At 38.6% G+C, this 70,643-nt stretch overlaps 5 protein-coding genes across 9 annotated transcripts; 3 read left to right on the plus strand and 2 right to left on the minus strand.

The window, feature by feature from the left end:
- Positions 1-598: 598 nt before the first annotated feature.
- On the minus strand, positions 599-20,825 carry LOC102216454 (pantothenate kinase 1-like). 2 transcript variants are annotated; one of them, XM_014474722.2, is made up of 8 exons: positions 20,047-20,825; positions 10,575-10,721; positions 10,201-10,406; positions 9,018-9,271; positions 7,024-7,200; positions 5,805-5,928; positions 4,312-4,437; positions 599-2,911 (listed from the first exon to the last, which is right to left on the minus strand). In XM_014474722.2, exons 1-8 carry the CDS (start codon positions 20,342-20,344, stop codon positions 2,852-2,854), a joined length of 1,392 nt encoding a protein of 463 aa, XP_014330208.1. In that variant the 5' UTR covers positions 20,345-20,825; the 3' UTR covers positions 599-2,851. The 2 variants fall into 2 exon arrangements, with proteins under 2 accessions (XP_014330208.1, XP_023183204.1); XM_023327436.1 differs by lacking the exon at positions 20,047-20,825 and adding an exon at positions 19,347-19,601.
- A 4,385-nt stretch (positions 20,826-25,210) lies between these two features.
- LOC102237741 (C-factor-like) lies at positions 25,211-28,401 on the minus strand. The gene is made up of 4 exons (XM_005814489.2): positions 27,718-28,401; positions 26,114-26,291; positions 25,879-25,973; positions 25,211-25,666 (listed from the first exon to the last, which is right to left on the minus strand). Exons 1-4 carry the CDS (start codon positions 28,051-28,053, stop codon positions 25,475-25,477), a joined length of 801 nt encoding a protein of 266 aa, XP_005814546.1. The 5' UTR covers positions 28,054-28,401; the 3' UTR covers positions 25,211-25,474.
- A 283-nt stretch (positions 28,402-28,684) lies between these two features.
- Positions 28,685-46,279, plus strand: nphp1 (nephrocystin 1). 4 transcript variants are annotated; one of them, XM_023327435.1, is made up of 20 exons: positions 28,685-29,302; positions 29,519-29,580; positions 29,728-29,788; positions 30,139-30,272; positions 30,596-30,791; positions 39,294-39,395; positions 39,573-39,736; positions 39,905-39,947; positions 40,082-40,169; positions 40,794-40,888; positions 41,033-41,161; positions 41,248-41,322; positions 41,430-41,540; positions 42,044-42,126; positions 42,306-42,382; positions 42,475-42,574; positions 43,908-44,020; positions 44,128-44,251; positions 44,338-44,382; positions 44,655-44,747. In XM_023327435.1, exons 1-19 carry the CDS (start codon positions 29,237-29,239, stop codon positions 44,366-44,368), a joined length of 1,854 nt encoding a protein of 617 aa, XP_023183203.1. In that variant the 5' UTR covers positions 28,685-29,236; the 3' UTR covers positions 44,369-44,382; positions 44,655-44,747. The 4 variants fall into 4 exon arrangements, 2 of the variants coding, with proteins under 2 accessions (XP_023183203.1, XP_005814550.1); XR_002752109.1 differs by having other exon boundaries at positions 28,686-29,302; positions 42,475-42,530; positions 44,128-44,201; positions 44,655-44,796; XM_005814493.3 differs by having other exon boundaries at positions 28,690-29,302; positions 44,128-44,201; positions 44,655-46,279.
- Positions 46,280-52,616: 6,337 nt separating this feature from the next.
- On the plus strand, positions 52,617-61,882 carry LOC102237998 (myelin and lymphocyte protein-like). The gene is made up of 4 exons (XM_005814490.3): positions 52,617-52,781; positions 59,108-59,272; positions 59,377-59,517; positions 60,692-61,882. Exons 1-4 carry the CDS (start codon positions 52,695-52,697, stop codon positions 60,764-60,766), a joined length of 468 nt encoding a protein of 155 aa, XP_005814547.1. The 5' UTR covers positions 52,617-52,694; the 3' UTR covers positions 60,767-61,882.
- Positions 61,883-64,079: 2,197 nt separating this feature from the next.
- On the plus strand, positions 64,080-70,482 carry LOC102238259 (mal, T cell differentiation protein like). Its single transcript, XM_005814491.2, has 4 exons — positions 64,080-64,259; positions 68,593-68,760; positions 68,858-68,989; positions 70,095-70,482. Exons 1-4 carry the CDS (start codon positions 64,167-64,169, stop codon positions 70,167-70,169), a joined length of 468 nt encoding a protein of 155 aa, XP_005814548.1. The 5' UTR covers positions 64,080-64,166; the 3' UTR covers positions 70,170-70,482.
- Positions 70,483-70,643: the final 161 nt, after the last annotated feature.

A 70,643-nucleotide genomic window follows, 5' to 3' on the forward strand; every position in this document is an offset into this window, starting at 1 on the left:
GGGAGGGCAGGGGGTGGGGGGGGCGAAGTGTAGTCCAAGTCTGTGTTAGATAACAGCTATCGCTCATTTCTGTCAACAGGACCTTCAGAGTACTTGGTCAGCTAACGAGGAGCTCATTAATAGATCATGTGGGGCAGGTGAGACTATCAACAGAACGAGGCAGTAGTGATGAATTTTATAAATCACGGTATGTAAACTGGTTTGACTAAAGAAAAATCTGAAAAAAGCCGTTTTAAGAGACGGGAGGCTTTAAAAGGTCAGAGGTCAGAGCGTGAAGGTTGCCGGCAGCATTACAGGACAAAATACATTTGTGATCTTTCCGTTTCTCAAACGATCTGGCGACTTATGAAATATGAGACCAGCTTCTTTTAAGTAATATTCAATTGACAAGGATCAACCCACGTAGGATCTGATTCAATCTGCAGACGAACGCAGCTCGGAGTCCCTGGTGGAATATTTTAGTGTTGATGCATTGCAAAAAAACCCAAAAACAAACAAACAAAAACATCTTACCATGTATTTTTGGTCCAGATTCTAGTGCAAATATTTTAGTGCACTTGCAATAAAACAAAACTAACTTACAAGTAACATTTCAGCACAATATAAGAGCTTGATTTAAGTCAATAATTCCATATTATTAATTTAAAAAAGTACTAGTTCCACTGGTAAATTGACAACAAGTACTTCTTAATCAACTACTGACTTAAAACAAGCTCCTGTGTTTTATTGAACAGTTACTTGTAATTTAGTTTTGTCTTATTTCAAGTGTATTAGGATATTTGCACTAGAAACTAGACCAAAAGAGAAGATTTTGTGTGGTTTTTGTTGCAGTGTACAACATGACTTCATTCCGCAGGAGAGTTTGAAGGCTGCATGGGCCGGTTACAAGTATCGACATGCACTAAAGGTTTTACGCGCCAACAAAAAAAACATAGATATGTTATTGGATGATTTGTCTGGTTACAAAAACAGAAATGGCAAAAACAAAAGCAGTCATTGTGTGGAAACTAAAGTCATCAGGCTAATTGCGGTAAACACTTGGCTTCTCTGACGAGCGTCCAGCTGCAGGCCAAGCTCAACTTAACTACCCAGCTGATATCTGTCTGTTTGACTTGCTAAAAAAAAAAAAATGACAATTTGCGCAACCAACACTTCAACCCTGGCACTAAAGTTAACTGTTTTATTCCAACCTTTTGCTTTTGTCTATATTAAAATACCATAAGTAGATTTTTTTTTTTTTTTTTTTTACATTAGCATTGTGAAAACTGTAATATTCAAGTGTTAAAGTTCAATACCTCAATATTGAATACCTCATATTTCAATACCTGAAACTGGCTAGGGAGAGGGGAAGGATGGAATTTCAACAAATTAATTAAAACCCATCAATTGAGATTAACTTGCACCATTTTTTCCCCTCCTCTGCCAATGGGATGTAGGTTACACTAAATTTTACCAAGTTTTTTTTTTTTTTTTTTAATCTAATTTCTAGTGCAAATATCTAAGTACACTTGAAAAACTTACAAGTAACGTTTCAGAAAAAAAAAAAAAGAGTTTGTTTTAAGCCGATAATTCTTTAATATTGATGAAAACGTACTAGCTATAAATGGGACAAGACATTTTACACATATATGCTAATATGTCCTGTTCCACTGGCAGATTATTTCACTTGTAGTTGGTACTTTGTCCATCAATTTTAATAAATCATTGACTTAAAACAAGCTCCTATATTGTGCTGAAAAGTTATTCGGAAGTTAGTTTCATCTTATTTCAAGTGTACTAGAAACTAGATCAAAAATGCTTCCAAAGACTTTGTGTTTTTGGAGCGTAGGAAACATTTGGATCCTTACTGTTTCCATTCTGTTGCGAGTGATGGATTCCTAACGAGTACATCTAAATCAGCAGGAAGTTTTCTTTTAATAAAAACAAACAAAAGAAAGAAAACAGACGACAGGAAGAGAAGACAGAGGTTGAGGAAAATGAGAAAAAAAATCAAAAAAAAAAAAAAATCAATAACGCGTTCAAATCGTCTGTAAGAAAACAAATCTTTGGTCCCGTCACCTAGGACTGAACTCGTGAGGCTGGGCAAATGCGTGCTTGGCAATACGACGGTTGCAGTTTTGCTTGCAAGTAGGCAGACGGAGAAAGGACGAACAAAGAAAGCAAAGGCCATGTGCAGCAGGGCAAAACGACAGCGAGGAGAAAAGAAAAAAAGGAAAGAAAAACAAAACAGCTCATCTGCTTTCCGTTAGACGAGAAGGTTGCAGATGAATCTCAACAGGATTTGGCTTCAGTGCACTCCTTCGAAGACAGAAGCATGGTGGGCGACTCTTTGAGCAACAAAACAGGTGAGCAAACCTACTTCCTTGAGCCATGTGTGGTTGAAAAGAAAAAGGAAAAAAAAAAAAAAGAGAAAAGGTTGCTCGGTGAAGAGTGACTTCTTTTGTGTGCAGACATCCTCTTCTGAGCAGAAGCTGCAAAAATAGTCACCTGATGTACTTCTGTCCCCCAGGATGTAATGCTACAGTAGCTAGACACACAAACACAACCCACCCGCCCCGTCCCAGTAAAAGCCCAGATTACTAAAATACTTTGTCTCTGTGGTTCCTGATCGCAGGGAGCAACAGGAAACCATAAATTAAGAGATCACAATATTGAAACTCTATTATAGAAGGAGCTCTGGGAACAATTGTTAGAGGCTATCGTTATTTACAAGAGTTACATTATTAAAATGGCTTTTTCTTAGCATCTTGAGTCTCTCTTAGTGTTCCTTTAGAGGTCTTTGATTAGGACCTTTCAGTAGTGTCATCTGCCAACAATGACGTCACAGCATTTAGAGGCCGGCGAACTTCCTTCACAGGTCCTCCGACGTCTTCAGCAGCTCCGTCAGCGCTCCGACCGCTCCGAAGTAACCCTGGAGCAAAACGAGGGACAAGCTGAGGGTAAACGGCAGCTGGAGCACAACCAAACATGAAGCTGCAGATTTGTCAAATGGAAATGGAAATTTCCCCATTCATGTCCGTATACACCAGTTAATGATCAATCGATTACTCAATTAGTTGATGATTATGTTTGATAATCAATTCATCAGGATTAATGGTTTCAGCCCTATGCTGGACAATTCTAGGCTTTTTAGAGCTTTTCTGTGACACTGTGCAACGTTTACCAAGAAGCGGCGGTTCAAAAAAAACACAAAGATGAAAATTTGAATATTTTACAGCATCTCTTTTCCAATGAGTCACAAATGTATGTATTACTTAAATTGTTAGTCAATATACATTTGACTTAGAGGTTATAATTACTATAGACCAGTCATTAATAAATATTTGCTTGTATATTCTGCTTTTCCTCTGTAAAGATGAGTAAATGACAAATTCAGATTCTGTTCACAATTAGATATTTAGAAATATTATAGTATACCCAATACGTTTGTTTCTAATAGGGAATCAAACAGGCATCTCTCAAAAGTTAAACAATGTAAGGAAAAAAAAAAGTTTTTCAAAACTAACATCTTTTGCAACATCTTATTTTTTTGGAGATTCTTCTCTGGTACCTGAAACTTAAAGATAACTTTAGATCTAAATCTGCCAGGGGTTTAAATCATTTTAGCATTAAAAAGATGTCAAATAAACAGGAGCAAATTTATTTCCAGACATCAGCATAAAAATACGTTGCAAGTCCAAACTATTGCTAAAGTAGGCATACATTTATTGGACCAATAATGCTAACTTGGAAATTTTGCCATAAATCCTCAACTGATCCCAGTCCTGTGAACTTTGACCTCTTGTCTTAGCGCCAGTTTTGACTCAATATCAGACAAACAGCCTCAGTTATTTTTGTTTTCCTGAGCTTATTTTAGACTTTCAAACTTTCAAAACACACGTGCGATTGTTAACGTCCACAGCGAGGTGTTCTTGTGACGGAAGGGACCAAACCAAATAAGGACAGACTCCTGCACAATTTCAGAACAACATTTTACACGCCGGTGTTTTGACATCAACGCACCAGTGAAGCATCATCAAGCTTCTTAGCTTTAAACCAGGAGCCTTAGGTCGTCTTAATTGACTTCAATGAATGAGAGGCTTCCGCTAAAGTGTTGTCAGAATCATTACAAAAGACACTCCTGATCCTTTATGTGTTTGTATGACAGTGAATTTAAGACTTTAACAAACAAATTGAGTTTTGTTTTCTTTTTTTCAAGACAGCATAAAAGGTTTGTTTTTTTTTTTTATAATACATTTAACACACAATATTCCATTTAGCGTACTTCAGCTATTTTAAGAAAATCTTAAAATTCTAATTATTGTTGCTCACCTCATGCTCCAGAAAGAGGGCTCGTAGCTGCCCTTTTGACCAGAAGTCCATGGCGTAGGCTAGCAGCTTTGTGGACACGGTGTTGATCCGAAGGAAGTTCCCAACAAACACAACCCGCTCAATTTTCTGAAACAAATACAGATACGGAATTTAAAAAAATAAATAAATACTGCCTTGTTAAACGTGTCAAAAATAGCAAGAATAAGTTAATGCTGTTGCATTTTTAAATGAAGATTTATATGAACAGAAGCCAAAGTGTATTCTACAATTAAATTATATAAATAAATGCTTTTGGTTGCAAATGTTCAAAAACATTTGCAGTAACCCTCATCAGTCACCAGGTGGTGCCAATGAACTGATAATACTGCAAGATGAGTCCAATTGATTCATATGGATTACAAAAACTGAAAAAAAAAATCTTCTCTAAAGACAGAGGGGAAAAAAATATTCAGGCAAGATTATTACAATATTAACTATATTTAACGGGTCATACAGTCCTGAGAATGAAGGGACAAATTTTAATGTTTATTTTTAATGAAATCTAAATTTATTCCAAAGAACAATTGTAAAAACAATAATAAGAAAATAACCCTGGCTGCTTTTATCTGTCCTTGTTGCAGATCTGCATGCAGTGATAGCCCTGTACAATGCTGCTTGATCGCCATGCCACAAGGCAACACTGTAAAGAAGCTCACAGCACACAGAAACACTCCTGATTGGTCCCTGCTGTGCAGGAGACTCTTAAACCCACCGTCCACTTTTCACCCAACTTTCCCCTGAGATACTTCCTGAGATAAAGAAGTCAGCACGGCCCGCTGACTTCTTTATCTTCATATGAGCACTAATCTTTGATTTTTGTAGCTACACAAGTAAACAAAATATCACATTCTTGCGATTTCCTGTGATTAAAACATTCTGGGGAATTAATTATAGTCTTGCTAAAAATAAATTAAAAACAAAAATTAAAGTAGATATTGTTTTGTGTGTTTGTTAAAATAGCTGAAGCTGCATGTGCAAGGAACAAGGTTTTGTTTTGTTAAATAATTACCCTGAAAACACCCTGCTTCGTTGTTTTATTTATTTTGTCAGGTGGTTGTGCCAACTGTCTGTTGGAAACAAACTCTGGGCTCAGGACCACTGGTGGTCCTTAGGCGCCCCCTAGTGATCCACAAGGTACTGCATGTAAACTACTGTTCATTTGTCATGAGGTTTTGTCTGTTTTGTAAAAACATCTTCTCATTAGGATGAACAAAAACAACAATAAGCAAGATCAGAAACTAATATATTAATTTCAGGTTGTATATATTAAGATGTTTTTTTTGGGGGGGGAGGGAACAGTTTCAAGTTAGGTTGTCTGTTAAATGGGTAAAGTGGCCCTGAACCTGAGAGAGTTTATTTAACTGTTCAGAATCAGGTGTTCTGGTACCACCTGGATGTCAAATGTGGCTGTTGCAAAAGAACATGAGACTTAGCATCTGTGTGCATGTAAATACCTCGTTGACAGCACACATGCGTGCTATAGATCCTATGTTATTGGTGATGGTGATTAGTGTGGCTCTGGCCAGGTCTTCCTTCCTGATGCTGTCTCGCTTCTCTTTGCACATCATGTGACCAAAACTGTAAAACAAGCAGAAAGACAAACATCAAGCTACGCTGAGCACCAACCGGTTATCTTCTTCTTAGATGCAGGTCAAACTAAATAAAATTTGATGTTTCGCAATGCACATGTCACAACACTGCAGGCACTCACGAGACATTTGATATACAAGTTTTTGTGTCGTTTGTCCCGGTCCGAGAACAGTCTTATTGTAATGTTTTCACATCCCTCTGTCAGTGCGCCATCATACCAGTTGGCTTTGTGGAAACATTGGCATGCAAGTCTTTTATAATTTGTGTGTGTGTGTGTGTGTGTGCTTTGTTCTTTTTTTTCATGTCTATGTGAACCATGAGTCTGTTGAAATAAATCAATCAAAATCAAATCAAAAATCTCAATAGGAAGAACCAAACCAGCTCAGAAAATAACCTTGGGTTGCATAATTCAACAGGTGCAGCTCATCACAGAGTGCTTTGTTCCAATAAATGACAGAGGGGAACGTCATAACAACACTGATTATAGTTTGATTGTAGTGATAAAATCTTTCCCTCCCCCCATCTTCCTACACAGATTAACCTTTGTACTGAATTGCAAGTTTACAATTCACACACAAAACGCAGAGTAAACCGGTGTGTTTACGGAATGGTTGCCAGATTTGCTTTGCTGCTGTCCGGTTTTAATTATTCGTATCCTCATTGTGTTATTGCAGAACGCGAGTTTCTTCATCGTGGTTGAAACTTGCAGTTTTCACACATGGTGAAATTCCCTTTACAAGAAGGTTAATGACACACATCAAATCACCTAATTAGCCAAACATCATGCTTATAGATGACTCAATGAAGTTTATTAAGATTTAAAGAAGTGAATCAAACCAATTTTTATAATATAATATATATATATTATATCAGCCCTGCGACAGACTGGCAACCTGTCCAGGGTGAACCCCTCCTCTCGCCCGAAACGTTAGCTGGAGATAGACACCAGCCCCTCTAGGGACAAGGGTGTACAGAAAATGGATGGATGGATGGATATATTATATCACAAATAATGTGAATTCATGCCAGAAAAGCTCGGCCTCCTCTATCTGATACCACCTGTGATGACAACGTTGTGCTCACCTGGAGGCGACGGCCGAGCCCTGCAGGCCGAAGCGCTCATAGTCCCCGCCGTAGATGTCTTTCACCAGCTTGTCCACGTTTGTGGAGTCGCCCTTGCTGGCCATTTCTAGCGCCTCCTCGAACGTCTCGCAGCCCGTCAGGAGGCAGCAGAGGCCGAGGAACGTTCCACCTCCCAGACTGAAAGGGCGAGAGAGGAGGAGGGTTCCAGGAAGACGACAACAGAAAAAAATGCAGGTAAGAGAGGGAAGAGCTGAAGGCAAGAAGAATCAATCGTTTTGTGTCAATCATGATTGACACGAAACGGCTAGCTAGAGGTGGTATGTTAGCAGTGTGTTACAAAATGCAATGAAGATGCAACTTAAACTTTTGCCCGACAGAAAAATCCTGAGAGAAAAAAAAATACACGGAATACATGGGTGAGATTAAGTAGACCTGCAAAATTGAAGACCTGTGATTAAAGTATTAAAGGACAACTTACCTTTTCAAAACAAATGTAAAATATTTTAAGGCCTTCACTTTAGATAAATGAATATAAGACTTGAGCGGACACCCTGTCAAACCTTCCAATGACCTTTGCATCCCAATCGCCTCAAGGCTGCCGTTATCCTTGTTGCGTTTGTACCTCTTGCACCATAAATGCTCTTTTCACTCAACTCTGCACTCTGAACACACAGCTTCTTTAGCAATGCACTTTTTTATGGCTGACCATCCTTGCTAAATGGTGTCAACGACTGTCTGTTGGAAAACTACCAAGTCAGTTTTGCACATGTAAGCTATCTGTACATAAATGGCTGTAATGTCATATTTCTGTACCAAACTGCCTTTTTGTAATTGGCCTTGTAGCAGAAATGCACACCTGAAATATGTGTTGCTCCATTTCTAATCAATCTACATCATAAATTTAATTACATCCTGAATTACTGGGATGTTCCTGTTGTCAATGCGACAACCCCAGATAGAAAGACAGCATAAACAAACACATATTTGTTGCCGGTAGTTTTCTGAATTAGTTTATCAGCTGAAAAAAAATGTGACAACTAATCAGGAGGATGGATCAACACGGAAGTTATTTCTGACATAACAGCAACATGCCTCGGTGGAACACATCACTGTGTCACTGACCTTTTCAGGATTGTTCTAAATCATATCTACTTCACTTATCAAGTGGGAAAAAATTGCAAGGTGAGGACCAAACCCTTTGGCTTAGTGCAACAAATGACTAATGAACACTAAATAGCTTGACTAGTGGTTTTACTGCTATAATACCAAACTATGCTATGTTACCTAAGCTGATTAAAGGTTCCAGTTAAAACGGAACAAAATAGTAGAGAAACAGGTTCAACATGCAAGGCATTCTTGGAAATTTCCTTTAAGAAATGAGAGTTGAACATACTCTGCAAGAACAAAGCGAAGTTTTCCCTCTCAGGCGATGCAAGAAGTAAATGACAGCATTCTGTTCACTGCTTCAGGAATCCTTGCAGCTTGTTTTTGACTAACTTTTTTTCTTGTGTGTTGTCAGAGAAATATGAAGGTGGAGTGCTTCGGGAGGAGAGGCCTATGAAGAGTTTGCACTTAAGTTCTGTTCTTGAGTTTTTGTGAAGTACGAAATGTCCTGGGCAGAGAGAACTTTGTCCTTGTAGCCTCTTGTAGGATACATTTCTCTGTTCTTGAGGAGTATCTGTTGGCCGTCAATGTCACTAATTAAACTGCTTTTCAGTACATTTTCTTCACTAATTGTTGTTTTATTTGTCTATTAATATTACTAAAATGATCCAATACCACCCAAACATCATTTTCAATTTGACATCAACATTTGCAAACTGCTTTTGATGAACTTTAGGGCACCACAACTTTGATTACGTCTGATTTTAAAAGCACTTTGATACTCTGATGTGTGCCTAGCCATCTGCGACTTTTTCCACACTTTCATATCTGTTGTTTTGTTGGTTTTTTTTGTTTTTGTTTTTTCAGTATTTGCTGCAGGTCCTCCTCACCTTGTCCCGGTTACCCGTTTGTAGTTGTTCTCTGAGTAGACCGCCAGTATGGAGACCCCGGAGCCGATGTTGACCAGCAGCATTGGGAAGTGGTTGTCCAGGTTGCAGGGCTTTTTCACGCAGCTCTGGGGGTCTGAAGGGTTCTGGAAGTAGTAGCACTCCGGGTGTCCGTTGAAACCGACCCGATCGATAAACAGCAGGCCACGGATGAGGCAGTCCAGCTCATCCAGCTTCAGCAGCTCCAGGTCAGCCATCTGGGTCACAGACAGAGGTGGGTTAGGATGACTACAACAACTACAGGCAGGGTTTCTGGACAGATTTCTTAAAAACTGCAGTCTGATGGATGCACAGACAAACAAGAGGACGCAAGTACAGAATAATCACTTCAATTCAAAGAATTTTGGCCTTGTAATTTGACGCCTTGATATTGGGCCTCTGTCCCTTTAAGAAGCTCTTGCTCTTTCTGAAAGTCATCACAACATCACTCCTCTTGTTTACCCCTGAACGATATTTTTACCAGCGTTTCACAGAGAAGCAGCTCGTATGCCGAGCTCAGCAGATGCACAGTTCCAGCTGGTGTTTGCCAATTGCTGCTGGCTAGTCTGAAGGAGCTGAGTGCGGGAGTCATGGAAAAGGGTTGCTTTGTGAGGTGGAAACTTGGAAAATGGTGTTTTGAAAAGTTGTGTGGTTGCCGTGGGAGATTAAGGGATTTCTCAAAAATGAATGAAACAATTAAAGGTATGTTGTTGATGAGGGCAAAACATTATAACATGATGTAAAGCTCAAAAAAGTCGATTTTAAATGATACTGCCTCTCTAAATCAAATTCCATACTTTTCCAGAATCCAAAGAGACATTTAGCAGGTCAGGATAAAATAAACACTTAAATATTTGTTGTAGAATAAAAAAAGGAAATTTAAAATATCTATTTGGGTTAGTTTTTCAGGTTCAGAGAAACACAGATACCACATCCACATAATTTCTGAAAAAGGAGATATGAGCTCGCTAATGTATGACCTACATCTCCTGTGTGGACCGATGCAAAGCAAATTGGTAAAAGTAGACTGTACAGATGTAAATTTGATATATACAACATGTAGCTGAGGTCAACGTGACCATATTCGAAAAGTCCAACAGTGGGGTGGCAAATAATGACCTCTACATGCGTTGTTCGCCAGACTTACTGTTCTGAAGTCATTCTCAAACTTGTAGGCGCCGCCTCCCGTGGCGCACAGTGTCGTGTGCAGGCTGGAGAAGTTCTTGTCTCGTCCCATCTGGATGAACCGGGGCATGGCCTGGGTCGGGAAGCGGATAAAGTGCAGGTTTCCTGTCCGGCCACACATGGTCAGGTTCCTCAGTTCCAGGTGGACGTCGCGGACACCCGTTTTACCTGAGGGAAAAAAAAACAAAAATGTTTTCCTAAACAACAATTCTGAGCTAGCTTGTAAATTAAAACATTTTCTTTGACAGAAGGTAAATCAAGACCGTGGACAGTGTCCTGGACGTGACTTTTGTATCATGAGATAATTTATTACTCTGTGTGTGTAAGCTTACGCACCATAGGCCACGTTTGAGGTGAGGTAGCGGCGGATAGATTTGAGGTTTTCAACTTCTTCTTGCTCTTCTTCTGCAGTAATGTCGACTGGCTCAAAGTACACCAGCTTAACCAATGTGCCACCGATGTCCATTCCAAACCAGGGGAAAGCTGCAGAGGAAGACATGGAATTAGCTTCTTTACTTTTAGATGAGACGCTACAGATCTGAATGACAAACCTGCACAATTAAAAAAAATTTAAAAAAAGGTTTACTGTGAAGACTGTTTCCGTGAAAAGATTAATTCTGTTATTGTGGTTGGAACAAAACCAGTGAAAACATTAAAAATCAAATGGTTCCCACAACATTTGACAATCTCAAATTTCTCCGTGAGATTGCATAACAGCCTCCAGTCGATACTTGAAACGAACTACTACTTCCCTTTATCAATACTCACCACACATAGACAAATTTCTCTCAGAATGTTGAAGACATGGACCTCAGCATTTATTTAGTGACTGAAAGTTAAAGTGACAGAATCCACTTTGGGATAAAAAAAAAAAAACAATACGCTTATTCTCAGAAATTGAAATTTGAATTTACATTACTTCAAGCTTTCCATATGAATTTTAAACTAAATAGAGACCTTACATAATGTGTCTTCTCAGCATATTTATATGTCATCATATGCAAAATATGCTGGTTGAAGTTTAGTTTAGTTTTTTTAGTCAAATACTTAACTGTACACTGCTTACTCCACTTTAAAGTCATCTCAAATTTTTACATAAATGTGGAGCATTTTACTCTACAGATATTCTGTGATTCACAGAGGGAGAGTGCTGGGATTTCAGGCTCTTTTTTTATTAAAAAGCAACTAAAATGGGCCAAAACTGGTGCCAGAAATAAAATGTCGTGATCTTTACATCTCTACCAAACTTTGGATCACAGATTATTGCTCTAAAAAGCATAATTGTTGACCATAATTACTGTTCATGTCATAATGGGAAAAAAAAAAAAATTGACGGTGAGTAAATCTCAGTTCCGTCTCAGACTGCGACTGCATGGTAGCGCTACATACGGCACTAACAGAGATAACACTACTTTCTTTTTGTGGTGAGTTTAGTTCAAGATTGAATCTGACTGGAAGAAGACATAATCTTTCAGAATGAAAGGCTGGTAAATAAATTAATTAATTAAATAAAGCATATCGCCACAGCTCACCGAGAGCCAATGTTCCCATGGAAACAAGTAACCCTCCCTTCCCCCACCGTCTCTCATACAGTCTCCAGCCTTTCTATTTTCTCTTCCACTCAGCTTCCCCTCGACCTCTCAGGCGATTTTATGCAAACCATCCATCTTCCTGTACTTCTCTGCTCCCCAACCCCCCACCCCCCCACCCACCAGCTTGACTCTCACAATTAAAGTAAGGTCCCGTTGGATCGGATACTGAAGGACGGGTCCAGAGCGCCGCGGAGCTAAAATCATTTTCAGCTGTCACTTTTCTGTTCGGAACCACGTCTATACGCAAAAACATTTTTATAAAGAAAGAATTGGCTACATCTCATCACTGAAATAAAAGTAAACTGCCCCAATTATAATCTGATAAAACTGACTGAGAAAGTGGTCGGTCATTATGGAGCTCAAATTAATGCAGTGCAATCCCTCACCTGCCTGCTGCTGCACACTGCTGGTCAGCTGGCTGCAGCCTACATTTTTCCCCAAACAGTGATATCACTCTGTGCAATAAGTATAAGAAAGCCTCCACTATTATCAGCAAGTGTTTTATCTGTACTTTGATTTAACTTCAAGTCGGAAATAACACATTTCTGTTATTGATGATCTCATTACATTGGTAATCACTAATGTTATGCTTTTAGCGGCACTAGAAATGTTTTCCTTTCCTTTAAATGCTTCTAAATTTGAAATAATGTTGCTTTTTTGTATTTCAGGCACAAAAACTAAGAAGGAATCAGCTGAACAAAAATATTAGGAATTGTTTCGTGAAGAATTTTACAAATATTTTTAAGACATCAAGATCACACTTACAAGCACAAAAAAGAAAACAGTTGGATTATAACAAACAATAATTACAAGTAATAAAGCTGATAATAAATTGCAGATTTCTTAATAGCCATGTGTTTCTGGTTGTGTATCCTCTATTTTTAGCAGTCACCAGCTCTGACCCACTTCTGTTTGCTCAGGCAGCTGAACAAATACCAAAGTTCTAGTTGACACAAGTTTGGAAATGATGGTGCTACAACAGTCAGGGTGACACGATGAAGGTTACTGCAGGTCAAACAGTAAAGGATCTCCCTTTGTATATAAATTAGGCCTTAAAATATTAACATTTTATCCTAGCTGAGCTGTACAGAGGTGAGCAAAAACGGGCGGGGACAGAGAAGAACCTGACACTTGATAGAACTAATACAGTTTCATGAGAACCTGCTTTCTAAACAACATAATAACTCTTTAAGATGTCGTTCTCCCACTTAAGTATATATCGTGGTAAGCAGCGGTATTCAGCACAGGAATGTGATGAAGCCATTTATTTTGTGCATGATGGCGAGCCAACACACTGAGCTGACAGGACAATGAAAACCACAGAGCTCCACATGTAAACAAACGTCCTTGCGCTGAAACGTTGCACAGTAAAATCCGTCACAACAACTAAAGAACTGTTATTAAGCGTTCTGTTTTTGGGTTCTTGGGAAACTTTTGTTTGAAAATATTATAAAATGAATTTACTCCCAGCACACGTTTATGTCAGTGTAGATGTTTAGCAGAAATAAAGTCTGATTTTATTCATCGGCAGTGACAGGGCGAGTAAAGTTGCACATAGAGTTGCTTTTAGAGCAGGTCATGGTAAAACTGATGCAAGTCACCAAGCACCTTTCGAAAGCAGAGGTTAGTGGTCCTAAGTTATGTCAATATGCAAACTGCTTAATCCGTAACTTGGTTTTAAAGAAAATAAACCAGATTTGCAACACTGATTACTAAACTAGCAGTGTGCTGCATGCATGAAGTGCTTAAAGTCTGCATGTGATTTAACCCGTGCAGCTGAGTTTCTGACTTGATGATCAGGAGATATGACGATTTCACAACAAGGGGACAGACTGACCGTCTGGATTACAGGGGGCAAAGTTCACTTTCAGGCTAACAGAAAGTCCTTTGGTCTGGAGCTTTGTCAGGCTCCCTGTGGATGTATAGGAAATGTCTTAAAATGCATTGCGACACTGAATTGTTTCAACAAAACCAACAGCAGGGAGGATGACAACTTCTCTGTGGAGGAGTAAAAGAAATACTTCGTCAAATCAATGACTAAATATGATCAATCTACATTTTAAGCCAAATTACTAATTCTACTCTGGAAAGTTCTTTTCATTTTCCTGCTTTGCAGACAAATAAAAACTATATTAGGGATGGTATGGTTATTGAAAATAAGGCAAACTGAGGTTTTCAAAAGTTAAAATGTACAGGTCCCGTTTACACAGAGCCGGTTATCGGTGAAACTGTAAGAGTTTTGTGCGTTTACACGTCTCCAGTGATCGGACTCTCTGACATGGGAACTTTCTGAAACCAGATCTCAGAGGTGAAGTTTTTGGAAATGTGTGTTAATGTATATTCCAGTTTGGTTCATCACATAGACGGCAAGCAACAAAAATGAATTCATTCCATATCTAAACCAGTCGTGTTGCACTTCATTCAGTATTTTGGCTTCAACAGAAAACAGAAATCAGTGGTTACTGCAAGATATTGTGTCCCAAACTACGGAAGGATAGTTATCGGATTGTTTACCATTATTGCAAAAACTTTCTAAAAATTGTGAGCTATTGCAAAAACAATAAATTACAATTAATGATATTTGTATTGTCAGAATTTTTTTATTTTTATCTTTCTTTTCTTTTTTTTTTTTTACAAATTTCTTCAGGAGTTTCATGATAACATCATGCTATAATATGATTTCATGCAGTTACTGTGCGCAGTTTAGTGAGAATCAAACTTCTTTATGCAAATGGTGTCCTGAAGCCTAATTCAAATTTTCTTACAGCAGTAGGGCAAGAGACAACTAATAGGAGATTTTTTTTTTTTTTTGTTAAAATTCTTCACTCTTACTTGTATTCTGTATGGTTGCGCAGTAGTGGAGAATACTGCATAGAGATTAGGAAACGGTGGAAAGGTTAATTAAAGGCAAGGCAATAGTGATGCAAGAGTTGCTCTTTTGAAATTATGCCCAAAACTGTGAATCAGTAAGCAACCGTTCTATTGACATAAGTACATGGTAACATAATGAAAACAGTTCAAAATTGTATCAGCCATAGGCATGCAGAAAAACACAAGGACGATCTCTGTGGCAAAGATTATAACCTTGGTAGAAAAGTAATCTTAAAAGAAAACAACTGAAAAGTCCTTAATGTCTCCTCCCAGGTAGTATTTGATTAAAGTATACAAATACCCAGTAAAGAATACACAAACTTTCTTCCAAAAAAAACATTTTGATCAGAACCTATTTTTCTCCTCTCCCGTGTGACCTGAAACACCCTGGTGGACCATCTCTCCAGGAATCCTATTTAAAATGGCCACACACACACACACACCGTGCTGTGTGTGTGTGCGCAGCCAAAGCTCACTGTGACAAGGAGAAGGGCCAGAGAGAAGGGGGCGATTCGAGTCCATGTAGGTGAAAGGCCTCTGGCCGAACACACTCCTGCTCTGTACCGCATGTCCACATGGTGGGATAAAGCATACGCATGCCAACAGGAGAGCAAAGCATGTGTTGCATTTGTTTGTTAAACTTTAATTGTCCTGTCCTGTTCTGTCCCAAGGCTGAGATAAGACAGGAACACATGTCAGACTGGAGATTGTGTTGATACAGTGGGCACACTGATAAAAAAAAAAGTTTCATATTCTTAACAAGTAGTTTTATCCTCAAATATTAATATGACTGACTTATTAGTCTGATTTTTTTTTTTTTACACAACCAAGTGACATTCTGATTTTTATAGCAATGCTACCATTTAAAGCTTACAGCACCACCGCTTTTTTAAGGCCACAACTGTTAGACTCCATAAGTAAACCTTTAATAATTTATTTATAAAGTGAGACGTTCTCTTAAAATATTTAAGAAGCAACTTTAAGAACCAAGTTTGTTCTGTTTAATTTTTCCAGTGTTTATTTTTTTTTAAAACTGAATAAAAAAAACAAAAAAACACTGAGATTAAAAACATTTTTTCAACAAATGCAACAACAAAAAATTACATAGCTCGAAAAAAAGAGCGAGCTATATAAAAAAAGCAGGTATATGTCATTGAATCAGAGTAAATTAGTTAATTTAATCCAGAGCCACTAAAGTATGACTGTATTTTTTCTCTTCACAACAAAAATATCAAGGGTTTAAAGATTGTTATGTTTTTTTTGTTTTTTTTTATTAAATCAACTTCTTCTGGAGGCGTTTCAGTCAAATCAGTGCAAAATCTACTGGATGAAACAAAAAGGCAGAAAACTGAAGGACACTGAACTTTGCATCGCTTTAAAAAAAAAGTAAAACCATGCTTTTACTGACATATGACTATACTAAATCTATAAATACCTACTACATTGCAGCTGTAGTCATTACTAAGATTTTCAATAAACATCACAATTTGTAAGCAGATGAAGAATTAGAGATATTTTCTGTTGTAATCTGACAAAATTAACTCATAATTTGACTTTTATTAGGTCTGCTTTGTACCTTAAACTGCTGAAATTACATCAGAACTAACCTGAAATAACCCAAGAAAGTGAGAATACATTTTGTTTAAAAAGAACCAGTTTTATGTAGGTTTCAATGCAGTTTTAGTTGTTGTCGGGTGTGTCAAAGATTTAACACTTTTCCTCCATTCCAATTTCCATAATCTCCCTATTCTTAATTTAACTACACCCCTCCTGAGATTTGCTGAGAAACCAGGTCTATAATCTACCTTTAACAGGCAGGAGTGTTCCTTTATTCCCCCCCCAAACATCTATATCTTTTTACACCAGTTATGTTATCAAACAAACTCATATGCACAAGCTGTATAGTTAGCAAGAGGCAGGGTGTGCCATAATACTTGATAAGAAGTCTTTTTTTTTTTTAAATCACTAAAAGTCAACATCCTGAATAAACCCAGCCCCATTCATGGAGTTTCAATTGTGCCTTCTTTTAAATATCTACAGCTCAGCTGTGTCATAAACCTTCTGGTTTTGTTTTTCAGGAGTTCGACCAATTACATGTGCCCGTTCAGCCACACCCCATATTTCACTGATAGGCAAAGCACGGTTTATTTCCACTGCTTTCATCCATCACTTTGAAACATTATCTTTGACAAAGTCATAATAATGAGCTAAAAATGTTTCCAAAACCCTGACTCATCAGTCTTACTTTGTTTTGGGTGAGTTTTGGTTCACTCTTTCACAAAACCTGGTCCTGGGTATTTATCACGCTGATCAGGATGATGTGAAGCTCCAGGTTTCTCACTGAGCAACGTTGGTTTTGTAAGAGTAACAGAATGGACTCATAGACTTTTAAACCAATGATGGTGAACATTTCTTGTTAAGATCAGTGATGGTAATGATAGAGTAAAAAAAAGTCAATCTAAAGGCATTAAGGATGAAGTGAGCTTTATTTATAAAAGGTATGCTCCAGCATTATGCGGAACTGTCAAAACTAACAATTGATAATAAACATTAAAGTGCTGCACATATTTTAGATGGAAGAAGCTGCATTTGTTTCCAATGGCTTTATACCACTTTAGATTCACATATTTTCCATCTCTGATCAAGTTGTATATTTTTTAATGAATCCCAATAAGTTTCACAGCTGACATCCGAGTGTAAACATTTGCTTCCGGTCCAAACAAGAGAAACGTCAGACTGGGTTACGCAATGTTAAACCAACTAAGCCACAAAGAAGGAAACAAAAGTGAAAAATCCATTCCCAGAGGGAAACACATTCCGGAGTCAGCACTTTCTGGGGAAAAGCTTAGACATTTTATCCAGGTTCATCGGGATGACTGGACTATTTCCAAGGATAAGTCAGCCATAAAACAGACAATCTCTGCCCAGACCTCTTAATGATTACAGGGGCGACTTTAACTTCGTAATCAGGGATAACCCTGCTGAAAGTCTTTGCAGGTATTAGTAGGTTGGCACTATTATCCGTCTACATATCCTAACATTGCAAATTCCCTCTACTTTGTCCATCAATTATAATAAACACAATAAGCACAATTACACGCTTATTATAAGAATGCAAGTCACTGTCACAAAACTACACAGGTGTGGCTTATAATAGAAATGAAAACAAGGAAAGGTATGAGGGAGGTGGAGTCCAAGTCATTACAATGGCCGCTCGTGTAATTGCGTAATCACAAAATAAACACTATGACTTGTGAATGAGGAATTCAACTGGACTAACATAAGACGTTTATTTTAAAATGGAAAAACAAAAAAAAATGTTTATGTACATTATTTAAACCAGCATTTTAAGTTTTTTTTCCCAAGGTAAACTTATTAATATTAATTTAAACCTATAATTCACATATTCAAGTTCAGTCACAGACAGCATGACAAACAAATTCCTGTGTAAATATTTTCCATGATACCAAAAGAAGAGCTTTGCTTGTGCTTACTTAATTTAAGAGATGCAAAAATGAATTGTTAAGAAAACAATACCATAAACATTGTGCAATCAGAATCTGCCAGTTTTCCATGATTATTATGTTAAATAAAAATGTACAATGGCTTTTGTTTTGTTTTTTTGTAACTCAGGGAATATCTGACAAAAACTAGAAATCCCCACCATTTACATTTTGTGAATTCATCAACCAACTGCATGTGTTTTAATGTACTTTGAGATTAATAAAAATCAGATCAAGGTTATTGCCACATACTTTTATGGGATAACCTTGTAATGCCTGCACTTTCTATTTTTTTAAAGGTGTCACCCCAGGAAAACCTTGATCAACACATCTCAATTTATTGCTTTTAGAATTTTGTTTATATTTTACTACAACAGATTTGCTGCTGGTTGACAGTCCGTCAATAAAAAAAAAAAAGCATGCAAATGTTTTGGTGTAGTGATGGAGCAAAAACATTTGTGTGACAAGTTACCTATATATTAAACTGTTTGCTCATTTCCTCCTGCAGAGCTACTGGAGTATACATTTAAAAATCTAGCAAAACTGATCGTTTTACAGCAGTGATTATCAAACTTTTGAGAAGGATGGTGACAGCATGTCGTTATTACGACAGAAAGCAGCTAAACTTCTTATAAGAACCAGGGTGATCCATTGAAAACATTTCTTTAAAAGCAAAAAAACTAAATAAATCACAATGCTATTTTGATTTCTATCACCATCCCTGGCCAACACAATTACTTAAGGATGTAAGGAATGCAGTATGGCTGAGTAAGAGACTTGTATTACCGCAGTATCTCTGTATCTGTGCAGAGCGCGAGCATCTCTGCCAATATGTCCACAGAGTAAGATTAAGTTGAACCCAGATAAACAGTTTTATCTGTTTATCTAGGTTTAGTCAAAAAACCCTAAGGGTCTAGCCAAAAAAAGTGCAATGTGCAGCAAATTGCAGCTAAAAGAAATGTTTCTCAAATATTTAAAGTATTTAACAGTAGTATTTAACTGCAGGTTTTATCCCTGCAGTTTTCTAACAGCAGGTATAATACATGCCACACCTCAAAAAAACAGGTAAAGCTTGAGTTCACTGATAAGCAGTTCTTAATAGCTTTCTTAGGATAATGAAGCAGAAACTAACTCACACTTACCAGGTTTCTTCTCCGTTATAAGCTTCATTGTTAGGCAAAATATATGCCCTAGAAGGCACACAAAAGACTTTCTGAATACTATACAGGAGAGGCTTACAAATAGGAGAAATTAAAACGCAGCTATCTGTTCTAGGTGTTTATGAAGACTTCACGGAGAAAAGAAAACAACTCCTTTCAGCTTTCTGCGCTAGACCTGTGAACTTTACTAGGATGATCTTCACATCTTCCTAAACACTTGGTAAGCATAGAGGGGTGGATTCCTATCCATTCACCCTTCCTCTTGTAGACAAGAGTCGAGCGTTGATTGGCTGAGACAAGCCAGGCCCACTTATCAGGAGCTTTTTCACCACCTGAAACCGACCAATCACAATCCTCCAAATGCAACCTGAGGTTTGATGAATACAAAAGGACGTCTCCCTGACGACGGCAGGCTGTAGGACTGAGCAGCAAAGCGAAGAAATGTCAACATGACTCCTCAGTTATTAAATAGCTGTTATAGTATAAATAAAAAAAAACATCATCAATGATGGCGTGATGGGAGCGCGCAGAAAGATGGTCAGAGTGAATGTGCTATGATTGCGACGACGGCGCCATTCTGCAAAACCACGCAGCCAGTCGGAGTGACACAATCAGCCCACTGATCATCTTGTCACAGCAGTGACAGTAAATGCGTGACTGTAACATATTCCATTTAACTTACGAGGTCTGTTCCGTTTCACCGACTCCGTCCTCCTTCGCAACCGGCTTCTCTTTGCCGGGGACCCGTTGCAGTCCTTCTCCTCCCCACGGTGCAAGTGATGCATTTCAAAGGTGCTGCTGCTGCTGCTGCTGCTGCTGCTGCCTGGTCCTGTGCTCAAGCCCAGCGCATTGCTGGTGGAGCAGCTGCCGTTAGCGGCTACCACGACGAGGCCGTTCAACCCTCTTGGACTCTGTACGTTGTTGACATGAAAAGGTCCCGACGCTCCCTTCTTGTCCACCAATGACTTCGCTTTATCCATGGCAGCGCTAGCCTAGCCTAGCCTAGCATCTGCGGGAAACAGCCGGTGTAGGCTTTAGCTAGTTTAGCTTAGCTGGCTAACACTAGCCCCGCTGGCAGGCTTGCGAGCAGCGAATGCCGTACTTACGCCAAGACGCCAAACAAAATGTTTGCCCTCATTTTTACTGCAAAGCCGTAACTGAGTTTTAAAATGGAAAGACTTGCTAAAACATAGCGTGTCCTTTGAGGTCACTCTCGGTCATTCCCCCCTCATTGAGATCCTGGCAAGCGCAGCAGTAGCCCGTGTGTGTATTTGTGTACGTATATAAGAATGTGTGGCTAGACTGCTACGCAACTAGCAGAGTATCGCACCCGTCAACCTCCCTCGACCGGTTTTTCTGCTGCTGCTGCAAAAAAAAAAAAAAAAATCAGTGACTAATATACGAATGTAAGTGCGAGAATGGGCTCGTCCGTATCGCTTTCCTCGCCGCTAGATTAAAAGCAGAGCCTAAACACTAGCCTACAGCTGTGGGCTCTTTATTTATGAGCCCTGCTGTCCGCTGTCAAATTCATTCCCCGCAGTCCTTTGCACGCGTGATGTGTTGTTGCACGCTGCCAATCTAAGAGCGGTCAAAAATTGAACTGAAGTAACCCCGAAAAAGCAGCCTGTAAAAAACCCATAAACATATTATTTTCTATCGAGGGTTAATTACCGAAGGAGAACGCGGTTTTGTTATCTATATGTCAAAGGGCGCATTAGGTAACTTGCACCTCCAGTCGATAAACAAAGGTCGAACAACAATGTCAGCTGGATCAAGGAAGACAATCAATGAAAAAGACGCTTCTTCTCTTGGGAGTTTCATCTTGATATATTCACCTGTTTTAAATAATGCCAAATTATAATGTCATAGAAGAAAAGTTTGAAAGATGTGGCATGCATATCTATTTTAGCCCCCTTAGGTGTTACCCCTAAATAAAATTCAAATCCAAAAATGAATTGTCCAGAAAACAATACAATAAACATTCAGCCATAGGGCCCATTAGGAAGCCCCTATTAAGTCAACCTGTGTGTGATTAGATCTCCAAATTGTGTTAGAAAACATTAGTGATCAAAACAAGTGAGGCCAAATACAAAGCAGTGCTTGAAGTAAAACACTGCAAGAGACTTCAGACCTGTCCAATAGGACATTCTTCTGTCTTCTGAGACGTGAAGATCAATGTTCACATGTACTTTTTATCCAGTCCAGGTGCTGCAATAACAGAATAATTCCCTTATTTGACCAGATTTTTTTTGAAAACAGCAGAAAAATGGTAAGACCCTGCATCATTTTGACCCTTTGCACCCTTGAAGACTTGATTCAGATGCAGACATTTTCAATTTTACGCACAGAGAACATCGTGGAGACAACTAATTCAATCAATTCATTTTTTTTAAAATCCTGAATATCATGCCTTCCCTGAAAACTCAATTAAACCATCCCATGTTTGAGAGCTGAGAGCGCCTTGAAGAGTTATGGATAGGATGCCTTTGCAGCTCGCATAGTTAAGTAGGCCATTAAAATCTTTGACTGATGTGGCACTTGTAATTTCAGTCTGTAGAGTCCCAAGACACACTGAACACAGAAAACAAAGCAAGAATGCTTTTTTTTTACGTTGATCTGTTGATAGTCTAAATAAATGTGTAGGAAGTTTATCCTGTTGAGGAAAGAAAAACCTGTTCAAAAGTTCATTAGACTGTAACAAGCGCAGCAACTAAATGCGTAGACGGCGTTGCATATCTATGCATAATTAGTACGTGGCTCACCCCACGTTTGCAACAAGCAACAAAATGGAGCAAGAAGATGTTACAGCCATCCATCCATCCATTATCTGTTCACCCTTGTCCCTAATGGGGTCGGGAGGGTTGCTGGTGCCCATCTCCAGCTACGTTCCGGGCGAGAGGCGGGGTACACCCTGGACAGGTCGCCAGTCTGTCGCAGAGAAGATGTTACACAAAACCTAAAAATGGAAGAAGTTACTCTGCTTACTCAAATGTGCCATAAAATCAAAAATAGAACATTCCTGAAGAAATTTAGATGCCAGCCTGCATAAGTGTGCACATCGTCGGACCCAAATCAGGTGCTCTGATGCTGCAAATTAGCAGCAATGCAAAGGTTATCTAAAATGTAGTCAGTAGCATGTAGCGTATCACTGGCGTGTTGACTAACATGGACTTACTCCATTCATTTTCCAACAATATCGTTATAATGTAGTGAATAGCATAGTGTTGGCTAACATGGATGTACTCTGTTTAGTTTGCCAAGTTTAGTTTTTATGTCAAATAAACTCAAATGTCAAAATGTTTATGGGTTATTATAATAAGATTTTGCCCAACATGGAGGTACTCCATTCAATATGCAAACACTGTTAGCTAACATGTTACGGTTAGATAAATAGTGGCCTAGCACTACCATGTTGACGTCAGCTAACTCAAAAAAACGTCAGAATTCTAAGAAAAGAGTCAAAAAAAAATGTATTGGCCCTAATCTTCTTCCATACTCTTTGCATTGATATAACAGGCCCCAATAATATGTCAGGTATAATTCAGCCTCTTGCCTCTAATTAAAGTTAAGTCAGTGGGGTTGGACACAATGTCTACGGCCGGATCCGGGTTGGGAATTTTTTAGACCTGATCTAAACTGTAGCACAGATTTCTCCTGAGGATGCGGTAGGGGAGGGAGTCATGGGAATTTGCGTTCAGACTACAGAATTGTTCATAATTTAGGTGTAGTCGTTCACTTGTAGTTATTGGGCCGCAGTCAGTGGTTTTGTCACTGCTGAGAAAAAGTTAGATGTGATTTGCTTTATCTGTGATGGGATCTGTTCAACTTGCTCCATAGTAATTAAATCAAATGAAAATTAAATGCAACTGAAGGGCCTATAGCATCATTATAAAAATTGGTAAAAAATAAATTATGATAGACTTTTCTGTCAGTCAAAATTAGACACCAAAAAGGTCTAGCGCAACCTCTGATCCAATCTGACTGAGACTGACCTGTCTTGTAAAGAAAATGTATGAACAATTTTGTCTCTCGATGTGTAAAGCTATAAGTGCCCCAAAACCTGAAGCTATAATTATGTATAATGAGCTTTTTTTTTTTACTTCGCTACATTGTTGTTTAAACAGTTTTCTTTATTGATCACAATGAACTAATAAAGGTGCTATTCATAATAGATGCTTTGTTTACTAATTGCTTAATAAAAGAACCAGTTTTTTTTAAATTAATTTTAATTGCGTTTTATTGAACTGCAGAAAAATGTATTTCTACAAATGCAAGCATGCTAGAGTTTTTTTTAATGTTTTTGAAAACCACGGGCCACATACATTTCAGTTATGCCCCACTTTGTGTTGGTGTACCATATGAAAATCCACCTGCGTTTGTGGTTGCATAGCTCTAGAAACCGACTGTATTGATAACACATTAATGTGATAACCCTAATTAGATTATAATTAAGTAATAATATTATATGGCGATAATCAAGGAAGCAGCGGGCCCTTCAATCCAAAGTTGATAGTGAGAGATAAAAAAAAAGATGGAAGGAGAGACCCGTTTATACCAAATGCTGCCCTCTTCTGGTTAAGGAGTGCTTGTGTTATTCATTGACGGGGAAAAAGATGTAAAAACAAATTTTCTACATAGCCTGCACACACGGTGGGGTCTGGGGGTCACCGTCAGCCTCTCTTATGAATTTAGGAATTTTACTGTACCATGTTATTGTCTTTTAAATGTACAAAATGCTAACCAGACTTCATAGGACTTATGTTAATGTACATAAAACCATTAACAGGTGAGTTTATTCATAACCCAGACAAAGAGGTGCATGGCAATAAATTAAAATATTTGTTGAAAATGCTCGTTTTAGTAACTCAATTCACAAATATTACAGATTAGTTACACAGAGTCAGGCTGTTTACAATCAAAATTAAACCACACTTTGACAGTGGTTTGAAATTGTACATTTAGAATCTTTATATGCAACCAGGCTCTGTTGACATAGAGTAAAATCATTATGGCTGCTTTCTACAATAATATCACTGCCACATTTTCTTAAACTGAACTCACCTTTCTCTCTGAGATATTTTCAGCCTGTGTTGCACTCGCAGCATGTTTAAAACGTTTGCAAGGCCCAACAAGACAGCTGCAGCTGATACTTTAGATCATTGTCCGTTTGGAGAAGCTGCTTTGATTCTCTTGGAAAACCGCACTACATTTGCATCCAGGGCCCAGATAAAGCAAGCTCAGTTCTTTTCTAAACATGTTTCCTTATCTTTGGTATTTGCAGACAGATTTCAACAGATTTAATTTTCAACACTTGTGTGGGAAAAAAAATAGAACATAATTAGGTCAGGGACAGAAAGTGATTTAATTGCACTTAAACAATAAAAAATAACTTTAACAGGAGACAAATATGTATTCTTTATAAGGAAAAAGTTAGAACACCCTAGCCCCGTAGGAGCTAGACTTGTACTGTTTGGTGAAGATTCTTTTTGTGAGCTGAAAGTCCGATCTACAGTTCGCAATAAGCCAAGGGGGACACATGAATGAAGCCAACACTGTGCATCACCCTGAAAACTCCAATCTCATACTTAAAAATGTTTGGGGGTTATTTTTCTTCAAATGGGAATAGGAATCTGGTCCAGGTTGATGGGAATAGCCAAGCTCTTAGTTTAAACCCCCCCCCCCCAACAGATTAACACCTGGAAGATGTTAATCTTCGTCCAAATTGGAGAGGCGGAGGAGTCTTAACCAACCTGACCTCAAAATCCAACTCAGAGATAAATGCAGCGATTAAGAGTTTACTTGCACATCTGTCAGTTCAGATCATACACAAAAAGTATTTCACAACCTTTATTTGTGAACACATTTTTTATTGAAATGATCCACATGTTGTTAAAACAGTCTTATATCTTAAGAGCCACACCTTGCCTTTAAGGATTTATTCTAATTTATGCACTTTGGTGTTGAGGTAGAGAAGACGGTTTCTCTGTGACTTAATTATTATGTTAAAAAACACCCAGTTCTTTTCATTGAGTCAATGGTAAAATTCCTGTTTATCACAGCATCACCTGCTGAGGTTGACCCACATCTATGCACTGTGTAAATTTTTGATTCTACCAAGGAAGCTCGGTGCCGTCCCAGCTGTATGCCTTCCCGGTCTTTTCAATGCTTAGTGAATTAATGATGCCCATCAGACAGTTCACAGAGTGTTCAGCACTGAACAGCTTGTCGTTCGGCACATTCCGGTGATAAGGCCTGGAAAGGTCCGTGTTAACTGTTCCCGGATGTAAAGACACACACACCACCTGGAAACAGCAGAAAAGAAAATGGAGGTGCTTAGAAATACTTTCGTCCATAATTTTCGCTAGTACTTGGATTGTTATCTGGACAAAAGTTCAGACAGAAATCAAATTTATAAATTAACAAGAAAAATAATGACCATACCTGTGTTTCCTATTCAACTGGATAAAAAGAGCAGTTCCCCAAAACACAAAGTTGAGTACAAGCGAACGTTTACCTTGGGCTGACTGCGGCCCAGTTCTATGGATAAATTCCTGGTAGCCATGTTGAGAGCTGCTTTAGACATTCTGTAGCTGTACCAGCCACCAAGACCTGGGGTGTGGCAGAGAGGTTGGGAGAAGAAGAAGCACATTACATGAGATTTTACTCTTGGCTCTATTCTCTGCTTAAGTCTACACGTTATGTGAAACACAAAAAAGTTCACTGTGAACCAAACGTCACACTAAAGATACCGTTGTCTCCAATGGACCCAACTTTAGCTGTGATGTTGACGATGACGCCGCTGTGGTGCTTCGCTTTCTCTGAAGGCTGCAGACCGAAGGCGCCGCCGCCCTTCTGAAGGAGAGGGCTAAAATATTTGGCCATTACCAGGGGTCCCACCGTATTGGTCGTCAAGGTGGATATGATGCCCTAAAAAAAGGGAAAAAACTGAGCTGTGATGTGCATCTTATGAATGCAAAAATGCTTTAAAAATCCAGACAGTTATTGCAGTGTCTTACAAAAGTATTCTTGCAACGTAACTTTGTTCCCATTTAGTCACATTACAGCCAGCAACCTCAGTTTATTGGGACGCTACGTTTTCGGAGAAAAAAAGAGATTGCATTAAGTCTCCTTGACTCTGATACCCCTAAATAAAGTTATGTGCAACCAACTGCCTTCATTAACTCACTAAGCATCGAAAACATCCATCTGTCCAGACTCTGTGTGAAATGTTTTCTCATTATGAACACAGCTCTTCTGCAATAGTCGTGAACATTTCATAGATTGACGTTCAATCCATCATCCAAAAATAGAAGACTATACAGATAACACTTTCATTCCATGACTGACGCATGTACTTTATGCCCCGTGATCTACTGTAAGGTTCCAGCAAGAAATGGGAGTAGGAGTCATCCCACCAATATTACGCCACAAATCCACTTCCGGAGGTAGTCAAATCTGGAACTACTACGATCTGAAAGCATTGGATTTAGAAGAAACGTGTGATAGTGATACGACAAAAAGAAAATACAGCTTCAAAAGCAGTAGAAGTATGCAATGCACACACAGTCGTCTGAGAACACATGGCCTGTGGTCTATACAGATTGATTAGCATGGTGTGATCCACCATAGGAGGTTGCATGTTAATTGTAAGACTATGATCTGAAAGGGGCTTACAGAAGGTCTACTCACAACTACGTAGTTGTCTATTTAAACTGTAATCCAAAGCAAGGTCAGCGTTGATCATAGAAAGGGTCAAGAGATCAATAGTACCTTTGGAGGAGCTGCAGAAATCCACAGCTCAGGAGAATCTGTTGACAGGACAAAAGGTAGTCATGCAAAGATCTGAGTGCTTAAGAAAGAGGAAACACTTCGAAATTTATTTTGTTCTGTGCTCTCTATCAAATTTGACTAAGCTTGAACTGTTTTGCAAATAATCAAACAAATGTTGTGCCTAGATGTGCAAAATAGGTAGAGACCTACTCCAAAAAACCTTACAGTGTTAGCTGATGTGGATCTATAGTGTGTTGAATCAAGGGACGCTAATATTTTTCATATTCTTTCTGATGGACTTTAACATAAAATTCAAATAAAACGCTCCGAGGTTTGAGGCTGTAACGTGCAAATAAATTTAAGTTAAAGTGGTGTCAAAACCACAACGATCAACCAAGCCAATGTAATAAACAACTTATCAGTCATTGCTCATATGAATCCGTGTGTTCAGAATCAAGGGAACCTCGCAAACTAAAGTTAAGTTGCCACTTAAAATATCTTTAGAAATATGTTTGACATAATTTCTAGAGAAAGTTTTGACTCCGATCTTTGCACAAAAAAAAAGTGTCAAATCACGCTGTACCTGCGCTGAAACATCCCTCAAACTAGTTTCTCCTTTCCCGGTGGGGTGAAGCATCGCCGCAGAGTTCACGAGTAGATCCACCCGACCGAAGTTCTCCTTCACCCGCGCAGCTGCTTCGCGGATGTCCTCCTCCAGGTTCACGTCCAGCTTGAGGACCGTGAGTCTGCCCCGGTGTTGTCCCGCCAGGCCCCGCAGCTCCGCCGCTCCGTCCGGGGTTCGGCATGTCGCTACGACAGCAGCGAGGCTTTTGTTTTTTAGTATGTGTTTGCAGAATTCAAGCCCCAGTCCTCTGCTGGCACCTTGAATGAGAGCGACGGGAGCTGCCATGGCACTCATTTCACCAGCACACGTGACGTAATTAGTATCGTTTTGCTGCCTTCAATATCACTCGACGCCTCGTATTTATGACACCTAAGAGTCCGAAGACGATCTAGGAGGTTTAAATATCTGCCTGTTTTTAGCAAATATATTATAAGTTATTATATATTTTGAGGTTCCGTCGTTGACTTATTTAAACTTTGTGGAAAATTATTTCTTAAAGACGGTAAGAAAAAAAACAAGGTGTACATGAAGGCAACATGTGTCACAGTTACGCCCTCTACAGGCCACTTTTAAAACCACTTATACAATTTATTGCACGTGCCCATTATGAAGTATACATATAATAATATAACAAGACAACTGAAGGAAATAATTAATGGAGTAAAAAATAAATAAGAAAAACAATTAAAAAGTGGCAAATAAATAAATTTGTGAAATATAAATTATTTAAAAGCATAAATAATCCAATTTAACTTTTCGCTTCAGTTGAGCATATAAAGAAAAGAAGTTTATCAGTCATAGATAAGAAAACGAGATTAACATTCTAGGATTATGGAACACACACACAAATAAATAGCGACGGGTTCATGAAGAAATATTAATGTTAATCTGATTGTGGCAAAAAGACAGAAAAAGATCAATAAAATTACAGACATTAAGACAAAATATACATTGTAACTAAACTAACAAATTAGTTAGTTTTGTTACTTCTGTGTCAATTCTTCTGTAATTGATACAGAATAAATCAATTATTTGCAAGGTAAATGTGACTAAATTAACCGTTGAGCTATTTGCCTTAGCCCCACCAGCCAAAAATATGACTTAATTCATTCGTCTTAGTTTCATTGGAAAATATTGAGAGGTCGTTTTCACCTTTGGTGGATACACATACGACAATGACGAGTTTAGCCCAGTAGATGGCGGTAACGGCCAATGGTAATTTTTTTAAGCTAAATGCTAGTCTGACAGATTTTGTATTTATGCACTAAGAACCAAAGACTGATAACATATGTATAAAATATACGTGACAAATGCCTAATGAATAAAAGAGAAAGGGGAGAAACCCAGATATAAGCGGACCATCGCAACAACATCCAAAGAAGAAGTCAGTTGCCTAGCGACCCGTGGAAGCATAATAGCAGGTAGTAGCTAAACCTTCGGCTAACAAAAGGTGTTTGTGAACCAAAAGAGCCCTTAAATGCCTCCGAAAAGGCGAGGACCGCTGCAACTCGCACAAAGAGAAGTGGACGAAATCAAAAGACAGGTTTGTTAGAGAAAGGCGCCTTAACTTTGTTACAGTTTATTCTTCAAACGATGAATTATGATTTTTAACGAAGCTCAGCTAAAGCGTAGAGTTTTTGTTACTGAAGCCATAGCCAAATACAGGGTTAACGCAGACTCAAATAGGTATGCAGCATATATTTTTTGTACAATCGAGACTTGACTGCGCATAGAGTTTCATTGTTTTGCTGTGAAACAGCTTGACAGTCTGGAAAAGAGCGTGAAGAGCCAAAATGGATCCAAAGAGGAGGCACTGCAAAGGTGGGCAGTTATAAAGGATCGTCGGTAGCCATATTTCTGCTTTTACCTTCATCTGAACTTAAATGTTATTTAATTCCTTTCATCTAGTCTCAGTTTGGTTTTTAGCACATTTATTTATTTTGGTTTAAATCTGAATATCGTGTACAGATGCTACGAGTTGCAAGTTTCTGCAGAAAAGACTCTAAAGACTCTGCAGAATTTGACAAAGGTACGTGTCCTGCTATTAGACATATTAAATGATATTTGGGAAATGCAACCAGTATAGCTGATGTTGTATCTACCTAAATATTAATATATCTTATTTCTTAAAGATATTCATCTTTCAGAAAGATGAACATCATGAATATGGTCTGACACAATTTCAGTAATACATTTGCAAGAAATGTAATGCACTACAGCACTGAATAAATGAAAAAATTAAAGTTTCATAATGCTATGTATTATGATACTTTATCAGCAAATACTTCTATAATTTTATGGTCCATCTGCCAAACTGACTTTGTTGTCCAAGTTGTCACTAACTTGACTTTGTTGATTTCTGTTAATTTTGTTTTTCAGGCTGATGAGCTGGCTCCAGTGGGAAACTATGACCAGAGGAAACTAGAAGAGGAGAGACGTCTGCAAAACATCTTGGGGCGTCTGGTCACTCTGTCTCTGGAGCTTTCACCACCAGGCCCCAGCACTCAAGCTGGGTAAGCTCCAACATGTATACTTCAAGTAAATAATAAAATACAAGACGTATTAATAGACAAAATAAAAACGCTTATCATAAGATTCATAGTTTACATCTTGCATGCACATTTTTCTTATGTTTGGTCTGATGTGTTTGACATATACAGTATGATGTGTTGGAATTGCTACAAATTTTATTCATTCACATTTTTCATTGTAAAAAGTACGCTTTGTTTTACCAGAATTCTCTCTGTGATTATGTCAGTAAAGTGATAAACCGCGCTACATAAATAATCCTCAATTCTGACTTCTTTATTTTCCCGTTTTTGTTTTTTACTTGTAGCAATGTTTCAACAAAAGATATTGACAACAATAGTGACGACGACGACGACAGCGACGATAATTTTGAGGAAGACAGTGATGGTAAAGATGAAGGGGATGGAAGTACGCCTGAAAAGTCGCCCTCTCAGTCAGCCCCTCAAATCTACAAGGTCCTCAGCGATTTCAAAGCAGAGCAGGAAGGAGATCTGTCTGTTCGGGTAAATGGCCGTATGTCTGTCGCTCGCTGTACAAAACTTTTATGATGCATAAAGTTTTGGTAGCTAGTGAGATAAAATTATTTCAATATCCTATTTAAGATTGCCAAATTCTTCCAGCCTGAATTAAAAATCCCCTGCAGTAGAAAGATGCAACAAAAGAGGGCACTAAAGGCTTCTGTGTTGCCCTTTCATCTCCATCCCTGCTGAAGAAGGAATTTATACAGCACTTGATTTTATTTAGAGGTAATAGAGTAGGAAGAGGTAAATTGATATGCAAATTTAGGATTTAGCCTGTCCTTAGCCATTTACTTCACAATTACAAGCTGATTTGTGCCGATCAATTACATAAAATTCCTATAAAAGACATTGAAGATTTTGACTGTACAGTGACAAAGTACAAACAAGTTTAAGACCTCGTGGAGGGGGTGTCAAGAAAATCCGAGCTCATCCCACTTCCCCATGCTGGAGATTTTAGTTTAACAGTAATAATAAATAAAGTTATCTTTAAAATGAATCACTCAAGTGACATCAAGGCCCAACAGTAGACTTAAGTGTCAATAAAGTTAGTTTAACAGTAATAATAAATAAAGTTATCTTTAAAATGAATCACTCAAGTGATATCTAGGCCCAACAGTAGACTTAAGTGTCAATAAAATAAATCTGGTTGTGTGTGTTGTTTTTGTCTAAAGCAAACTTTGCTTTAATTTTACTTTTTTCTATCTAATCATAAGAAATCATAGTCAGACAGAGAGAGTCATGAAACAGGAAAAGCAGGTTTCCTGGAAAAAGAGGAAGTTTCCAGCCTGCAGATTCATAAAAATAGATGAGACTATTTCTTATTTTAAAGCATGAAAGTTTAAAGAATTAAATCTAAACATTTTGATAATTTGATAAGATTCAAAGTAAAATACTTATATTAATATTGGTTTACTTGTAATAATACTTACACTTATATTTGTGGGAACACTTACAAGGAAAACAAGTAACTGTAACTTTAGTAGTAAATAATTAGAATCATGTATTATTCTTTTGGTTTCTTTTCAGAAAAACATCTGTAATAACTCACATTAGGATTATAATAAGGATAATTAATAAGTTATGGTTATAAAATCATAAATGAATGATAAATCAGAGAAGCTGAAGAAAATAAATGTGATATAAGTTATGGTTATAAAATTATAAATGAATGCTAAAATCAGAGAAGCTAAAGAAAATAAAAGTGATATAAATGTGATTTTGACATTGAACTTGAAATGGTGTAAAAGGTGTAACTGCAATTAAACATCACTGATATGTTGGAGGTAGAGAGTAGGTGAAAGGTGAAAGGCAAGGAACTAACAGGAGAGCAGAGATGATCAACGCCTTATTTAGAGAGTAGGTGAAAGGTTGTGCAGGCAATGGAGACAGGAGGTTGAGCAACTCTGAGACATTAGCACAGACATCAGGACATAATGTCTGTAAGACAGTGATGGATATGAGGTCATCTGTCTAAGCAGACAGCCAATGAAAACGCACCAAAAGGGTGGATAAACCCTATAAAAAGTGGGTGCAAAAGAGGAACCTTTTGTTGGATCCTCCGGGCAGCTTCGAGCCAAGATCGAGATGGACAAAGAACTCTGCAGCTGAAGAAGAGCCGGGGCCACGGAGCCGAAGACTGTCCTGCTCATGCATGGGGACCAACCCGTCTGGCCCACAACCTGTGGCTTCGAATCGCACTTCTCTCATCGGCTGGGTTCAGACCCCAAAGACAAAGATGAAGACAAAGGCAAAGACAAAGAAGAAGAACTGGTGCCTTCCTTCCTGCCAGCACCAAGTCCTGTGTGACCTCACCATCCATGCGGAGAGGAGGCTCATCAGACCTACAGAGATTCCTGCCTTCGCTGATCAACATCTTCCTCCTGCTGCAACACCTTCTTCATCATCAGACCTGCGGAGATCCTGGCCTTCATCGATCGGCGTCTTCCTCCTGCTGCAACACCTTCTTCATCATCAGACCTGCGGAGATCCTGGCCTTCATCGATCGGCGTCTTCCTCCTGCTGCAGCACCTTCTTCGTCGTCGTGCCAGGTCTGGGGTTCGAGGCGCCAGGCTCCGTCCGTCTCTCTCAAAGGTTCCCTTTTTTTAGTTTTCAGTGTCAGCAGTAGGGAAAGACAGACTAGATGATTGATTTTACTTATTTGATTATTTCTGCTACTGAATTAAGCTGTACTGACCCTTGCAAAAATGCCTTACTAATAAAATATTTAGCATAAAGAAAATCTAAAAGATGTTGTGGACATTCAGTTAATGAGTCACCTTAAAGTTCTTTGATGGTTGTAAAATAGCTGTGATGTTTGATTCTGGAGAGGAAAAAGTTTAAAATGTTTTTAAGTTGCTGGTAGCCCAAATTTAAAACGTCATCCTTGGGACTCGCCCGAGTCACTAAAACCTACCTGGTTCAATAACAAATGCAAGTTGTAAAATAAGAGAACGAGCGACCGTTAACAGGTGTGCTCTGTGAAACTAGTTGGCTGTAGGCTGCTCAGTCTGGCTAATTCACAGAGGGAAGAAGGGTGAGACACCTGGATGTAGGCCGTTAAAAATCAGGTGAATCGTTTCTCGAAACCAGCTTAAACAGAGTTTACTTCAGTTCTGGACAGGGTAAATCCCGGCAGATTTAGGAAACTCAATTAACCCGTTAGATGGAGAGCTGGTAGCACATCTCCCCTCTCAGAAGAGGAAGTACGAGAGTGAGAGAGTAGAGACAGAAAGGAGGGGGGGGGTGTTGCGCAACAACAAGTGGCGCCCAACGTGGGGCACGACTAACGAAGTAGGAGGGCCCTATGCCAAGTCAGTGAAAACAGATGTGAGACTCTGAATAGCTCACTTGGGTTACTAACTCTTAGGGAAAAGAGTTAGTGGTGACTGATAAGGCCATCAGTCACAACCCTCGCAGTAACTGTATAGCGTACAGGTGAGGGAAAGCTTCTACTGAGGATAGAATGACCGGATCCAGACAGTGAAGCTAGTAGCCAACATAGTCTAGACCCATCCCTGCTCAAGAGCGCAAAGAGAGGCTTTGGGGGATAGACAACTCGAACCGACGGAGAGACGGAGTGATGGATGATCACTTCGAGGAGGAAAATCTGGGGAAGAAACCGGAGGAAGCCGGCCGTCCAGATCGTTTGGAAAAGGAGGAGACCTCAACAGAACTGCATCAACTTTCTGCACAGCTACCCAGGGCACCCAGGACAGCGGATGGAAGGTTTGTTCATCAAGAGCACAGTCCCATGGGGTTCAGTCTGCATGGATGTAGCAGAACCAATGGGGACAACAGGAAAGAGAGGTGAGAAGTACCTCTTGGTGCTGATGAACACAGTGACAACTGCTAGAAGAGCAGGTCTTCCCCTGCAGAGGAACTCCGTTCACGTCACAGAAAGCAGGGAGGCGAAGACACTTCTCCTTTTTGCTCAGAGAAGAAAAAGGGAAGTTGCAGCTCAAAGTGTCACTGAAAACAGGGCAGAGAGTTTGGATTAAAGCTCAAGATCGGCCTGCAGCTACGGGGATCAAGCTGAGATTCAACGCCCGAGTTTTTGTAAAGCAAGTACTGAACTTCAACACAGTACTACTGATGAAGAAAGGGGTCCATGAGGAAGCAGTGCTCAAGCCAGTTCTTAGCTACAGCGAACCAGAACATTACGAGACGATGGCCAGAGAATCAAGCACCATGCCATCCTACAGTAGACTGGCCACTATTACAGGAAGGTTGCCGTTCAAAGAACAACTTCAAGGCTTTGGACTGGGAGGGCCGTGAAGAAATTGGACTATGCTAAAGAAGAACTCCTGTCACAACCTGATGGATTAAAATGGCAAAGGATCATGATTACGGATAAAGTGTCATGATGCTTATGCTTTTTGCTTTGCTCTGCTGAACAGTCAGAATTTTTTTTTTTTTGAGGCCTTCTGTCTCAGCCCATCTTCCCTTCCCTAAAGAATCATCCCACATCCTGAAGAACCGACAGTTCATCCAGCGAAAGTTCCTGTAGAAGAATCAGAACGATCCAAGTTTTCTTTGACATTCATCACCTCATGGGGGAAATCAAAACTCCAAGGAGGGGGTGTCAAGAGAAGTGGAGTTTTGATGACTACACTGAGCCCTCTGTGACAACTGAGGATGAAGAATCTGCATCTTCACATCCCAGACGAACCTCTTCTCTTTCCAGGGGATGAGGACGGCGAACTGCAGGAGGGTGATGGACTCCCAGCATGTGAAAGGTCTGACCTCGTGGAGGGGGTGTCAAGAAAATCCGAGCTCATCCCACTTCCCCATGCTGGAGATTTTAGTTTAACAGTAATAATAAATAAAGTTATCTTTAAAATGAATCACTCAAGTGACATCAGGGCCCAGCAGTAGACTTAAGTGTCAATAAAGTTAGTTTAACAGTAATAATAAATAAAGTTATCTTTAAAATGAATCACTCAAGTGACATCTAGGCCCAACAGTAGACTTAAGTGTCAATAAAATAAATCTAGTTGTGTGTGTTGTTTTTGTCTCATGCAAACTTTGCTTTAATTCTACTTTTTTCTATCTAATCATAAGAAATCATAGTCAGTCAGAAAGAGTCATTAAACAGGAAAAGCAGGTTTCCTGGAAAAAGAGGAAGTAAGTTCCAGCCTGCAGATTTATAAAAAATAGCTGAGACTATTCCTTATTTTAAATCATGAAAGTTTAAAGAATGAAATCTAAACATTTTGGTAATTTGATAAGATTCAAAGTAAAATACTTATATTAATATTGGTTTACTTGTAATAATATTTACACGAACATTTGTGGGAACAGTTACAAGAAAAACAAGTAACTGTAACTTTGGCATCAAATAATTAGAATCATGTATTATTCTTGGTTTCTTTTCAGAAAAACATCTGTAATAACTCACATTAAGATTATAATAAGTATAATTAATAAGTTATGGTTATAAAATCATAAATGAATGATAAATCAGAGAAGCTGAAGAAAATAAATGTGATATAAGTTATGGTTATAAAATTATAAATGAATGCTAAATCAAAGAAGCTAAAGAAAATAAATGTGATATAAATGTGATTTTGACATTGAACTTGAAATGGTGTAAAAGGTGTAACTGCAATTAAACATCACTGATATGTTGGAGGTAGAGAGTAGGTGAAAGGTGAAAGGCAAGGAACTAACAGGAGAGCAGAGATGATCAACGCCTTATTTAGAGAGTAGGTGAAAGGTTGTGCAGGCAATGGACATAGGAGGTTGAGCAACCCTGAGACATTAGCACAGACATCAGGAAATGTCTGTAAGACAGTGATGGATATGAGATCATCTGTCTAAGCAGTCAGAAACCCTATAAAAGGTGAGTGCAAAAGAGGAACCGTTCGTTGGATCCTCCGGGCAGCTTCGAGCCAAGAGATGGACAAAGAACTCTGCAGCTGAAGAAGAGCCGGGGCCACGGAGCCGAAGACTGTCCGGCCATGGGGACCAACCCGTCAGCCCCACAACCTGTGGCTTCAAATCGCACTTCTCTCATCGGCTGGGTTCAGACCCCAAAGACAAAGATGAAGACAAAGGCAAAGACAAAGAAGAAGAACTGGTGCCTTCCTTCCTGCCAGCACCAAGTCCTGTGTGACCTCACCATCCATGCGGAGAGGAGGCTCATCAGACCTACAGAGATTCCTGCCTTCGCTGATCAACATCTTCCTCCTGCTGCAACACCTTCTTCATCATCAGACCTGCGGAGATCCTGGCCTTCATCGATCGGCGTCTTCCTCCTGCTGCAACACCTTCTTCATCATCAGACCTGCGGAGATCCTGGCCTTCATCGATCGGCGTCTTCCTCCTGCTGCAGCACCTTCTTCGTCGTCGTGCCAGGTCTGGGGTTCGAGGCGCCATGCTCCGTCCGTCTCTCTCAAAGGTTCCTTTTTTTTAGTTCTTAGTATCAGCAGTAGGGAAAGACAGACTAGATGATTGATTTTACTTATTTGATTATTTCTGCTACTGAATTAAGCTGTACTGACCCTTGCAAAAATGCCTTACTAATAAAATATTTATCATAAAGAAAATCTAAAAGATGTTGTGGACATTCAGTTAATGAGTCACCTTAAAGTTCTTTGATGGTTGTAAAATAGCTGTGATGTTTGATTCTGGAGAGGAAAAAGTTTAAAATGTTTTTAAGTTGCTGGTAGCCCAAATTTAAAACGTCATCCTTGGGACTCGCCCGAGTCACTAAAACCTACCTGGTTCAATAACAAATGCAAGTTGTAAAATAAGAGAACGAGCGACCGTTAACAGGTGTGCTCTGTGAAACTAGTTGGCTGTAGGCTGCTCAGTCTGGCTAATTCACAGAGGGAAGAAGGGTGAGACACCTGGATGTAGGCCGTTAAAAATCAGGTGAATCGTTTCTCGAAACCAGCTTAAACAGAGTTTACTTCAGTTCTGGACAGGGTAAATCCCGGCAGATTTAGGAAACTCAATTAACCCGTTAGATGGAGAGCTGGTAGCACATCTCCCCTCTCAGAAGAGGAAGCAGAGAGTGAGACAGTAGAGACAGAAAGGAGGGGGGGGGTGTTGCGCAACAACGAGCCCTACTGCTGATACTAAGAACTAAAAAAAAGGAACCTTTGAGAGAGACGGACGGAGCATGGCGCCTCGAACCCCAGACCTGGCACGACGACGAAGAAGGTGCTGCAGCAGGAGGAAGACGCCGATCGATGAAGGCCAGGATCTCCGCAGGTCTGATGATGAAGAAGGTGTTGCAGCAGGAGGAAGACGCCGATCGATGAAGGCCAGGATCTCCGCAGGTCTGATGATGAAGAAGGTGTTGCAGCAGGAGGAAGATGTTGATCAGCGAAGGCAGGAATCTCTGTAGGTCTGATGAGCCTCCTCTCCGCATGGATGGTGAGGTCACACAGGACTTGGTGCTGGCAGGAAGGAAGGCACCAGTTCTTCTTCTTTGTCTTTGCCTTTGTCTTCATCTTTGTCTTTGGTGTCTGAACCCAGCCGATGAGAGAAGTGCGATTTGAAGCCACAGGTTGTGGGGCTGACGGGTTGGTCCCCATGGCCGGACAGTCTTCGGCTCCGTGGCCCCGGCTCTTCTTCAGCTGCAGAGTTCTTTGTCCATCTCTTGGCTCGAAGCTGCCCGGAGGATCCAACGAACGGTTCCTCTTTTGCACTCACCTTTTATAGGGTTTCTGACTGCTTAGACAGATGATCTCATATCCATCACTGTCTTACAGACATTTCCTGATGTCTGTGCTAATGTCTCAGGGTTGCTCAACCTCCTATGTCCATTGCCTGCACAACCTTTCACCTACTCTCTAAATAAGGCGTTGATCATCTCTGCTCTCCTGTTAGTTCCTTGCCTTTCACCTTTCACCTACTCTCTACCTCCAACATATCAGTGATGTTTAATTGCAGTTACACCTTTTACACCATTTCAAGTTCAATGTCAAAATCACATTTATATCACATTTATTTTCTTTAGCTTCTTTGATTTAGCATTCATTTATAATTTTATAACCATAACTTATATCACATTTATTTTCTTCAGCTTCTCTGATTTATCATTCATTTATGATTTTATAACCATAACTTATTAATTATACTTATTATAATCTTAATGTGAGTTATTACAGATGTTTTTCTGAAAAGAAACCAAGAATAATACATGATTCTAATTATTTGATGCCAAAGTTACAGTTACTTGTTTTTCTTGTAACTGTTCCCACAAATGTTCGTGTAAATATTATTACAAGTAAACCAATATTAATATAAGTATTTTACTTTGAATCTTATCAAATTACCAAAATGTTTAGATTTCATTCTTTAAACTTTCATGATTTAAAATAAGGAATAGTCTCAGCTATTTTTTATAAATCTGCAGGCTGGAACTTACTTCCTCTTTTTCCAGGAAACCTGCTTTTCCTGTTTAATGACTCTTTCTGACTGACTATGATTTCTTATGATTAGATAGAAAAAAGTAGAATTAAAGCAAAGTTTGCATGAGACAAAAACAACACACACAACTAGATTTATTTTATTGACACTTAAGTCTACTGTTGGGCCTAGATGTCACTTGAGTGATTCATTTTAAAGATAACTTTATTTATTATTACTGTTAAACTAACTTTATTGACACTTAAGTCTACTGCTGGGCCCTGATGTCACTTGAGTGATTCATTTTAAAGATAACTTTATTTATTATTACTGTTAAACTAAAATCTCCAGCATGGGGAAGTGGGATGAGCTCGGATTTTCTTGACAGGTGTGAATACATTATTTTAGTCTGATGTCCAGTGTTGGTGTCTTAACACAATCTATGTGCAGTGCTTCTGGGATAAATGTTTCATAATAGAAATAAGTGGATTCTGTCTGCTTTGTGCCTCTTTTTTTCCCCCCAATGTTGTCTTGATCGTAAGTTGTTGAATACTTGAAAGCCTTTTCCTGTGATTTCATCACTAAAGCTAAGGCTCGCTTCTTGAAATGTTCTTACCTTTTCAGAAAGGAGAAGTGTTGAAGATAATTAAAAAGACAGCAGATGGATGGTGGCTGGCTCAGGACAAGATAGGGAACAGAGGAGTTGTTCCTAAAACCTATCTGAAGGTACTGCAGAAATCCGGAAAACCACAACTGTTTAAATTTCACCAGCACTTAACTGAAAATCTTAATTCAAAGTTGTACCAAGAAAATTAAAATATAACCTGTTGGTATTGTAAATTTTAGATTTTTTTTTTTTTTGCAAAAGTCTTTCCTTTTGTTTTGTATTTTGATCTTTACTAGATTGGCGTTGGTGTTAATGATGAGCATGACAAGGATTCGGATGAGAATTTGGATGAGGAGGAGGATGAAGACGATGACGAAGATGATGAAATCCAACAGTCGGAACAGGAAGAAGAGGAAGATGAAGATGTAGATGAAGATGAGGCCGACGATGAAAACAAAACGTATGACATCATTTATCTACGCAGCTTAAATTGTCAGTGTTTTATCTTGCTTCTTGGTGTTCTCCAAATTATTATGAGATATTGTAAAAAAAAAAGAAAAGAAAACGTAATCTCACCAGCCCTGTTTGTTTATGTGTTTTGCGTTCATCTTGCGTTCGTCTTTCACAGCAAAGCTTCTAACTGGTCAACTTTCAGAAAGGCTCTGACGGAGGTAAAACTGTATATCTGGCATAAATATATATTCTCTATCTTCTGATGGTGTTGGTAATATTACTATCTTCAAATAAAAACGTAAACTGTTTTTTTTTTTAAGTGCATGACATTAATTGTATGTGCTTGTGACAGATTGATACAACAGATGTGCTGTCAGCAATGGGAGCCATTCCTTCAGGATTCAGGCCGTCAACTCTCAGTAAACTCCTGGCAGAAGAAGGTCATTATACATCTAGTGTTACTCTCTCTCTCTGTATGCACAACCACTGTCCTTATCAAGCTGCAAAACGCTGGCTTACATGAGAACTCATTTGGATTTTGTAAAATATTAAACTCCAAAACTGTTCTGTTAAAGCAAAGGTGAGCAGATTGATTAAACTTGCATGATCCTGCAAGAAGCTCCTTGTTGAAAACGTGGCTCCGGATCAATTCAGCCAATTCGTACCCAATCTGCAGCCACATGTGATCATATAATGCCTTCAAACTTGTAAAGAAACCATTTTGTACACATGTGCTTAAAAATTGTTAGTTTCTTATTTATTTATTTTTTAGTAATTATGGAGACGATCATAAAAATGCTCAGATCTCAAGTAAAATTTCAATCAAAACAAATAGATTTGATTAAATAGCTAATCTAAAAATGACCGCTTAGAGCTTTTGCTGCATTTTCCAGCTGTGTGTGTGGTTCATGGTTTTATACACGGTCATATTTAGATGGCGGGTTTGTGAATAATTAATGGAAAAATGTCATAGTTAGTAAATATAACTCTCTGTAGGGGAGCCATTTTTTCTATACGTTGTTTGATTAAAAGGTGAAACTGTCAACGTTTTTGTCTTTTTAAAGGGGAGCGATATAGAGGAAGTCATTATATTCAACCTGAGCTCAGCCAATCACAGCTTTCCTTTAAAGATCTCTTTTTAGACCCAGACACCGGCAGGGTGAGTGCTTCTCTATGCATATGTTTATTACTTCACAACCTTCATAGTGTTTAATTTAACTACGTTTCTTTCTAGAGGTCGCAGTATGTACCCAGTTATGACCCATTCTGACAAGAACAGGTTATTTTTTGTTAACTTGTGCAGGTCCGTGCTCGCCAGGTCAGGAACTGTGTTTGTTTTAATTTGTGGAGCTGCAAGATGATTCCCACTCCTGGGGTCGGAGTTCAGGTCCTCAGCAGACACATCCGTATGTGTGCTTTTGATGGAACGCAGGTAACAGGCCTTTTCTCTGTTACATACAACATAGTCATCCTCTCTGTATGTAATTTATTTAAACTAGACCGTAGCGTATTTTCCAGGTGTTGAGTAACATCCACACGGTGAGGGCGTCGTACACCTCAAAGGACCCAAAGACATGGAACTTCTCTCCGAGGGTATGAGAGGACTGAGGCTGCCACATCATAAACACTGAACACTAAGATCAAGTTGACCTCTGTAGAGGTAAAGATCTTTACTCATTTCTGCATTTTGCGTTTGTCAGATGACCAGCATCTTGCCAACTATCCTGGACGGAGACTGCTTCCTTCGCTGCAACTCTTTGTCTCCGAACATTGGAGTTCTTTTTGAACTTGGAGTCACTTTTTTGCGAAACGTAAGTGCTCATGTGTGACATGTGAAAGCACAATACGGCACATTTTTATTATGTCATGTAAAATTCACATTTTTCATATTTTTCCATTTTTGTCTGTACTGCTTCTAAAAACAAAGTGTTTTTTGGTGTCTGGAAAATGAACTGTTTCAAAAACCTTCCGAATGTAACGTCACAAATCAGCAAGCACTGCCTCTACATTCTTGTTGGTTGTGCAGGAGGCTCCAATTCTGCTTTTCAAAGCCGTACGTTTGTATAATTGCGCAGCTGTTTGCATCCATTGTCATGTATGAGTATAAGCATTGAGGTTAGGGGTGTGGCCAGCAGCAGCTTATATGGATTCTAAAACGGCTCATTCTGACAACAGATCAAAAATCATTCTTATTATCTAAGAAGGATTTTGTGAAAAAAATTAATAATTCTGTTTTGTGTATCTCATAGACCTATCCTAGCCTGTTCAAGGAAGCATAATAGGTCACCTGTAAGATGTGATGTATGATTTTAAGTCGACAGGTGAGAGAGGAGACCTGAGCTGTGGTTGGGCTTTCCTCAAACTAACTGACGACAGCGGAAATCCACTCCAAAACAGGTAAATGAGAAGAGATGTCGATGAATAAAAGAAAATACACAGAACTTGTTTGTACCTCAATGTAAAAGTAGTTAAAAGCCAGAAAAAGTAAGCACATTTTTTTACGAGAGCTGCAGAATTTCCTACTGAGAAAATCCAGTCTTAATTGAATTTAACATTTTGTCCAATCTCCCGCATAGAACCTATGAACTGCCAATAAATGGCGGAACGCCATATGAGAAGAAAGTCGTGTTGGAAGCACCCGTTTCGAGAAGATGTAAGGAAAAGAAGCCAAACTTTTAAAAATGGTAACAGATGATGTCCAAACAACAAAAAAAGTGGATTTTGTGTCTTTTGTTGACTTCCTAGCTCCGGGTGGCGTTTTTCAGCAGATGCTCCAGGCCCGACGGCAGCCCAAACTGATTGTTAAGTTGAAATCGGCAAGCAGTCGGACCAGACTGCAACTCAGGTGGGGGAGGGAGGGGAATCAGCGAGAAGAGCAAGGCGCCGAGCTAAAACACATGCAGGGGATTACGTGATCAATAAATCACTCCAAGTTTCAGTCAGACACATTCCTGGCTCCGCTTGGATTTACACGTGTGGGCGATTAGGCTTAAAGTGACAGCAGGCCCATTTTAGGTGCCAGAATGTTTCACACTTAATATTATTTCAGGCTAACTTTCAAATAGATTACTTTTCTCCTGAAACATGTTCTGTGATATAAAATGTACAAAACTGGACTCAGACACTTCACTCACAATTTATTTGAAGGCTTTTTTAGCAACTGTTGCAGCACCAGGTCTACCAAGCAATGCTCCTAAAAGCTTGGCATACTTTGCCATGGAACATTTTTAAATTTTTTTTTTGTCTTGGCAGAAATACTCTAGCTCAACTAGTCAGGAAAAGAAGCTGTAGGGAATGTATTTTTTCGATGCGTGGAACAGATTTCGGGCTATAAAAATGTTTAGCGAGAAGATATAACGGCAGTGTAAAAAAAATAAATATCCATCAGTAGTCCTACCACCGTCACCGCCATCATTTAGAATTGGCAAAATAGTTTAGATTTGTTAAATGTCACAATAAGAAAAGAAGGAATAAATCTCAGATTTATTTATTAACGTCTTAGAATCAGTTTTTATACAGAGTCCTTGCTATCTCTTTAAACAATGAGGGAAAATCCAGCTGATGTAATGGTTTTTAGGTGTGCACACTAATAGTTACCCAACACACACACACACACACATAGACGTTGTGAATAAAAAGTAGAGTTGGATGATACGGTTGAAAAACCTAACATCATATCAGTCAATATCAATAATTATTAATAAGTTTTCTGTTTTAAATATCTGAAATGCTGCCAAACCAGAAGCATGACCTTTCCTGTTTTATCCAGTTTCCACTCAAATCGTTGTTTTTAGAAGTTAAACAGTCTGTTGCTAGGTAACCAAAAAGTGAATGAGTTAGTTGATGCCACCAATCTTGGTTAACTCAGTGTGAGACATTGGCCTGTTAAAGTCTTTCCTCTGCCTACATCTCCCAGGATGCTGTGCGGTTCTGGATTGGCGTTCAGTGAATATTCTGTCAGATCGGATGTATTATCTATTGATATTGATCACGTGTCTGTCTTTTCAATTATACAGTTGATCCTCAATACAGTTTTTCTAGAAATTGTGAACACAGTGTGGCATGTGTCGCATTTCATTTTATCAACAAAACATCCAGATGTTTGGTTTTCTTCTCACTCTATCGATATACTTCCAGTTGCTGGTGTAGATGAGTGACACGTTCATGTTCCTCTTCAGTCTCCTCCCGGACACTCTGCTGCACTGTCTGAGCTGTGTCCACCTGCTGGTCCTGCACCGCCAGCTGCTGGCCGACACGCTGCTCATGGACAGACTCACCATGCAGAATGCAGGCAAGACTCCGACAACTTTAATCCGACAAAAAAAAATAAATAAAAATACTTTCAATTGGCCACAGCTCAAAGTGACACCATCTTTTACCTTTTTATCTCTGACGTAGATCTTATATGCAGTCCAATACTTTCAACTTTCCCAGTGCTGTTGGACCAGACTGACCTGCTAGATGCCCTCAGGGTGAGAAATGGGGGAACTGTGGTCACGCTTGTTTACTGTCACCAAATTAGGTGCAGTTATTTTTTGTCAAAGCACAACCATAAACACTTCCTTTAAATGACACTGGTTTGATTTTAGTTTTTGTTTTTCTTTTCAGAGTGCCTGGCTGGAAGCTGAGACCAATATGAGCAGAACGCAAAAGGTTCGCATACATTCTTGATAGCGTATGTTATCAGAACATTTGATGCGGATGGGAAGCTTGGTTAGGTTGTTGCATCATAAATTCTTGTTTGTTTTTTAAATGTAACGACTCTGTGTGTGCAATCGCAGGAACAGCCTGCAGGGGGTGCTGTAGATTTAAGTGAGGAAGCAGAAGAAAAATTTAGAAAATTAATCTGTACCGTACTTCCTTTTAGTGTGTGCAAAATTGAATCAAACGTAGCAATAAAACAAAGTGTGATTCTCTGTTTGCAGCGAGACCTGTCATATCTGAAGCAGGAGTTTAGTAAAGTCTACATGTCGTCGGTGTACTTCCTGCTGCACACGCCCTCTCTGCCCTGCTATCGCTGGGCCGACCCGCCCTCAGAGGAACAGCGGGCCAGGGTCATCTACAGCACCTTGGAGGCTCTGAAAAACTCCCAGCAAGCCACCGGCCAGTCAGCTTCCCCAGGAGTCTTTTTTGACTCCTCTCATTCACATCTTGCTTTCGATGTCGAGGAGTTGACCTTTGATCTCCTTTCCGTGAGACGGTAGCGACGACATCGCCTCCAGGACTAAAACTGCCTGTGATTGGCCGGGCTGGATTTAGGAGGATGCAGCTTTTCTGGGCTGAAGCCACCTTCTACCCATGTAAACACAAGTGGACTGATGGTTATGAACTCGTTGAAGGGTTTTTTTTTTTTTTTAGGCAGTGTCCAAATAAAAATAATTTGTTCTAAAACAATCTGTGTAGGTGTCCATCCTAAAATATTCTTTATAGACTAGTGGAAATTGCTAGAAATATCTTACTCCAAAAAAAAAAAAGATCCAAAATACCATGACAACCTGTATGGTGAGGTAAGTACAGAAACGCTTAAAAAAAAAAACTTGTGAAGCATCTGCTTAAATCTTACCATTACAGGGGTCAGGGTGGAGGCAGGGTTACGACATCATAGATTTAAATAGTTACCTATTGTTTACATACATTGGGTTTTTTTTAGCTGTGCTTCTCTAATATTTTTACTGGTGTGGTCTGGCCACTCCTATGGAATTTTTCTGGGAGTGCTACTGCCAGGCTATTGTAAAATGTACTTCAATTTGTTCCCCCCCAAAAATTAAAATATGCAATTTTTGGATTTTGTAACAGTTTTAAATGATAATAATAATAATATATGTAATAATATTCAATATTACTAAAAAAATAAAAAACAACAACACAGAAAACAGTTCATGTTTGCAATGCTGTTGCTTTTACAATAAGCAATTCTTAATGAACCCAAGTCATAATCTAAATTAACAGATGTTCTTAAACATCTGTTAATTTAGATGAACAGATGTTTAACCGGCTGAAAGATTTTTCAGCCGGTTTAGTGGCTTTCCTACCAATATCCATTCTTGCACATATTACGGTGTGATTGTGTAGATGGAATAAAAGCACTTTACAGTAAAAAGTAACAATGTTTGCATATTTTATTGTTTGTATTTTTTTAATAACATCTTAATAACAGAACTTTTGTTGGTATCAACATTTACCTGAGCTGCTCTTTCAGCTGTGTCCTCTGACGGGTCATTGAGAAGCTCCAGTCTTCTCCACCCATTAGTTCAACATCAGTCGTGTGGGCGTGTGTGTGTGTGTAGTGTAGAGTTACAGGACAGCAGAACAGTGTTTGGAGTTAACAATTAGCTGGCATGGGGTTTTTTTTTTAGCCGGGTATAAAAGCAGAGGAGCAGTGGGAGGTTGGTCCAGTGTGAGCTCAGATGCTTGCGCTCACACATCCGAAGCGACATATAAGTGCTGCAGAAAATATGTTGTGTAATGTTGGAATAAGTAAAAATCATATACAGTAAAGATTATTGAATGTCTTATAAATGTTTGATTCTTGCTCTGGACATTTGTAATATATTATTTAATGAAACAGTACACCAAAATAGAAATTATGCAACGTTTGTGTTTATTTGACAGCATGTTTCCCAAAACATTTGCTTAAAAATACAAAAAGTTTGCACCACAACCATTGATTCTTTGTATTATGTTAGCGATTTACGTGTTTCTAATCTTAAAATTAGCACATTTAACACTGAACTTAAAGGAAGGTCCAGTTAATCTGAAGGGCAGTTCAGATATCCGCATGTCCATGAACGCACCTCTGAGTCCCAGCTCCAAACCCTGGAGTGGTTCTTCTGTGTACAGATGCACTTAGAATAGAGTCTTTATGAGTTTCTGTGTTTGCAGGTGAATCATATTTCACATCCTGTATTTCCACATTCCGCCATTGTTGCTGTGGCAATAGTTTGGCTCCCTTTGTGACCAGATCGAGCTAAAAAAGGACAAAATAAAGGTTCTTCAGAAAATCCTGCTGAATCACTGGCCAGGTTAATTCATCAGTCCCACTAAACCTTTTAAAAACGACTACTAGAAAACAAAATTGGGTGAAATTTTGAAAAGTTATCCCTCTGCATGTTATTCAGTGTTTAGTTCTTGTGAGAGGAGTGGTACTTTGAGAGGACAGAAAGTCTGATTACTATTGTCAGCTGGAAACATTCAGACGCTCTCACCCAGTTCTGCCTTTGTGCCTCAAGCAAACCATTGTCATTGGGGAGGGAGCAGAATGTCTGGAGAGGGGGGGGGAAGCCCTGGGAGACAGGGAAGTGAACACTTTCAACCAAACCAGGAGAGCTAATAAATACATTTTTAATAATATTTATTCAATTAAGGTATGCTGTTGGAATAAATCACAGATTAAGAGAGATGGAAGGAGCCATTTTGACCCATTCCTCCTGACAAAACCGGTGTTACGGAGTCAGGTTTGAAGGGTTCCCTTGTTGGCACACCTTTTCAATTCTGCCCACTAAGATTCTGTTGGACAGAGGACTTTGTGATGAAAACGTCCATAAATAGACTTTTTGTCCTTCTGGACTAGTGTCTACTTGAAACACCCACTTGTGTACCAACTGATGCACTTCAAAGTTTCTCATAATGTTGTTCTCCCATGATGCTATCAGTTTTATAAGTCTCGCCTTCCCCTTTGTGCTTCACTGTTGCTATGGTGTTCTTCGTCTCCAAATGTAACAATGGTCATTATTTGCAAAACACTAACCTTAATTGTGATCAGACCACAGGACCTGTCTCCAAAAATGAAAGTCTTTCTTCCCTTTTTCTCTCTCTCTCTTTTTTTTTTTTTTTTTTTGGAGTAATGGCTTCTTTTTCGCTGAGTGGTCTTTCAGCCCATATTAGTGTAGGCCTAGTTTTACTGTCTTTTACAAGCTTCAGTCAAAATTTTCACAAGGACTTTTCTCCCCTTTGTTCTGGGGTTAGTTTGCACATTTCACCCCAAAACAAATACAACTCTGGGGACACAGAACCCGCCTCTATCCTGAACAGTATGACTGAACCAACGTATCGCCTCCAGGCGTCTGCAAAATGCACCCAAGGATGAGCGAGACTTTATAAATCTTTACGTATGAAGCCTGATTTAATACAAATCCGCTGGTGTCCAGGGATTTCCCATATGCAAACTTTGGAGTTTGTATTACAGTTAATTATGAGGATTTTCCACTTAACGCTAATGAAAACACAAGATTCAAGATTATTACATCAGAATAGCAAACGTCATAGGAACGCTATTTGCATGAGGCATTGATGGAGTTTCAAACAGGGATCAAGATTGTTGATCTGAGATATGGATAAGGCCATAGTGTTTCTTTCGCAGAGGTCAAAGGTTGGCTACCGAATCGTTGCCCTGGAGCTTACAGAAATTCACCAGAGCAAAATTGTACAAACACAAAGGCTTTGACCATCATGTTAACATTTGGTTTGTGCCGCCTTTTCTTATCCGCTAATCTTCATGCCAGAGATCACAGCGGAAATGCCTTGAAGTTATTATGTTTTCCTACATTTTTCACTGATGGAATGCGCGGCGTTTTGAGGAGGAACTTTTTCAGTGAGGCCTTAATGCACAATGCATTCTTTGTCGTTCCCCCTGGGTGAGTGTTACACTGCGGAGCGACACCTGACCCTGACAAATATCTATTGTATTTTCCCAGAGCTGGCAAAGTTCCCATGGAGGTGCATGTGTGTGTCTGGGTGGTTGGTGGGCTGAGTGGTTGTAACCAGAGCCAAATGCAAAGAGCCAGTGCAAGGTGTGTCTTTTAACACAGCTTGTTCCAATGTGTAAATACAAGCATAAGATTGAATCTTATCATTTTAAACACATGGTGGACGAAATCAACAGTAATCCAGAATACTGTGGAGATCCATGTGGAGATTTCTTTCACAGATGGTGAAAAATATAATCAATTATTAGGACACACGACAACAGTATGCAGCATTTAAACCACCAGCAAACGGAGGAAGGACCTAGAATTGCGTATTGTGCATCATTTGTTGTAATATGTGAGATGGGTTTTACTTTTTGAGGTTGCCAAAATGTAAAACTTCATTTTTCGCTATGGATTTATGTTTTAATGGACTTCTTTTGAATTTTGTTTAATGATTTACTAGGGCTGTCAACGTTAACCCGTCAGTGTTACATAATTCAGATTAATCACATTACCTACTTTGACGCAAACGCCTCTCTCCAGCGGAGGGTTACGTAGTTCAAAGAAGCGCGCTGCACGGTTCTTGTACCGCGGTCATCAGTGGATAGGCTCAAACTTGAGTAGTAACATGAGTGAAGAGAGTCGGACTGGTGAGCTCAGTGGGAAATTTTGCTTTTTAAAAAAAACACAGCGCGTTTTACACGTGGTTACACATGGTCTGCGGTTGTGAGGCCGGTTGGATGTACTGCCATATTCTCTGAAACGCCTTTGGAGACGGCTTATGGTGGAGAAATGACCATTCAATGCACGAGCAACAGATCTGGTTGACATTCCTGCTGTCAGCATGCCAATTGCACGCTCCCTCAATGCTTGCGACATCTGTGGCATTTTGCTGTGAGACAAAACTGCGCATTTCAGAGTGGCCTTTTATTGTGGGCAGTATAAGGTACACCTGTGCACTAATCATGATGTCAGATCAGCATCTTGATGTGGCACACCTGTGAGGTGGGATGGATTATCTCAGCAAAGCAGAAGTGCTCACTATCTAACATTCAGACAGATTTGTGGACAACATTTGAAAGAAATAGTAATATTGTTTATCTGGAATGAAGTTTAGATCTTTGAGTCCGTCTCATGAAAAATGGGAGCAAAAACAAAAGTGTTGCGTTTATATTTTTTGTTGAGTGTATAAATTTATAACCATCAGAATTACGCTTAGTAGAGCTTCTTATAAACTTGGAAGTATTGATTTATCCACTTGATGTCAGTTAAATTGATCAGGTAATTTGAGTCACTCCCCAAAGCAGCCTGCAGTCACGTAGGCAGCATTTAACATGACATATGCAAAAACATATTCACATTATTAAGTTACATATTCCAGTGTTTGGTCTTCAACTGAGAGAAACCGTGGTATGAAGATTGAATTCAAAAATATTCTTTCAATTAAAAGTCTAGAAAACAGGTTTTCTAGACTTTTGCCCTCTTGTTATGCAAAGTCACTTTTTGTATCGTTGCTCTTTGGTAGGTTCAACTGTCTTGTAAAAAAAAAAAATAAATAATAATGTTAAAGACAAGATAAGTATCAAGGACATCTAAAAAGAAAAACAAACTGCTTTCACTCTGCATCAAAACCAGGATTTGATATGTCTAATTTTAAGTGAAGCGACATCTAACATAGACAACTTTTTTATATGTAAAATAGCTTAGTTAGTATTCACAGTGGATGGATGATATTGAGAGTTTTATATTTATAGCAAACCTTAAATAAACCAATTTAAGGTTTATATATATATATATATATATGTATATATATATATATATTCAGAAAATACTATATTTTTCTGAATTTCTCTCCTGTGTGCTAAAATTGACATTGACTGTTCATATGTAGAAATAAGCAGACTCTCAGCTGTCCTGGGGTGTGATAATTGTTTTCACATAAATATAAATGAATATACTGACAGCCTGGACTGATACACTCTGACACAGTGTGTGGAATAAGCATTATGTTGCAGGCCCAGGCAGCCCCAAGAGTTGTACTCTCTCTTTATCCAACCAATGCCGACCGATCAACCACATCTTAGTTACTCACTGAGGTTTTCAGTGACTAATGTTCTTTTTGTTTTTTTTAATTCGTTGCAAAGCTAGTAAAAATACGAGTTTAACTGCAGTGCAACTTAGTAAGGCCCTGTGCAAACAAGCTGTTATTGAGTTCAAAGGTCAGTCAAACAACGTAGGAAAAAAAGAAACCTATTCATTCATTCAGTGTTTTTCCAATCGGCGTGCCATAGAACTTGAAGAGATTTTTATTTCTGTCTGTGTTTAACGTGAGTAGGGAGCGGCTGGGATTGGGTGCATCCACTTGAAGCTTTGCACTTCAGAAATTGGGCATGCAGACCTAATATGACTTTCATAATTAGACTGGTGTTATATTCTACCTTCCGTGTGATTTCATCTGATGGCGTATTGGGGAAAAAAAACCTGGTCCATTTCAAACTGACTGACTCTCATCTCCCTGTTCAGTGCAGATCATTTGGAAGTTATGATTTTATAGGTGAATATGATGTGTAGGAACGTAAACATAACGTTATCTTATGTTTAAGAGAGCCCTGGCTTTGAAAAAATTTGAATTCGGAATGATGAAAGGAGAAAAAGTTTGCAGTCACTTTTTTTTTTGTCTCGCAACATGTGTGCTGTCAGTTTTCACACAAAACAGAAGAGAAAATACTGAGACTCAAACTTTACGGTAGAAAGTATTCAGAGACGTTGTTTGCTCTGTAGTTAAAGTAACTTGATACTTTGTTGGATTTAACAAGAAAGCCACAGCTCAGTTACTGATACAATGTTGTTGCATTACTGCGTTTCAATGGCAGATTAAAATATTTGGCTTTGGCTAACTACCGAATTAGCATTTCTGCTTTCTGTGCGTCTCATACTGCACAGAAACCCAGGATGCCCAAGATTTCCTTTTCAAGATGAAAAGCTCAGGGATTTGTAAATCGCTTCATGTTTTCTCAAACCAAACAGACTAAAAAAGCCTTCACAGACGAAATACAGAAAAAGCGAGCTGCATCTATCCTATAATCGGACGCGTCCAGATTATGCCGTTTGTCAGCAGCATTTTGTGTTCCTCCCACCCCAAAAGCATTTAAGATTACAGAATTGTGAGGCAAGGATTTCTCCAGGGTTTTTCCTACGTCCCGTGCGAGGATATACGGGGGACTTGACGGGCAGCTTGTGGGTTTAAGCAACACAAAACATTTGTTGACAGTAACAACAAAGAAAGTACTGTATCTTCTCGTGAGATTTAAACTGATTCGAAGTTAAACTCTTGAACAGTTTGGCCCGTAGACACTGTAGTGAAAATGTTTAATTCAATCTTGCACATCAGGATTTTTGCTTGTAAGTATATGCAAAAATTCCAGTCATTTTTGCATATGATGCAAAAAAGAAACATTTTGCATAATATTGAAAAAAGGGAAAGTTTCCAAACCTGCAAGGTTAGGTTGGGAAGGGTTAGTTAGGAAGGGTAGTTCCTAACTATGAGGTACAAGGGTGGCGGCATCCTGTTTCTCGCTGCAGGAAGGACTGGTGCACTGCAGGACACAGACGGCATTCTCATTAGAACAGCACAATGAGAAAATATTAAAGTAACATCTATTGGTGACGTCCTGCACGTTAAAACTTGTGCACAGATTTGTGTTTTAAATAGATGACGGCCCTAAACACACCGCCAACAAGTCTGGTGAAAAATGAAAAAAGAAGAAACAAATTGGTGACGGGGTAATGGCACTCTTAAATAGAAGCAATGTAAGCAAAAGTATTTTTTTTCTCCATATCCATTAGGGATATGGGGAAAAGTATCCCATATTAGTATCCAAACTAATGAATGAAAACGGCATCACTTGCTCATGTAAACGGGGTCGTTGGCATTTATAGTGACATGTCAACAGGCACTGGAAGAAAGATGAGGGCAAACACAGGAGGACTCCACGCCGGAGCACTTACACACACACAAACACACCCCCACAATGCACTCTGAGAGTGTCCAAATGCTGCACAAACAAAGCCAAAAAAGCACCTGTCAAACAGGTTGTCTGGGGATGGATGCGTAGGTGGAGGGGAGGAGAAGCAGAGGGAGGTGCAGAAGGAAGGGAGCAGGAGAGAAAAACGCCCTTTAAAGAGCAGAAAACTAACAGTTTGTGCATCACACTCTGGAGGAAACCCCCCCCCCCACACACACACGCACGCAGAAACACACACGTTCAGATTTGGACTATGGCTTCCACCACCTCTGGTGATGTTCTTCCCACCGGCGCCAGGATCTTCATCAGCTTTCCTGACCTCTTCTTCATCCCCGAGTGGGTAAGTGTCCTTTTGGGTCAGCGGCTGACTCTTCACGGACTCGGGGTTTTTAATCTTTATTATATTGCGTTCGGCGTTAACACTCCTGACTCAGACCATCTGCCAGGACATTGTCTTTTATTAGTCCTGATTCACTCAGAAGCACTTTGATCCTGTTTCTTTCCTGAAGGTTTTCTCAACAGAGTCATCTCTCCGTTCAGACAGTAATCAGAGTGATGTTGGGCTGGAAAATGAGAACTTTCTTTTGTTAAGCTAAACCGAAAACTAAATAAGCATCTCAAATCAACTTAAATTACAGTTGGGGTTTTTTTTATTAATAATTGTAGGTAAGCGGTAGCATATGTTACTCGGACAACATGGCTACGGTCTGAGTTTATGCTAGCAGCTTGGTCTGAATGACCTATTGTTTCTTACAACCTTGGCAACAGAAAGAGAAAAAAAACCCCAACAACAATCATTATTGTTTTCCACAGCTTAACAATAACATGTAGATCAGAACATGAAGGAGGCGGCCATGTTTTTTGGGTGTACGCCTGTGCAATTTATAGGAAAATCAAACTTAAGTCTTGCACTAACTAAACGTACAGTATGTCTGCTGTTTCTATGAGTCGCAGATTTGACTTTGATGTTTAAAAGGTCAGTGTGGGTGGTGATGCTGAAATGACTTGAACAGTAATATGCATATTTGCTATTTTAAGTGACTTTTAGCTTTGATATTCAATAGACAAGACTTCAGGTTTGCAGCTAACCAAAAGAGCAACACATAGAAGCGCAAGTGGTAAGAAATTCGGATGAAGTTTTTACAACACTAATGTGTTAAACGGCATATGTAAATAATAAAAAAGGTTTGTAACGTTTTTTATTGCTCTTAATGAGGATTGCAAAGTCAAATTTTTTATTGGCCGCTGAAGCTTTCCCATTTCTCTTACTGAAGGTGTGGATGACACCTGGATTCATGACTTCTCTCTCTCCCTTTTTTTTTTTTCGTTTTGTTTTGCACAAGAAAACATGGAAGATTAAATCTTTGCAACACAGGTGGAAAAACACCTGCACTACGCAGATATAGCTGCAGAGCAAGGTGTAAATCTAAACCAGCCATCGGGTCACTTGGTTTATTTTGTGGCCCGACTGTTTCCATGACCTGCTGCTCAGTAATGGAAATGTTTATTTAAACAGCCACACTTTTAAAGCGGGCCGGGCGGATCGAGGGCAGCCGAGCCCCTTTACCCTAAAACGGAGAGCTGAAGTGGTCGTTAATAAATAAAGTTTATTAAAGCACAGTGATGTGAAAGTCAGCTGTTTTGATCAATGCAGTTCTATTTGTACAGAAATGTCTTTGTTTAAACATTTTCCCATTTTATGATCGATGTCTTTGCAATATTTGATGTAACACCAGGCAACTCTCCTAAGTGAAATTAAAGCTGCAGTCTGTAACTTTTATATATTTATTAATTTTTTTTAACATATTTGTTAAAACTGTCATTATGTTGTGACAGTATGGCATGAGAGATAATCTGTGAAAAATCTATTTCCTCTGCCTTCTCCCAGTGCTATCTAGAAACAACCAATCGGTGGCAGGAGAGTTTTAGTGCTGTCAATCACAATCTCATGTGGTGCTGCTCATCCTTCCTTCCCCTCGCTCTGTGCTATGCTGTAGCTAGCACAGCCTGTTGTGAATGCTCAGTCTAGTTAGCATAGCTACCAATGACAGTAGATAAATATTTTTCCTGTAATAAGTGGTTTTTCCACCATTGGCACATTTAGCAGTGAGTGAATGAGGTTGATTGACAGCGCTAAGACCCTCCTCCTGGTTCTGATTGGCTGTTTTGGCCAGAATGTTGCGTTACTTTAGCCAGTAATAGTAGTTCAGGGAGGAGATTGATTGTTTTCACAGATTATCTGTGAATTTAGTAAATTTTAAAAAAGTAAATTTTTAGTCATGGGGCCCAAGATTCCTGGCAGCGCCCCTGACTCTTTATAAGTATCCGTTTGAGTAAAATGAACATTGTTCTTCTGTTCTATGAACTACAGACGACATTCGTCCGAAACTCCAAGCAGAAAATGTAGCATGTATTTGCAAAAAATGAGAAATGGTCAAAATAAGGAAAAAGATGCAGCGCTTCCAGACATCAAATAGTGCAAAGAAACCAAGTTCGTATTCATTTAGAAAGAACAATACTCATGTTTTAACTCGGAAAGAGTTCAGAAATCCATACTTGTTGGAATAAGCAGGAGGTTTTCAATGGGGTTCAGTGAGGTGGTCTCTTCATTGTTTCCAAAGCTGCATATGTTGTAACGCAAACTGTGTTGCAATTTAAAACAAACGAGACACAAAAATACAATTTAAACCCAAAATATTTCACTGATTAATGGACATAAAATGTGTGGCACGATGTTATTTTTATTATCATTTACAGCTTAATAAAGCAACATGAGAGAACCAAACAATAGTCTAGGGCGCTACAAGCAAAAACAATTAAAACTGTCATTATTAATGTTTAGTTATATCAAATGAAAAGACGCGTAGCTCTCCAAAGACCTCCTGGAGCAAATGTTGACTGTTCACTCAGTTTATTTGATTCATTCTATTCATATGACTCACAATAAATTTTACATCATCTGCTTCCTCCTGAGTGATCATATGTAATCAGTGGAAAGTCGTTTGGATCTGGTTGTTAGTTTTGATGCAGTTCTTCCTGCTTGTGGTGACAGCGGGAAGGAAAACTTCCCTTTAACGGGAAGAACTCTCAGGAAAAACCTGGGTCATTTGCCAACAGTCGAATATATTCCTACACTAAAAAGTAAACAAAAAAAAGCCTTCTTTGCATTTGGTTTGTTTTATTTCACGTCGTGTAGCCAAATGCACTGTACACATCCGGATGATGTCCTGCAGGTAATTTAGCAAGAAGATGCAGAAACAATGTTGCTTTTTATACCTTTTATTTTTTTTTTCCAGAAAATATAAAGAGGTGTATTTTAACAAAAGATGTGCACAAAATAATTAAACAAAAAGTTTCAAACAAGAAAGTCGAGAGGCAGAGGAGAAGCATCTTTCAATTTCCCCTCAAGGAATTTCTGTCAAACCCAGACAACTCCTCAATTTAGTCTCCAGGTATTCTCTGACGAGTCAGTCACAGGGATCTGGGAAAGGCTGATATGACAAAGTTGAACAGTTCCCCTGACGCTAAGGTGCTAAGTGAAGTATTTTCAGACAAAATACATTGCCAGGTGGAAGACTGAAACATCTGTGGAGTGATTCACTGGGCTGGTCGTCTCGCTTTTTTAAGGAACGTTAAGAGGCACAGTTTACTCTACAGCGTTTCAAAAAAGGCCGTTACCAACTAACAGGCTCTTTACACAGGTGAAGTGGAAACGTTTTCAACCAGTCACTTGGACATATAAACCGATTTATGCAAGATTGTTTTCCTATATCAAACATTTCTTCCAAAAAGAAGCTGCAGTCCAGAAGCCAGATGGTATTACGAGGAAAAGAAAACTACAAATCATGGTAGGACTAATCAGTGAAGTATGGCGTCCTTCCTGGTTTCAGTGGAATCAAACTGCAAACATTTCAAGGCTTCTTGGTAGGATAGCTTGTTTGTTTTTTTTCCTCAGAAATGTACTGAGCTGTGCAACAGTTCCTTTTGGCAATAGAAACAGCTGACAGTGAGAAAAAACAATAAAAGTTTTGTGCCGATGCGTCGACGTGGAACGGTTGTCATGTTTGTCCAGAACAAATTTGTTCTGTCTCTCATTTCTGTACTGAATTGTCCAAAGGACTGTTTTGCTTTTCTTGATGTCAGATATTTAAATTTTTTTTATTATTATTATTTTTTTAAATATCTGTCGCTATTAAACATATCATTAGCAAAAAATGTAAAGTTTCTAACAAATATGAGCTTCTCCGTGTTCATGTTATTTGAATAAACTGGTCTTAAGAGTCAAACTGCGTCGTTTACAGCGGTTGATAGCAGGAATACCTTTTGTCGCTCACACAAAGACATTGAGACGTATCTACCACCCAACAGGGAAAGATAACTTCAAAAAGGAAAATCTGCTTTCGTGGAATTATAGGAACGAACGATGCCTGAGAAATGTTTGCAGATTGATTGTTTGATTTAGGGCACGGCGCATTCCTGTGGAGCAAACTGCAGGATGGCTGCTTGGTTTGAAAGAAACGTGTGAATAGCTACTCCAGCCTCTGAAACAACGATGTTTGCGCAACTTTTTATTGAGTTTCAAGAGGGGCTTTGCAGCAAACAATGTGGGGCTTTTTCACTGTAGTGGAGTTTCTTAATTACGAGGTGGACAAGCTGAGGGGATTTGTAGTTTCTGCAAAAATGCAAGTACGACTGGATGTTGTTGAAATGTTGGTTCCTGTTGGACATTTCTTTAAATTCAGTGTTCTTCTGAGACACTGGCTCTCACAAGTCAACGCATCCCTGTTAACTGACTGGTTTTTGTAAATTATTAGCATTTGTCCATGCTACCTACTTTTACTGGTGAACTTCTCCTGACTGATACCTTACAACAGAGGCGTCAAACTCATTTTAACTGTGGGCCAAAGGGAAAAATCTGAATGTTCTTAAAGGGCCGGTTGTGCCAGAATCTATTGATAAAACCCATTAAACTATTAAAATATCAATAAGCCGCTATTTGTTTGAGCATTCAGTAAGTGTTTCCTATAGTGAAATAATAATAAACATCTCTTCACATTGATCAGTCCATCCAGAATTGTTTTTGTGGTATTTTGCAATCACTGTCACAGATTTTGTGGTGACAACTTAAGACATATTTGTGAGGAATTTTTACAATATTTATGCTAATGTAAGATGTTAAGTGTGACTTTTATTTTAATCAGTAACAGACTGCAATTTGACATCAACTAAGTCTGAGGCAGCAGTCACTTAAACCCAATGTTTTTGGCCAATTTTGAGAAAGATTCTCAGTAAAGTCAGAAATAATTTGGGGATCTGTTGATTCTGTGTGAATTTTGCGGATTCGTGACGAACTGGAAGGACTTATCTGTGTCATTTTGAGTCCAGAGGGCCACATAAAAAGCTACGGCGGGCCAGATTTGGCCCCCGGGCCTTGAGTTTGACACATGCGCCTCAGAACAATGTCATCCCTTTAATCTGCCTAACCTCTCAGCTACAGGTTCTGACTGACAGAAATGTAAATAAGTACAATTTAAGCATTATCAATATTCATGCATTTCTTTAAAAACAAATAACCACCAGTTTCACAGAGGTTCACATACAGTTTCACTACTCAATAATACTATTTACACTCCATCCACACTGAAACACACTCCGGAAGAGTTTCAACAAAAGAGCCCTTCAAAGAGACATAGAGTGGTTTTTAATATCTTTCGATATCTATACTTAATATGCTAAGCTTTATAACAAAACTACCCTTTGAAAATGCAGAGAGAGAGAAAACTAAATGTTTACAGAAGGATAGGAGAAGCTCTGATGGATGTCCATTTGCTTCGGCCTCGTGTTTCTGTCTGAAGGTTCTTTTACGCCCAATGTTTGTCAAAGGAGGAGAGGAGAAACTGAAACAATATGCAGAACAGGGACAAGACCGAGAATGTGTAAGCTGGTGTGTGTTTTTTATAGCCCAGAATAAAAACAATATCTAGGAAATATGTTGATTTAAAAAAAAAAAATGTCCAAATGCATTTTGTGAGATTTTTAGATTTAGCCACTTTTTAAAATTTGGATCCAGTTAGGGACTAAAAATGGGCCTGGTACTTCAGTTTCCTATAAAATTACAGGTTTTTTTCCCTCATATTATGTACATCAGTTTAAATATCTATACTAAGGCTTCAAGATCCATCTTTTAAGGAAGACGTATTCTAGCAATTGTCAAAATTTGAACTCTGATCCAGATTCAGCGGTAACTCGGTCCAGACTCGGCCTGTTTTTAGGAATTTACTGCTTTGTGGTCCCAGGTTTAAAGTTCGAATCCAACACTTTCCGCAATGCAAAAGTGCTTTAAACTGTTCCAATGTGCAGCTTTAGCTAACAAAGCTGAGTTAACTCATCTAAACAAATCCGATAAGTTTTACTGTAAGAAATGAGAGCAAATAACAGCTTCTAAAGCCAAGTAGTTGGCGACAGAAAGAGATTTTTCATTTTCTTGCAAATACAAAGTAAAAAATAAAAAGTGATTTACTGATTTTTTCTAATTAAATTTTGTTGAGTGAAATTCTCTTTTTTTTTTTTGTTGTTTTTTTTTTTGGGGGGGGGGGGTGTTAAGTAGAAATCAGATTTGGACTTTTAAACCCTCCTCCTCCTCTTCCTCCTCCTCTCTCCTCACAGGTCATTGGGGGTTTGGTGTGGATCCTGGTGGCCTCGACCCGAGTCTTCCAGGAGAATCCTCTGGGCTGGGTCATGTTCGTGTCCGTCTTCTGCTTCGTCGGGACGACTCTGTGGCTTTTCATCTTCGCCTGTGGAGGCAATCAGAGCAGCTTTTGGCCCGGCCTGGTTAGACACACACACACACACACACACACACAAATAGAAAACTATTTCATGACATTTCATGACAGTCATTCAGTGTTGACAGTCTTCCTTCTCTCGTCTTGCAGGATGCTGGTTTTCATTTTGTGGCTGCGGTTTTCTACCTCAGTGCGTCGGTGGTGTTAGCCTACATCACCATTCTGATAGGGAAAGGTTCAACATTTGATATAAACCTACTGAAGACCTACCGACTTGACATTTCTGCAGTGGTACGCAAAACACACCTAATTAAAGACAGTTCACTTTAATTGCAGGGCCTAAATATTAAAAAAATTGTGCCCAGGAACTTTACTTGTTGAGTAAAATGTTTTATTATTAACCTGGACTTTTGTGGGTCCAATGTCTTCACCTACTGTAAAAATAGTTCTGTCCAGTTTTTCTTCGGAAGGGACTGGGGCGTTTATCAAGATGGAGGAAATTATAAATAGCTCCAGAGTGGATTACAGCTGTCTGCTGACGATGAGGACTGATTTTATTTTCACCCATAAATCCAAGTGTCCACATATATTATGGAGGATTAGGGTCAAGCTAGGAAAATGAGAAAAATAATAAAATTACAAGCATAAAGTCACAATATTATGACTTTGTTTTCTTAATTCCTGTATTATTCTGACTTTATTGTCGGCTTTATTTTCATTACATTATGCCTTTATGTTTGTAATATTATGACTTTATTCTCATATGAATCTATTCCTGTAATATTATGATTTTATGACTATATCTTTGCTATTTTTATTTTTTTTAGTGTGGCTCTAAAACTCTGCCGTACAAAACAATGGGTTTAGCAGGTGAAAAATAAGGGAATGTTCTAGCAAGGGTTCGTAAATCAGTACGGAAACACGTTTTGTCGTTCCAATTTGATTGATTTGGAGAAGATTTGCGGGGCGAAGTGGACAAATACCGGAGACGGGGGGAGAGCGATAGATTGCAATCACAGAAGACGATGGAATGCAGATACTGAATCAAAAATTGTTTTGACAAAAATATTGGTTGGAAAGTGTGCCCACTTCAGCAACCTTGATTGCTGCATGTGTCGTACTTTTCATATTCTTACCGACGGGTTTGTTTGTTTTGTACAGAATATTTGATCAAATCCAGAAGTTTAAAAAAAAAGGAGCAACGTTTTGAAATCATTTATTGCTGTTGGGTTGTTTGTTTTTTTATATTCATAAAATCCACTGTTGATCATACAACTACTGCAGGCATCAGGGGGATTATTCTCAAGATCAGAATTACAGGATTGCAAATTTCACTCCAAAATCTAACATTTTTTCCATTTCGAATTTGGACTTTTGTTTCGTAAATAGCGCTACTGCTGATGTACGTCTCTCTGCTTCCTATTTGGCATCCAGGCATTGTAATACTCCTGTCTGTATATTTCAGGTGATGTCCCATGTGGCTACTCTCCTCTACTTCCTCCACGCCATTTTCTCTGCCATCCGATGGAAGAGAGCCTGAAGCACAACCTGAACCCCTCCGGACGTCAAACACAAGAAGAGGCGCAGAATAATAATGAAATATGTGATGCACGTTTGTTTTTCTGTTTCGTTAAAGCAAATGGCTAAAAAAAAAAAAAAAAGAAAACTAAATTGATGGAACCCATTATGCACAATATAAGTTACTGTTTTGATACGATAAGCAGCCATTTAGACTAGGTTTGTGTGAGATAAACCGGAGTGACACTGCTGATATAAGTACGCAAAAAATGTCATTCTTTTGGAAAAATCCATTCATTCAGACAGTCTGTGTTGTTTAACAAATAGGGGGAAAAAAGATTTTCAATGTTTTCATTCCATCTAACATTTCATGGCATTTGACCTTCACAAAGCAGTTTTTTTTTTTTTACAGCAGCAGAAACCTTTAAAACTAAACCAGATACAATTTTATCATTCACTCCAGATGTTTTGACGTTGCTTTTCTTTTTTTCTTTTTTTGTCCTTATGAAAGCAAGAAAGTTACTTTTCAGGTATTTCCCTTATTATTTCATTAACTGGACATCTAACACTCTAGATATGTGACACAGGGGTACCAGGACAACATAAAGGTAAAATCAAGGAAAATTCTAATAAATTACTACTATTATTACTACTAATACTACTACTAATAATAACAATAGTAATAATAATGACAACATAAATTAGAGTCAAATTACAGTGGTCAAAACTTGTGTGTTTTTGTTGTTTCTTTTTTTTTAGAAAAAAAAAAAACAAAGTTTGATGTCTGACACATTTCATAATCTATTTCACATCCGTCACGGTCAAGTCGACTGTGTTTGCTCTTTTTGTCTGTTTTCTTAACATTTTAAATGAGGAAATCATAAAACGAATAAATAAAAATGAAATTTAAAAAAATGAAGAGATTAGTTTATGATTCACTTTTTTTATTCCGTTCCTAGAGAACAATCTGTGTGGTTTCCCATTCTTATGCGCTGTGCTGTGGAATAAACGTTGAGATTTTGAGATCGTAAATAAATGATTTCACTTTACAGGCATGTTGATAATCTTTGTCACAACATAAATAGATTGGAAATTAGAATATCTGTTGGTCTGCTGATTAAATGAAATTTAAAAACAAGATGGACATTGAAATGAATTCATTAAGGTCTATCTGTGATGATAAAATCAACTTGACATTCTGACTTCTATTTCAAAATATGGATGTCGAAAAACATCTGAAACTGGACTTTGTGTCGTTTTAGTACGAGACAGAAGCAGTTCAACACTCACTGTGTTTCATTTATTTAATCCTACTTCATTTTTTTTCACTTTTTGTTTATTTAAAGTTTTACTTACCACATCATTTATTTGTTGATTGTTTATGTTTTGTTCAATTTTTTATTAAAATGCAAAAAAAGCGACAAATGTTCATAACCACACATGTTTTATGTTAGTTTAAAATAAATCAAGATTCACAAAGTCAATGCAATACCACCATAATGTCTAATAAGACTTTTATTAACAAATAACTGAAGTATATATCGTTTGATTTATAAACTGATGATTAGTATTACATGGACCTTAATCTTTATTAAATAATTCTAGCTTTTGATAAACATGTTTATCAGAATGTACTCTTAATGATCCTAAATGATAGTTTTGTTTGTTCATTTAACCAGGTGAGATGACAGAGAACTAGTTCTCATTTACAACATTGATCTAGTTGTTTGGAACATAATACGATTCATGGTTCAGTAAAATACAATTTGAACCACACCATACAGCTATAAAATAGAAAACAGTCCCATAAATGTATTTCAAACGAGGCAAACATGAATGGGATTTTTTTATATTTATAAAATCTTGTCATGATGTGTGTACTGACGGTGGACCCAATGGATTTAATGAGAGGAACCAACGGGGAAAAAGAGGAGAAGAGGTGTATAAATACTGGGAGAGTGAACACCAGAACAAAGGACCTGAGCTGATTAGTTAACGGGCTGCAGGTGTGAGAGGGGAGAGAGAGAAAGAAAATGGCACAGGGGACGAGCAAGTGTACACACCAGGGGGACTAGGAAAATAAATCAAAAAAAGAATAGCTGGACACAAGGAATAAATGAACACAATAAAACTAGAATCGCTGAGAAGAACTGAACTAAAGTAAAACAGAAACGAGGCTGATCTAATCAAAGAAAGAAACACAAATAAAGAGCAAAACCATTAAAAAAACCCAGGAACTGACAAATCTTGTTTTAATTAGTTGGTTTTTTTGTTTTTTTTTTTACATAAAACACACACCTGACTTTGCAATCGATTGAACTGCTGAAAAGATGATTTTATGGACGTTTCTTTTGCTACAACAGACAGCAGCCACCAGTGCTACGTTAGCTAAAGGCTAATGATAGCTTAAGTGAACAAATTAGTTCAGATGAATATACAAGACAATTTTACTATCTCCCTTCTTATTATTTCATCCTGTGAAAAACTATATTAGTGACTTTTGATCAGGCTGTTGTTCATCATAAAATGGCCGTACGTTAAATAATATGAGACTTCTTTTAATTTCTTTGGTAGACCAACAAACTGAGTGACTATTTCTGACCCAATGTTTGCTTGAAATTACTCAACTTGTGTCAGCATTGAGGTTAAAGAAACAACCCAACACTTTCTGTGTGTCCTTTCTGAAACTAGCCAGCCGAGAATTAGCTTAATAAATCTTATTGCATCAGAGACAAAGCAGATTTTCTTTCATGTTATATAAAATTCTGAAACATTTTCCCACCCTGGTCAGCCAGCCTTGCCTCGATTTGAGTTTATCAAACACAAACAAGGTTGTAATAAAGACATGTGCTTTATTGCCACTTACTCATTCCCTTGGGGACATGTGATTCACTATTGATATAAAAATCTTGACTCATGTTATCACCAAATAAAGCCTTTTGTGTGAGAGGTCAACAATTAAATGTGCTCACTCACGTAAAGCCCTTTTATTCTGAAGGAAAACTTGTTTAAAAGTGAATGTGTGAAGTACAAACAGAGGGCCGCAGCGAGACCAGCGAGGGCCAACCGTGTCGCTGTCACCTGAAAACGCATTCAGCTGTTTCTTTACTCGACATCGAGCGGCGACCGTTTGTCACAGCATCTCTGCCTGCTGCCTCGGGTCACGATGTTTCAAAGGCCCCGTCACACACCATCCGCTCCCGGTAAACCAGCGTGCTTGAGAGGAGGGTGTGTCTGGATTTGCCCAACAATGATAAGCTGTTGTGGGAGGGGATCCCACACACACACACACCCACGTACACACACACCAGCAGAACGGGTTTGTCTGCTAAACCTGGCTTATGTATAAGATTCGGTTACACCTGCGGCTGCCCCGTTAGTTCAGAGGAGCCCTGGGTCGTTCGCTGAAGAAACAGGGAGAGATGGCTGCTACCACAGCTCAGTCCATGGGGACGCTGCCCAGTGGAATGGAGATATGCACCACAGCCCCAGATATATTTTATCTGCCGGAACTGGTGAGTGGAACATTATTATTGTTTTTTTTTTTTTTAAGAGTCAGTTTTTGGAGATTTTGTCCTTTTTGGATACTCTTTTGCGACCTATTAGAGAAGAAACTCAAAATTCCTTGCCCACATTTCAATCGAATTTATTCCAAATGTTACTTTTATGTTCACATTGGCTTTAGAGTTTGGTCTGTTTAGTCCAAAAGGCAAACACATAAAGAGACAAACAATTTATTTTTTTTTTTACATATATTTGTATTCATCTTTGCTACATCAATAAATGTGCTAATTGACGCAAAAGAAAGCAACAAGACAGAACTCTGAGAGCACCGTTTGAAGAAAATAAAGCATATTTTCTCCAAACTAATTCATAAACTACATAATATCTTGTTAAATGTGTCTTTATTTGTCACGAATAAAGACTCAAATTAAACCCATTGTTAATAAACGTAAAGGTTCCAGATCATCTGGATTAAAAGCTTCACACATTTTGAGGGGGAAATAAAAGAACACAATGAAACATTTCTAGTGCGGGAGGAGTCCCTACATCCGTTCACCTCTCATATTTCAGTCATATTGTGTCTCTGTTACCAATCTGAGGGAAAACGTGGTAACCTCTCTGTCTATGGAAAAAAAAAAAAAGAAGAAGAAAAAATTTAAGAAATGTAAATCGCTCTCATAAGGCCTGAGGGGAAAAAAAAACCCAGCTGCAGGTTTCAATGCTTGGAAGCTGTGTCCAAATTGGACATGTAGTCAAACTTGTATGGGAACGACAAATTATTATAAGCAGAAGTAATCATTTCTGAGAAAGTCGTTTGAGTGTAACGACCAGTTTGAGCAGGCGGTTAACAATTTAATTCTGCCTTTTAACACTGTGACAACTTATTACGAAAGTAATGTCAATTATGCAAATGCAACAAACTCGTTGTAGCCTAGTTCACAAAAGTTTGGTCCTATTCAATTAAATTGTGATCAAATTATGTCTACATTATAATCCAAACACATCAGATCCAGTTCAGGTCAAATATTTGAGTGTTTTAGTATTAAAGCCACACAGAGTTCCTGCCTTATCTTATCTGTAAGAGGGAGGGCAACGTTTTCCTCCAATCATTTATTTTCTTGGAACATTTTAGTCATTTCAGTTCGGCATGCGACTGTATAATTGTGTTTGAGCAAATAAGGCTAAAAATTAACTACAAAAGCCTATAAAAACCATAACAAATGAGCCTGCAGGAGTCTCAGCAGATGAAAAAAAAAAAAAAAAGTGCAGTAACCTGTGACTAATCAATAGCAGATTGCTTTAAAAGTGGCTTTTGAGCAAATATAACGGCGAACACAATGAGAGTGGCATGCAGGCATGAAGGGTGTGGCGGACGGCTCAGCTGCAACAGCTTCACTCCGTAGTTTTCAATTCCCCTTTATTATTATTTTTCTCCTTTTCTATTACTGTCGTTGTACCACAATAGTTTTGCAATGTTCGATCGTGTTGTGATACGGGTTTAGTTAGTTGACTATTTCACAATGTTAAGCACCTTGTCAGAAGGTTTTTAAATGAAATTTTATGGGCAAATTTTGTGTCAAAATGGTTTTTAACTTTATGCTAAAAGTTGAACAGTGTTTTGGACGGCTTTTCTGAGACCGCCGCACACTAAACTGATCATTAATTCATCGTCTTTGACGAAATGTTAGATCAGGACTGAATGTTCTGACAGCAGTGACAAGAAATAAATATTTGCTGTAAATCAGTGAAATACTTCACCGCCTTCATACTTTCATAAAAGAAAGAAATGATTCAGATATAGTTCTATGTCAACTGTAGGAGAAAACTTAGTTCAAGTAAACTTAAAGTTAGGATGGATTGCTGCCTCTTATTGTCTGAATTTAGGTGGAATTACATATACTGAAAAATGGGATTTTGCTGTCAAGCAAATTCTAAGTTTCAGCAGATAATTCGATTTCACATTTGAATATAGCCCACATACAAGTGTTCAGCATTTACAATAGCAAAATTAGGCACAACAGACTAACTCTGGCCGCTGGATGAAAGTGCTTATGATGTGATTCATTGTATGTGTTAAATATGCATCGACAGACGTCAGTGGTGTACGGGTTTGAGGTAAATTTGCAGTAATAGTTAAGAAGACACACAGAAAGGAAAATATGTATGCACCACCATGCCTGGGTCCTAAACTGAACATTTGTCTTGACTGACCATGAAAATGGGTTAGTAGTTTGAACTCTAACTGCTGAAATGTTGCATCTGAAATGTATATTTTCAACAAAAATGAAATGAATATTTTTTTAATACGAGGAGCAACAATGAAGGGAAAAATCCCTTCATTTTACAGTTTCATGCAGTTAAGCCAGGTAATATTTCTAATTTGGTCTAATTTCGCTGACCATTTATCAAAGTTAAGCAACAATGTAATACTCACAATACAAAAGGCTATCAAGGTTATTACAGTAAGAAAAAAAAGATGTTTTTGTTTGATAAAAAAATGGAGAATTTTAAGGGAAAAAGTGCTTTTGTGGCTTAAAATTGGGTTATTAATGCTGTTGTTCCAACTAACCACGCCATTATGTTGATAAATAAAGAAAGACACACAGAAATGTATTCATTTTACGGCTAAATCTGACAGACGTCACAGTTAGCTCTCCATAATAGCAAAATTGGTTCATAAATTTGTACTAAATTAGAGAAGACACATTTGTTTAACAGTTAACTGATTTAACTGTTGGAATAAATTAGAATTAGGTTTTACAACCACAACCCCTTATTTTAAAAACAATTGGCCTCAAAGAAAATTCCAGAGTTTAGTCTATAGCTACTCAAGTATTGCCATTTATGACTTAACAAATTAAACACCGCCCACATTCCAACAAGACCAATGTTTGTTTAGTCAATAGTCAGAGAGGGATTGTCTCTGAGGCGGCGGATTTATTATTTGCCGACTGTGTTTCCTCCTTTTTCACTCAGTATTTAACCTTTTCTCTCTCCTTCTCACATGATATTTAACTGATTGACTGATACGTGTCCTATTATTTGGGGCTTTTAATGGTTTGTTTTGATGTTATTCTTGCGTATGTGGAATTGCAAATAGCAGAATGAGTTAATGTTTGGTAGAAGGAGTCACCATCATTGAAACAACATCAAAATGACATACAGGCTCAAGCATAAACATACACTTCCTGTCATGCATTTGCTTAAAAAAAATTATTTTCATGTCGCAAAGCAAATGTCACGATGAGACTTCGAAAGCGTTCTGGGTGTGTCTCAGCTCAATTGGTTTTAGGCATAGTTCAAAAATGTACAACTGGGTTAACGGCAAACTCATCCCAGAAGCTTAACGTTAGCCTTGTTTATCCACCCCAACACCAGTTGTGATCCTGGTTTTGTATTTCTATCCTCCTGAAAAACTCCCAACTGTGTTCAGGTTTTAACCATCTCAAGTAACCATTATTGAGTGTGATATTAAGGAATGTGGAGGCAGTCCTCCGACTTTATTATTCCACCAATTGTGTTCAATGCACCTGACCATTAGGAAATTCCCTCAGCATGATGGTACCGCCGCCATGTTTGACCATTTACTACAAAGAAATTAGTTTGTCCATGCGAGCAAGCTGCAAATTTTAATCAAGTTGATGTTGGACATTTTGTTTTTTTGATTAGCACCCTCCAAGTCCATGTTGATGTTAATTTCTCTTTGCAATGGATGAGGACAACTGGTGTTTTAGCAGGTTCCAGTTTATACATTTGTTGCTGCAGAACCTGGCCAGTTTCCTTTCATTATGGATGACGAACCTTTGTTCCAACAAGGACAACAATCCCAAACGTAGATTAAAACGGTTTTTGGAACGGATTAAGCAGGCTCACAATAACCTTCTAGGTATGGTCCTAAGCTCAACCTTACAAAAAAGGATTTACAGATTCGTACATGGGAGTCAACCTATTTAAGCAAACTCTACCAATTCTACTTAGACAAGTAGTCAGCAAGTACATCCAAAATAAGGCGTGAACTTTGCTGATAGCTAGAAAATAAAAACAGAATAGATGTCGTAAGCAAGTTAAAATTCATTGAGGCTGATTTGTAATTCTTCAACTATGGAAACATATGGTTCAAATGCGTCATTTTAACCCTAAAGTCAAAATGCCATCCATACTGATGACGAGTGGGTGTAAACTTCTGATCAAAATGTACTTCTACTACTTCAAAAACACTCCCAAATGTCCTAAAGCGATCATTTTGGAACCGCCTGTAGAAACCGAAACCACAAAGGTAGATTTATGGCCACTCTGAGAAAACGTGTTCCATGGTGAAACCTTCTCCCAACTTGTTCTGTCCAGGTGTTTGGCGGTTTGGTGTGGATCCTGGTGGCGTCGACCCACATCAACCCCGTGAACCCTTTGGGGTGGGTGATGTTCGTCTCGGTCTTCTGCTTCGTCATGACCCTCCTGTGGATGATCATGTTTGCTGCTGGCTGCCACAAGAGCAGCCCCGTCTGGGCCGCTGCTGTAAGAGCACAGCACAACGTGAAGTGAAGACGAACTAAAAACAAGACATAAGAATAGAAATGAGGGTAACTGGTCTGTATTTGTTTCGTATGTGCAGGACTTTGTCTACCATGGCCTGGCAGTGATTTTCTACCTCAGTGCGGGAGTGGAGTTGGCTTACATTACTTTGGTGAAAAAATCGGCTTCGCCGTTTGATTTACGAGTCTACCAGATTGATATTGCAGCGGTGGTGAGATGTTCCTCTTCTTACTTCCTCTCAGACTGTTTACAGAGTCTCCCTGATTTTACTGAAATGCTGTATACTGCATTATATTCTTGTCCAGAACACAAGGACAAGAATACTGTATGTCCGTGTGTATCCGCACAATAACTGCGATCTGTTTCGCAGTTATTATATATTTGCGACACAGATATTCTGCAAATAAAACTCCAACGTCGTCTTCCTATTCGTCTGGTACTGCAGCATACAGAGTTTATTCACAGAGTTATTTGAGCATAACAAAAAAAGCTTCACAACTCTGAGACACCTTGCAGTTTCTTACCTCAAAAGGCTCGAGCACCATGGGAGCGATATTGTGCTTCTGAAATGTCATAGAGACAGCAAAATAGCGTCATCTACTCTAATGCAGTATGTAAAAAAAAAAAGAAAAAGACACAAACAAAACAAATACTCTCAATGTAATAGCAGAAAAACTATAAAACTACAACAACTTTCATCCTGATGCAGTGGAAGACTAAACCGGGTTTGACTGCATGAAATGTACGTCGTTTCATCACTTTTAGAAGCAGCCAGCATGTGTTTTTCTATGAAAAAAAAATTTTTTTTTTCTTTTTTTCTCACACCTAAATGTGTCAGATTATCAGCCAAGAAATGTCAGACAAACATAAAATGCAAAATGCATCTTTCAGTTTGTAAGGTAACTGGGTAACACTTTATTTGACGGACATAAATATGACATAACATCTGTTATGAACATGAAGGAGTCTTCATGAATGTTTATGACTGTCGTCATGAAGTGCCATTCAGTAAATAATGGCACTTTTATTGCAAAGTCGACTTTTTTAATTGACTTTTAATGCAAGTTTTGGGACAATTTTGCAGTAAAAGTGTCATTATTTGCCAAATGACGTTTAATGACAGCAGTCATAACCATTCATAAAAACTCCTTCATGTTCATAACAGGTGTTATGTCAGTCTTATGCACACCCCTTCAAATAAATTGTGGCCCAATGCTGACCTGTGAACACAGTCTCATTTACAGTCTGTACAGAACCACATTTCCCCAACGCATGGCTCTAACTTTAGCCTTTGTGTTTCGTGTTTGCTTTTGAAGGTGTTTGCCTTTGCGACCACACTCCTCTACTTCATCCATGCCATCCTCTCTGCCATCCGATGGAAACACTTCTGAGGAGAATGGGAGAATGGGGGAGGCTTTCTGGACTGGGCACCAAACAAATGCAAACATAAAGTTTAGAAATGGAGAGTAGAAATGTCTTTTTGTATGTGGTCAAGCAAATACTGTATATAGCTTTAAAAAAAATAGAACAAGCAATCAGTTTGGATGAACAACTGCTATAATTGTAGATCTATGGAAATTATAAAAAGCTATTTTAATAGTGCATTTCATCGTTCATTATTTTTGAAAAAATCTGATTTTCTACATTTCAAGGATTTGATTCTGTTGTTGACTGAAGTTTAATGTAATTATAGAAAATTGAAGTGAAACAAATCAAGTGTGTATTTCATTTGCTTCAAAGTTGTGTCATCTATATATTTTTTTTCAATAAGATTTTTTTTTTACCAAGAAAGCAGCAAAATGTGAAAGTTTTGTTAAATGTTGTTTGGAGCAACACAGAAACACACGGGACAAACAATCATGAAC

This window comes from Xiphophorus maculatus, chromosome 22 (genome assembly GCF_002775205.1).
Source record: "Xiphophorus maculatus strain JP 163 A chromosome 22, X_maculatus-5.0-male, whole genome shotgun sequence".
In the NCBI taxonomy this organism is placed as follows: Eukaryota; Metazoa; Chordata; class Actinopteri; order Cyprinodontiformes; family Poeciliidae; genus Xiphophorus; species Xiphophorus maculatus.

Coding starts and splice junctions, on each gene's coding strand:
- LOC102237741 (XM_005814489.2), bottom strand. CDS start 28,053: ATGAGTGCCATGGCAGCTCCCGTCGCTCTCATTCAAGGTGCCAGCAGA. Junction 25,974..26,113: donor TGGGTCCATTGGAGACAACG/GTATCTTTAGTG, acceptor GCCACACCCCAG/GTCTTGGTGGCTGGTACAGC. Junction 25,667..25,878: donor TGGGCCGCAGTCAGCCCAAG/GTAAACGTTCGC, acceptor TGCTGTTTCCAG/GTGGTGTGTGTGTCTTTACA.
- LOC102237998 (XM_005814490.3), top strand. CDS start 52,695: ATGGCTTCCACCACCTCTGGTGATGTTCTTCCCACCGGCGCCAGGATC. Junction 52,782..59,107: donor TCTTCTTCATCCCCGAGTGG/GTAAGTGTCCTT, acceptor CTCTCCTCACAG/GTCATTGGGGGTTTGGTGTG. Junction 59,518..60,691: donor GACTTGACATTTCTGCAGTG/GTACGCAAAACA, acceptor TGTATATTTCAG/GTGATGTCCCATGTGGCTAC.
- nphp1 (XM_005814493.3), top strand. CDS start 29,237: ATGCCTCCGAAAAGGCGAGGACCGCTGCAACTCGCACAAAGAGAAGTG. Junction 29,303..29,518: donor TGGACGAAATCAAAAGACAG/GTTTGTTAGAGA, acceptor GCTGTGAAACAG/CTTGACAGTCTGGAAAAGAG. Junction 42,127..42,305: donor GGAAATCCACTCCAAAACAG/GTAAATGAGAAG, acceptor TCTCCCGCATAG/AACCTATGAACTGCCAATAA.
- LOC102216454 (XM_014474722.2), bottom strand. CDS start 20,344: ATGGATAAAGCGAAGTCATTGGTGGACAAGAAGGGAGCGTCGGGACCT. Junction 10,722..20,046: donor GGTGAAACGGAACAGACCTC/GTAAGTTAAATG, acceptor CTTCCTCTGCAG/CTTTCCCCTGGTTTGGAATG. Junction 9,272..10,200: donor TTGAGAATGACTTCAGAACA/GTAAGTCTGGCG, acceptor TCTGTGACCCAG/ATGGCTGACCTGGAGCTGCT.
- LOC102238259 (XM_005814491.2), top strand. CDS start 64,167: ATGGCTGCTACCACAGCTCAGTCCATGGGGACGCTGCCCAGTGGAATG. Junction 64,260..68,592: donor TATTTTATCTGCCGGAACTG/GTGAGTGGAACA, acceptor TGTTCTGTCCAG/GTGTTTGGCGGTTTGGTGTG. Junction 68,761..68,857: donor GCCCCGTCTGGGCCGCTGCT/GTAAGAGCACAG, acceptor TCGTATGTGCAG/GACTTTGTCTACCATGGCCT.